Here is a 71,769-nt window from a genome sequence, read left to right as displayed (position 1 = left end):
GGGGGATCATGGTTGCTCGACAGTGGAGCAACAAATCATATGACCGGGAGCAAGGACTTGGTGGTGGACGTGCACAATATCCCATCTATGCCCACCAATGTCGAATGGGGTGATGCCTCACATTCTAAGGTATTGGGTCTTGGCAAGGTTGTCATTTCTCATGATCTAACGATCGAGAAAGTCATGCTTGTTGAGTCCCTTGCGTTCAATTTACTTTCCGTTCGTCAACTCGCACTCATGGGTTTTGCCACCTTCTTTGATATTGATACCGTGGCCCTCTTGTGGAGCAAGACTCTTAAAGTAGCCTTTGTTGGGCATGTCGAGAACGGTCTCTATGTGGTTAACTTCTCGGAGCAACCCACTAAGACCGCGACATGCCTAATGGCTAAAGTTGATGTGGGATGGCTTTGGCATCGCCGTTTAGCCCACGTCAATATGAGATCTTTGCAAAGTCTTCTCAAGGGGGACCATGTTCGTGGACTAACAAATGTTAGTTTTGCCAAAGATCGTGCTTGCAGTGCTTGTATCGAAGGAAAGCTTCATGAAAAGGCTCACCCTCCTTCAACCATCATCTACTCGAAGAGACCCTTGGAGCTCCTTCACATGGATCTCTTCGGGCCTCCATCTTTTGATAGTCTTGGAGGGAGAAAGTATTGCTTGGTGATTGTGGATGATTATTCAAGATACACTTGGGTATACTTCTTCAAGAGGAAGAGTGAGACTCAACAAACCGTCATCGACTTTGCAAATGAAGCTCAACGTCAACACAATGCAAAGATCTTGACAATAAGAAGTGACAACGGCACCGAGTTCAAGAACTACACCTTGGATGAGTTTCTTAGTGATGAAGGGATCAAGCACCAATATTCCGCACCATATACCCCTCAACAAAATGGTGTTGCGGAGAGGAAGAACCGGACGTTGATGGATGCGGCAAGGACCATGATGGCGGAGTTCAAGTCTCCATACAACTTCTGGGCCGAAGCCATCAACACAGCTTGTCATGCATCCAATCGGCTCTATCTCCGCAAAGGCTTGAACAAGACTCCGTATGAGATACTCACCGGGAACAAGCCCAATCTCAAGTACTTCCGGGTGTTCGGGTGTAAGTGTTTCATTCTCAAGAAAGGTGTTCGTTTGTCTAAATTTGAAGCTAGAGCTCATGAGGGCATATTTGTTGGTTATGCTACAAACTCTCATGCTTACCGTGTTCTCAACAAGTCCAACGGACTCATTGAGGAAACGTGTAACGTGGAGTTTGACGAAAATAACGGCTCCCAAGTGGAGCAAAGTGGTACTTGTGATGTAGGTGATGAAATTCCTCCCCAAGCCATAAGAAGAATGGGTATTGGTCAAATCCTACCCATTGAGGAACCCCTTGTGGCCGAAGGAGAAGGACAATGCTCTACTCAAGTAGAGCCATCACCTCATCAAGACCCACACGCTTCCGAAGAACAAAGTGAAGGCCCTCAACCTTGTGAACAAGACCAAGGGCAAGATCAACCTCAAGATGGTGGTGAACCTCTAAATGATGCCCAAGGTCAAGTTCTCCCCCTCGAGCAAGTTCAAGATCAAGAGCAAACTCAAGCTCAAGATCAAGAACAAGCTCAAGACGGCGCTCAAGATGATCAAGTCAACCCTCCCTCCACATCCGAGGAGGAATTAGAGCGTCGTGCCGCGAAGATTGCTTCCAAGCTCACCACTCAAGGCCATCTCATGGAAAATGTATTTGGAAGCCTAAGAAAGGGGGTAAGCACTCGTAGACAATTAGCAAACTATTGTGAACATCACGCGTTTGTCTCTTGTGTTGAACCCCAAAAGGTCTATGAGGCGCTCGAAGACTCGGATTGGCTCAATGCCATGCATGAAGAACTCAACAACTTCGAGTACAACAAAGTTTGGAGATTGGTGCCAAGGCCATCGGGGAACCACAACGTCATTGGAACAAAGTGGATCTTCAAGAACAAGCAAGATGCTCATGGGAACATCATTCGCAACAAGGCAAGATTGGTAGCACAAGGCTACTCCCAAGTCGAGGGTATCGACTACGGTGAAACCTTTGCTCCCGTTGCTCGTCTTGAATCCATTCGTTTGTTGATTGCATATGCTTCCCATCACAACTTTAAGTTGCAACAAATGGATGTGAAAAGTGCTTTTCTTAATGGTCCCATTAATGAGTTGGTCTATGTCAAGCAACCCCCCGGGTTCGAGGACCCCTACTTCCCGGATCATGTGTATCAACTCGATAAGGCACTCTATGGCCTTAAACAAGCCCCACGTGCGTGGTATGACCACCTTACCGAGTTGCTACAAGATCGTGGATTTGAAGTAGGACAAATCGATCCCACTCTTTTTACTAAGAAGGTCAAAGGGGAGTTGTTTGTATGCCAACTATATGTTGATGACATTATCTTTGGTTCTCCTAACAAAGCTTTCAATGAGGAATTTGCCGCTCTCATGACCTCCAAGTTCAAGATGTCTTCGATGGGAGAGTTGAAGTTCTTCCTTGGTTTTGACATCAAACAAAGAAGAGAAGGAACCTTCATCAACCAAGCCAAATACACTCAAGACATGCTTAAAAGATTCAAGCTAAGTGACGTCAAACCGGCTACTACACCAATGCCTACCAAGTGCCAACTTGACATCGATCCCAATGGTAAAGCGGTGGATCAAAAGGTATATCGCTCCATGATTGGCTCCTTGCTTTACCTTTGTGCATCTAGACCGGATATCATGTTGAGTGTGGGGATGTGTGCACGTTTTCAAGCCGCACCAAAGGAAAGTCACTTTGTGGCGGTCAAGCGAATCTTTCGATATTTGGCTCATACCTCAAACTTTGGCTTATGGTACCCAAGAGGAGCAAACTTCAAGCTTGAAGGCTTCACGGATTCCGATTGGGCGGGAGACAAAGTGGATAGGAAGTCCACTTCCGGAGGATGCCAATTTCTTGGTTGCTCTTTGGTAAGTTGGTCTTCCAAGAAGCAAAGTTGTGTGTCTCTCTCGTCCACCGAAGCGGAGTATGTGGCGGCCGGTAGTTGTTGTGCTCAACTCCTATGGATGAGGCAAACTTTAAAGGAGTACGGTGTCATTTGTGACAAAGTGCCTCTTTGGTGTGATAATGAAAGTGCCATCAAGATTTCTCTCAACCCGGTGCAACACTTCAAGACGAAGCACATTGAGATTCGGTATCACTTCATCCGGGATCACATTAGGCGAGGGGAGATCGAGCTCAAGTATGTCAACACTCATGATAACCTTGCAGATATTTTCACGAAGCCCTTGGATGAAGCAAGATTTCGCGAGTTAAGGCATGAGCTAAATATCATTGATTTGAGCAATGTGACTTGAACCCGTGCACCCCCCCCCCCACCACACTCAATTTGTTGTCTAGTTTAGGTGTAGGCATGGACATAGGGGGAGTGTTGTTCTCTTAATGAACTCTCCCTCCCCCCATTATGCATAAAACGATCAACTCTTTCACATTAGCCATTTTTGATGGTACTTGTGCTTCAAAGACGAGTTTTGGTCATGGGCCCAAGGATAATTCTTCGCGGTGCCATACCAATTGACTCAAACATAGGTGGCTCCGGCCATTGCCCTCTCTTGAGAGAGGCCTGAGCTCGCTCCTTTTTTGTTGTTGTTTGCTTTGAAGGAGTGGGTTCCGGTTCATTGTTTCGTGTGTGTTGTCTTGTTGGTCTTTCTCTTGTCTTTGCCTTCCCGTTCTTCTTGGTGTGTTTGCATTTTTTTTGTTTGCCTAGAAGTTTTTTTTGGTTGCTGGCGGTACTACCGCCGCTGGCGAGCGGTACTACCGCTCCAAGCGTACTACCGCCCTCCAGCGCGGTACTACCGCTGAGAGGCACGGGTGGGGGTTATATCAGGGCAGGGGGAGTTTCTTCTCCCCCATACCCATTCGCACGCCCCCTCGCCTGTTCCTCTCTCTCTCCAGCAGCCGGCGCCGCGGGAGGGCTCCGCCGGATCTCCCTCTCCGGGCCGTCCCTCTCCATTCCCTTCGGTGGAGACGATCCCCACCTTGTCCTCTTGCCATGGATGCCGGTATTGCCCCTGTTCTCTTGTTCTTTTTGTCTAGGTTTCCAATCTAGCATCTTAGGGGCAGTAGCGGTTGCATCTTTAGATTTTTGGCCAAATCTAGGCTTGAGTTGGATGGAGAATGCTTCTAGGCAGTTTGGATTAGTGTTTGGTTGGAGTATTTTTGAATTTGGTAGGACGGAAGTACCGGATCTGACCACGGTAGTAGGAAACTGTTGTTTCCCCCCCCCCTCGAGCGGTACTACCGCTCTCCCCGAGCGGTACTACCCCTGTGGGCGGTACTACCGCTCTCTAGAGCGGTACTACCGCTCAAGGGTCACGGTACTACCGCCCTCTACCAGATTCCATCCTACTCCTACCTATCAGTGATCCCCTTTGTTCGTGTTTGTGCTTATGCTCGTTCTTTCTGGTTGTTTGCGTGTTTTGTGTGTGTAGTTCCAGGTGATGAGGTTCCTAAGCATCAGGCTCGTCGTGTCAACCCCGGTCGTGCTTCGTCCAAGCGCTACCGCACCACTGAGCCTGCCGGAGGATCTTCTAGTGCTCCACCTCCTCCCCAACTACAGAAGAAGCCTGGGGTCAAGCCAAAGCAAACCAAAACCGTGCCAGAAATGCTGCCCAAGGAGTTCTGGGCAAGGCGCCGCCGCAACCCGTATGAAGTAGATCAAGATCCCACTTTGGTCAACCGTCCGTTCTAGAACAAGTTCCAGCTTGCCATCTATTTTGATGTCCTCAAAGCCAAGAAGAATCTCTATGTCAACGTGCACTCCATCGACACCGAGCATATGGAGAATGATCCTGACTACTTTGGTGAAGCTCTTCAGATGTGCACTCAGTTGAACATTCTCGGGATCATGCAATTCAACAAGGACTATGATGCTGATATTGTGGCCCAATTCTATGCCACGGTTCACCTTGGGACCGATGAGGATAGGACTCTGACTTGGATGACAAATGGCAAGTTGTTGTCAGTCAAGTGGAAAGCTTTCATGCAGTTGATTGGGGTGGAAGATCTTGGACTTGAGTCTGCTGTCGGCTTTCGCCCCCACCGTCGAGCCAATGCCACTCACAAGCAAGCTCTGTGGCCCTACTGCACTCTGAGGATCAACCATGAGACGAAGAAGGAGACCTATGAGCTGCCTGCCTATCTGGACATACTTCACCGTATCTTCAGAGAAACTCTTTTCCCTCGCATCGGGAATCTGGACCAGGTTCACTCTTATCTCGTGGACATGCTTCTCTTCTGTCAGCGGGAGAAGGGGCAGAGCACCGGAGAGTCCTTGGATATCTCTCATGTTATGTGGTCTGAGCTGGTTTCTGCTATCTCCGAGCGCAAGTGCCCGATTTATGGTCCGTTCATTATGCTGCTCATTGAGAAGGCCTGGGATCGTGTCTATCCCAAGGTGGTGCTGGAGATTGGAGACTTGGTTTCTCACGATGTCAAGCGTCTGAGGAAGAAGGATAACTGGGGCACTCAGGCCCCTAGGACTGGAGTTCCTTCATCTGCTGCTGCCATGGAGACTGAGGAGGAGTTTGGGGCTGAGGCTGAGGATGAAGATGATGACTACTTGCCTTCTGAGGCAGAGCCTTCTTGGGCTAAGAAGCTCAAGTCTAAGATGAAGAAGCTGTTCTGCATGGAGGCTCACGGTCAGTACATGACTCATGTGGCTGAGAAGAAGGCTCGAGGTCGTCACAAGGAGCTCATGCGTCAGTTGGGTGCTACAGTCAAGAGTGGATCTGAGGACCAGCTTACTGAGGAGGAGGAGTGGATTCAGCAGCACTGCCCGTGGACCGATTCTGAGGCCGAGCACTTCCAGACTGACGACGGTGGTGCCGATGATTCCGCTGGGCTCTGATGCGTGTGTCCCTCATTTGCTCTCACCTGGGGCCGTAGCAGCACTCCCTCTCCTTTTTGGTGTCTCGATGCCAAAGGGGGAGAGAGCTTAGGGATTTGCGAGTTGTGTCTTTCGTCTCTTATTCGTGTGTCTTGTCTTGTTCGTGTTTTTCCTCGCATCTGCTTTGGTTGGTTTGTCTGTGAGACCTAAGTTCGAGTGAGACTTAAGTACGAGTCATATGGTGTGAGACATATGCTACCTTACCTTTCCAGTATCAGTATCTATGTCTATCTAGCTTATGAGCTGCGTGTTTTTCCTGTTATATCATCTATGCTGCTCTCATACACCATGCTTAGATTGTTGGTCTCTAAAATGTAGGGGGAGCTCTGATCCTAGTATGTGTGCTGTGCAGTCCAAAGCACTTATCTAAATAGCACACATCTAGGGGGAGCCCATCTACATGTTAGGACCGTGGGGTTTGTATGCTTACTCTATATCGTGTTTATGCAAATCCCGTATTGTCATCAATCCACCAAAAAGGGGGAGATTGTAAGGGCATATTTATCCCATAGTGGTTTTGGTGATTGATGACAATGCTTTTGCGGACTAATCGTGTGCGTTAAGTTCTTTCAGAGAATCATCCATTGGCACGAGACGATTTCCTCCCCTCGGTGTTTTTATTCAAGACGGTGTAGCTCCTGCGTTTTGTTGTTGGTGGACTAGTTTCGTAGGAGTCACCGTACTATTAAGAGGGGATCCGCTTTGGTAAGACTAGGGTGGAATCAACACGTACACATCCTTATCACACCCGTCGTCTTCCTTTCGCATCTTTGGAGCTGCACTTCTCTTCCGTACCTGCTTCGCCCTGTGCCAGCAGTAGTACCGCGGTCTACAGCGGTAGTACCGCCGAAGCCCCCCCAGCGGTAGTACCGCTCCACGAAGCGGTAGTACCGCTCTAAGCGGTAGTACCGCTCCGCAGAGCGGTAGTACCGCTCGCGGGCTTCGGCCGTAGTACCGCGTAGTACCGCGCCTACTGCCGCCTCGATTCGAGACGGTGTTTTCTCGTGTCGGGTTTTGCGGCACTAGTAGCGGCAGTAGAAGCGGTAGTACCGCCCCGAGCGGTAGTACCGCTCTACTCCCGCGGTAGTACCGCTCTGGGGCCAGTGGCCTGACTTCCTCTTCAGCGCGGTAGTACCGCTAGGTAGGGAGCGGTAGTACCGCTCTCAGCGGTAGTACCGCCCTTCCCTAGCGGTAGTACCGCCCTGTGCGGGGCTGCTCAGTGGGGTAACGGTTGGATGTGTTCCCCCACTATATAAAGGGGTCTTCTTCCTCCTAGTTGACCTACCTCTTTCCCCCAAAGCTCCATTGTTGCTCAAAGCTCCATTTTCGCCCGATCTCTCTCCCTAGCCAATCAAACTTGTTGATTTGCTCGGGATTGGTTGAGAGGGCCCAGATCTACACTTCCACCAAGAGAAATTTGATTCCCCCCACTTATCCCTTGCGGATCTTGTTACTCTTGGGTGTTGAGCACCCTAGACGGTTGAGGTCACCTCGAAGCCATACTCCATTGTGGTGAAGCTTCGTGGTGTTGTTGTTGTTGCTGTTGTTGGGAGCCTCCGATTGTTGTGGAGATTGCCCCAACCTTGCGTGTAAAGGTTCGGTCACCGCCTTCAAGGGCACCAATAGTGGAATCACGGCATCTCGCATTGTGTGAGGGCGTGAGGAGAATACGGTGGCCCTAGTGGCTTCTTGGGGAGCATTGTGCCTCCACACCGCTCTAACGGAGACGTACTTCCCCTTAAAAGGAAGGAACTCCGGTAACACATCCTCGTCTCCACCGGCTCCACTCTTGGTTATTTCGTGCCTTTACTTTTGCAAGCCTACTTGTTGTTACTTCCTTGCTTGCTTGTGTGCTAGTTGTTATTGCATCATATAGGTTTCTCACCTAGTTGCACATCTAGACAACCTATTTTGTTGCAAAGTTTAATTTGGTAAAGAAAAGCTTAAAAATTGTTAGTTGCCTATTCACCCCCCCCCTCTATTCAACCATATCGATCCTTTCAATTGGTATCAGAGCCTCGTCTCTTTATTAAGGACTTTGCCGTCTGAAGAGTATGGTTGACGTCAACGACGGTGCGGAGGAACACTCCGGTGTGAAGCATACATGGATGATATTGTGGTCAAATCACGGAAGGGTTCCGACCTGTTGACTGACCTTGCTGAAACATTTGCCAACCTCAGGAGGTATGATATCAAGCTTAATCCAGCAAAGTGCACGTTCGGAGTTCCTGGTGGAAAGTTGCTCGGTTTTCTCATTTCCGAACAAGGAATCGACGCCAACCCAGAAAAAGTTGGTACTATACTCCGAATGAAATGCCTTGTGCGTGTGCACGATGTCCAGAAGCTTACTGGATGCTTGGCCGCCTTAAGTCGATTCATCTCTCGCCTCGGTGAAAAGGCATTGCCTCTTTACCGACTGATGAAGAAGTCAGACAAGTTCGAGTGGACTCCCGAAGCGGATGCAGCGTTTGCAGAGCTAAAAGCCCTGCTCTCCACCCAGCCGGTGCTTGCTGCCCCAATCAGCGAAGAGCCTTTGCTGCTTTACATTGCAGCCACAGGACAAGTCGTCAGTATAGTACTTACGGTCGAGCAGGAATAAGAAGGAAAAGCCTTCAAAGTTCAGTGCCCAGTGTATTATCTTTCTGAAGTTTTGACCCCATCAAAGCAAAGATACCCACATTATCAGAAGCTTGTATATGGGATCTACATGACCGCGAAGAAGGTTGCTCATTACTTCTCTGACCATTTCATTACAGTCGTCAGCGACGCCCCATTGTCAGAGATTCTGCACAACAGAGATGCAATTGGTCGAGTGGCAAAATGGGCGATTGAACTCCTTCCCCTTGATATCAAGTTTGAAGCAAAGAAAGCCATCAAGTCCCAGGCTGTAGCGGATTTCATCGCCGAGTGGATTGAACAGCAACTACCGACTCAAGTTCACTCGGAGCACTGGACCATGTATTTTGATGGTTCTAAGATGCTGGATGGTTCCGGTGCTGGGGTAGTATTGGTTTCCCCCCGAGGAGATAAGCTCAGATATGTGCTCCAGATCCACTTTGATTCCTCCAACAATGAAGCATAATACGAAGCACTTTTGTATGGGTTGCGTATGGCCATTTCACTCGGTGTCCGTCGCCTTATGGTCTACGGCGACTCAGATTTGGTGGTCAATCAGGTGATGAAGGAGTGGGATGTCAGAAGTCCAGCCATGACTGGTTACTGCAATGCAGTGAGGAAGCTGGAAAAGAAATTCGAGGGGTTAGAGCTTCATCATATACCCCGACTGAAAAATCAAGCGGCTGATGATTTGGCAAAGATAGGTTCCAAGAGGGAAGCCATTCCCAGTAATGTGTTTTTGGAACACATCCATACTCCATCAGTTCAAGAGGATCCTTTCACCGAAGAAGCTCCACAGCCAAAAAGTGTCACAGATCCGACTGAAGTTGAAGTTCCAGCTGTGGTCGACCTGATCATGGAAGTTTTGGTCATCACTCCCGACTGGACAGAACCGTACATCGCGTATATCCTAAGGAAAGAGCTCCCAGAGAATGAAGAAGAGGCTCGACAGATCGTCCGTCGATCCAAAGCCTTTACCATGATAAAGGGACAGTTATACAGAGAAAGCGCGACTGGAGTCGGTCAGAAATGTATAACGCCAGAAGAAGGTCGGATAATCCTTGACGATATCTACTCGGGGACCTGTGGCCATCATGCTTCCTCTCGGACCATTGTGGCTAAAGCATACCGAGCGGGATTTTACTGGCCAAGATCAAATGAAATGGCGAAGGAGATAGTCGACAAGTGTGAAGGATGTCAGTTTTATTCCAGTCTATCGCACAAACCTGCCTCAGCCTTGAAGACCATTCCACTCGTCTGGCCCTTCGCTGTTTGGGGTTGGATATGGTTGGACCACTGAGAATTGGCAGGAGCGGCTTCACTCACTTGCTAGTAGCAGTCGACAAGTTTACCAAATGGATTGAAGCTAAGCCTATCAAGAATCTGGATGCGGGCACTGCTATCAGCTTCATCAGAGAGTTAGTATTCAGATATGGAGTTCCGCGTAGCATCATCACGGATAATGGGTCAAACTTCGATTCCGACGAATTCAGAGCCTTTTGCGCATCTCAAGGCACACAAGTCGACTATGCTTCAGTCGCTCACCCCCAGTCGAATGGACAAGCAGAACGAGCAAATGGTCTAATTCTCAAAGGACTGAAACCCCGACTGATGCGCGATCTCAAACACGCAGCAGGCGCATGGGTCGAAGAACTTCTGTCAGTTCTTTGGGGATTAAAGACCACTCCTAATCGGTCGACTGGGAGAACTCCATTCTTCCTAGTCTATGGAGCTGAAGCAGTCCTGCCGAGTGACCTGCTTCACAACGCACCCCGAGTCGAACTATACACTGAAGATGAAGCAGAGCAAGCCCGACAGGACGTAGTCGACCTTCTAGAAGAAGAAAGAGAGATGGCCATGATCCGATCGACTATCTACCAGCAAGACTTGCGTCGATTCCATGCTAGAAACGTGAAGAGTCGAGCCTTCCAAGAAGGAGATTTGGTTCTCCGAGTGGATCAGCAGAAGCCACACAAGCTTGCTCCTACTTGGGAAGGTCCCTTCATCGTCACCAAAGTCCTCCACAATGGAGCATACCGTCTTTACAATGTCGATCGCCAGATTGACGAGCCAAGAGCTTGGAACGCGGAGCTGCTCCGCCCCTTTTATACTTAAGTATTCACTCGGATGAGATGTAATAAAATTACTTTTGTAGTTTGTTTTCAAAAGACAAGAGTGTTATAATTGTCCCGTGGTTGTTGTTACTTTTGTTTACGTAAAAAAAATCCCCCAGTGGGTGGCTTAGTGGCGAATCCGAATCCGTTTCGCCTAAGTTTGTAAAACAAAAATCCTGCCGAGTGGTGAGTCAGCCTCCCACTCGGGGGCTTAGCTGCGAATCCGTTTCGCCTAAGATTAAGAAAAGTCCTATCGAGTGGTGAGCCAGCCTCCCACTCGGAGGCTTAGCTGCAGTCCAAGTACTCGCCTAAGTGTTTAAAATCCTACCGAGTGGTGAGCCAGCCTCCCACTCGGAGGCTTAGCTGCAGTCCAAGTACTCGCCTAAGTGTTCAAAATCCTATCGAGTGGTGAGCCAGCCTCCCACTCGTAGGCTTAGCTGCAGTCCAAGTACTCGCCTAAGTATTTAATACAATGTGCGCTCTGCAAGGAGGGCGAGGTGCAGGTTGACTGCTACCTTCTCCTTCCGAGCTACGCCACAAATGCAATGTGCGCTCTGCAAGGAGGGCGAGGTATAGGTCGACTGCTACCTTCTCCTTCCGAGCTACGCCACAAATACAACGTGCGCTCTGCAAGGGCGACGAGGTGCAGGTCGACTGTTACCTTCTCCTTCGGAGCTACGCCACAAAAAATCCTACTGAGTGGAGAGCAAACCTCCCACTCGGGGTGACGGTGTCCTGGACTAGGGGGTACTCAACGCGTCGTCTCCTGATCAGTTGGATTGGGCCGAGGACCCCCATGGCCGTATACTCATGGGCCAGTCCGGAAACCTGCCGCATACAAGGAAGAATCCACAAGACTTGGCGATCAAGACAAGGACTCCTCCCCCACCGGCGTATTCGGCTAGGACTCTTGTTATCCTAGGCCTCTGGTGCATTATATAAACCGGGGCCAGGCTAGTCGATAGAGATATACAACAACAATCATACCATAGGCTAGCTTCTAGGGTTTAGCCTCTCCGATCTCGTGGTAGATCAACTCTTGTACTACTCATATCATCAATATTAATCAAGCAGGAGTACGGTTTTACCTCCATCGAGAGGGCCCGAACCTGGGTAAATATTGTGTCCCTTGCCTCCTGTTACCATTGATCCTAAGACGCATAGTTCGGGACCCCCTACCCGAGATCCGCCGGTTTTGACACCGACATTGGTGCTTTCATTGAGAGTTTCGCTGTGTGTTCGGCAAAAGGTCGATGGCTCGCCTGCAAATCAACTGCGACTTCGGCATCTTCGTCACCAGCTCGACTGGTCACCTTGGTTCGACCAAGGATTGCGCCCTACCTCCGATCGTCATGTTCGGATGAGGGCCTTCATCAACATCAGCTCCGATCTCTATCAAGATCATGGAAGAATCATCCAGGGAGCCCGGGGGCTCAACGTCAACATTGCCCTCGGTCGACCGTGCTGTTTTTCTGGACAGCGAACTTGTATCCGCCGTCACCACCTCCTCGAGCGTCGGTTTGACGATTGCTTTGGTGGAATAGTGCGGAATTACGTCTACAACAGCCACGCTAAATTTCGTCGAGTTCCGGTGGAGGAATCTCTGGCAATCCATGATATACCGGAGCCATGTCAAATCTGGACGGGAATCTGGACGAGTTTGGGGCGTGGTGTCCAGCTTCTAGCTCGGACATCCTTTGGAAGATCCAACCGTTGATCGGCTGCGGCATTCCTATATCTACCACCCCTCAAAATTTCAGCTCGATCTGACCGTCCGAACTCCGGGAACCTTCCGATTAGTGCATCACTTTTCTGATCTGTTTTTCTGCGCAAAAACGAATCCGACCCGAGTTCGTCTTTTTTATGAACGGGATTTGGGACATCCTTTTTGAAGGAAGTTTTGTATGGGGTATTGTGTTTTGCGAACACATCCCACTAACTTTAAAATCTTTTGAACATGATCTTCAACATCATGCTGGTGTCAAACCAGTCCGGCAAATATTGCTCCACGACTGCCGACCTGCGCTAGACACGTCGTCACCTTGTTGAGCCGAGCTCAACTTCTTCGGATCATCATCTCGGTAAGCCAAACAAGAGTCCGGCATCGCGAAGGATAAATCATCACCAACATTGCCGCCCCATGGATTACACGGAGCGGGCATACCGGCATCGCCGCACGGTCGCTTCATCAAGCTGGCATCGACCATGTTGCTTTTCCAAGGTGGTGTCCATCACGCCGACCTACTTCGACTCATCGGCTGACACCGAGGCTTCATCACGTTAGCTGGACTAGGGGCTTCATCATCTCTTCATCAACCTACTCCGGAGACTTCGGCGTCCCTGGCCGACCAGCTCCATCACATTAGCTGGACCGTGGGCTTTGCCTCGGCGAGCCAACCTTTGCCAGCATCGCCATGCTGTTGCTTTATCGCCCATCAGGCGATAGATCTGCGGATTGAGTCCCAATTTTGGGAATCACCATTCTTCGGATTGCTACAACAAATAAGCCAGGTGCTATTAATCCTAGTATTTTTTGCTTGTTTGGGTTCATTTTTTCCAACGAATTATTACTCTGGTTTGTCCATCATATGTACGCAGGTCTATCAAATGGTGGCCACATTAATGATGGTCGCATGGTGGTCCGGTCAGTTTCCGTACATAGTCCGGCAAACGCCGCATCCGGAACTCGGACCGACCTGTGAATTCAGGCCTTGCCATGCCTTTACCGCATCATGCCGCTGCCCTGCATCGACATTGACTTCGGCACTAGGACATATTTCTTTTATTACTCACTTTGCATAAATTACTTGTTATGCAACGATTTTTTTATTTTATTATTATTACTATTACCTCCGGTTTGCACTATTTTTTGTGCACAGGAAAATGATTCAATCGGACTATATCCTTTGGCGTCACCTCGGCTGGACGGGGGGCTTCGTCAACACTTCATTACCCCATGCCTGCGACTTCGGCATCACCCTGCCGTCCTGCATTAACCGTGCTATGTCACCACTTCGGAGTGCCGAGCTCTTTGCTCCGCCACCTCGGGACCGGCTTGGGGGATGGAACCTTGTCCCGCATCAAGCTCAGACCGCGTCATCAATACCGAACACATTAACCAGCTAAGTTGCCTTCATGCTCAAAGTTTTAAATCTTTAACTTGTGCTCGGCTCGACCAAGCATTATACTTTTTTGGAAAAAAGTTGCTTGTAAAAATTTCCTTGTCCAAACTTTGTTTGTGACGCGCAAATTCAAATACCCCGTTTACTTGGGGGCTTCCTTCATGAAGCTTTTTCCTCTTGCATATGATTATACTTGTACGGCTTCGTTCCTTGTTCGTGTATTACGCTACAATATGCACCATATTGACTTAAGCGATTTGCAAGCTGGGTTGCCTTGCTCCTGTGTTTACCCCTACGTTTCCCGATTGTTCAGCTAGGGAGTAAAGGGAGCACCTCTGCGATTGTCACAATCGGGTCACCCGAGCCGGACCTCAGACTGGGTGAAGCCGAAAGCTAGCTCTCTTACTGTTTTCAATAATGGTCGGCACACAACGGAACTCATGAGTACAAAAAATCTATTGCACAAGTCTCATATTAACAATGAGCACCGAAGAAAGGTATCGGTGGGGGTACTATTTTCTTCGAAGATGCTTCTTACACTTTATCAGTAATATAGCATAAGTTCCCTGAGCGCGCTTTGTCTGTTACAGCCTTATGACCTGATTGCCTGGTTATTGGAAACACCATCGATATTCTCGACAGATGGAGTACATAACACTTTTCGGTCCTTGACCGAAGAGGGAGAAGCCGATGGTCGGTTAAGACGCGTTTAAAGTTCGGTTGAACATAGATATGATACAAGTACTTCGGTACATACAATCATTCTTTTACCCAAGTCACTTGGGGGCTCTTATGTTTATTTGAGACGTTTTATGATAAGTGTTTTTCTTCTTAGTCGTTGCAAAGTTTTTATTATTTATTACTCCTTTTTTCGACACAAGTGTGCGGTCACTAGCCGGGGAGCCTAATTTCTCTCTCAAAGCCGCTAGAGTTTAGTTTGCTAAACTGGCCTAGTAAGAAGTACTCCGCCTTCGGGATAGGAGGTTGAAGCCATAGGCTGACCCGCTTGAAGTTTTGAGATAGGATGTGTCATGTTAAAGCACGGTAGAAGCACCTTTTTTTTCTAAAGTCCAATTTTCGGATTGGCACCGAACACTTGATCTAGTTCGTACATTAACCTTTTGAATAAGTTTTTTGGCTTTCGAGCCCATGGCACTTTTAAACTATTTGTGTGTTTTAAGCACAAGTCTCGCAGTGCAACGCCGGACACCTTTAGAGATTCGGCAAAACATTCTCGGATATTGCTATATATGCATCGGTTTTGAATTGCGTCTTCGGTCAATAGTTGGGTTGCCCGGCTCCTGCGCTTGCCTCCTATGTTCCGCTTTGTTCAGCTAGGTGTGCAAAGGGAGAACCACTGCGATTGTGCTTCCAACTCACATGGTTAAGCACCTCAGTAGAGAAAGCCGAAAACTGACTGTCACAATAAGCGTAAACTGGTCGGCGATCCGATGACGGCGTTAAACGATGGGCCATTCATAACAATGGCCGAAGTGTTTACGGCTTGACCTCGACTGTCGCCGAACACTACCGGGGGCTATTAACTGGCCTCCCAAACTAAATCCTCGATATTTTGCTCTTACATTGGAGCTGAGGTTTCATGATCATGCTTAGCATGACAACCCAAAGAAAGGAACCGATAGCGGGACTATTTTCGTTGGAAGACATTTCTTCTGTTAAACAGTAATATAACATGTCTCTCCGCGTACCTTTGTTTGTAAAACCGTATGGCCAGATCGCCTTGTTTGTTGTAAATCTTTGCCCTCATAAAAGCTTTATAAAGTAGGACAAACACTCCTCGGCTATTGGCCGAGGAGGTGGAAGCCGATGGTCGGTCAACAAAGTTTTGCACAATGGGGATCCGAGCATTAATGACGTAAAGTACTTGGATACATAGAGTCATTACACATAATTTGTGACTTTACTATGGATATCGATCCTTAATTCGGCCTCCCGTGCCCACATTAAGGCTCGGGGGCTACTGGGCTTCAGGCTTATTATTTACAAATATTAAAGGGGCACATCGATCCCCTGATCTGGTGTTGCCACCCGACCAGTGTCTCGGGGGCTACTGCATTGCCTATCCAATGCAGAAAATTTTAAGTGCAATACAGTTTTCGAGGAGATTTTGATCCTCAGGTTGGTCGGCCGCACCCAACCTGAGTCTCGAGGACTGAGCACGCCGCTTTTTGTGTCCCGAAGTATTCTGCCAAGCTAGGACTTGATCCTCAGACCGATTTTGCAAATCAACCTGAGTCTCAGCGATACGGGGATCAGCGGTCTTATGTCATCCTTCATGTGCATCTCGGGTTTTAGACCGAAACCACCTTGAGGGCTACTGGCTATGTATCTCGGCAGAGAATAAATTGCACCAATAAAAAATATTGACAAAAATCGGCCCACATTCGGGGTGGTGCACCACCTCGGAAGCAGTCCGGCATAAAGCTCGGGCGCTAGTGGCTGGCTCCATAGTGGGCATTTCCAGCATTAAGCTCGGCTAAACTCCTTCAAACTTCTTTGAACCAAGGTGATCTACGACACCTCGGATACAGTCTGGCGTTGGAGCTCGGGTACATAGTCCGGCATTAGAGCTGGGAAGCAGTCCGGCATTGGTGCTCGGCTGCAAAAGATACCTCGAATGCAGTCCGGCATTGGAGCTCGGACGCAAGAGGACGTTGCCGCCCGGGAACAACTTCAAACCCGAGGTGTGGCATAAAAATAACAAGGCATTGATAAAGGTTGGAAACTTAAAGGGGCTCCTCGGATACCTGACGTGTAAACTCGTCGAATGCATTTCGGCGATCCTCAAGATAGAAGATGAGAAGATTTGTTGAACCAGTTTTCAAGACCGCCAACCGAAGATGAAGAACAGTTCGGAAGAATCGAGGAGCGTCCCTAACTTGAAGACCGGTTCAGGGGGCTACTGACGGTGTCCTGGACTAGGGGGTACTCAACGCATCGTCTCCCGATCAGTTGGATTGGGCCGAGGACCCCCATGGCCGTATACTCATGGGCCAGTCCGGACAGCTGCTGCATACAAGGAAGAATCCACAAGACTTGGCGATCAAGACAAGGACTCCTCCCCCACCGGCGTATTCGGCTAGGACTCTTGTTATCCTAGGGCTCTGGTGCATTATATAAACCGGGGCCAGGCTAGTCGATAGAGATATACAACAACAATCATACCATAGGCTAGCTTCTAGGGTTTAGCCTCTCCAATCCCGTGGTAGATCAACTCTTGTACTACCCATATCATCAATATTAATCAAGTAGGAGTAGGGTTTTACCTCCATCGAGAGGGCCCGAACCTGGGTAAACATTGTGTCCCTTGCCTCTTGTTACCATTGATCCTAAGACGCACAGTTCGGGACCCCCTACCCGAGATCCGCCGGTTTTGACACCGACACGGGGACTTAGCTGCAGTCCAGTACTCGCCTAAGTATCTGAAAATCCTACCGAGTGGAGAGCAAACCTCCCACTCGGGGGCTTAGCTGCAGTCCAGTACTCGCCTAAGTATCTGAAAATCCTACCGAGTGGAGAGCAAACCTCCCACTCAGGGGCTTAGCTGCAGTCCAATACTCGCCTAAGTGTCTGAAAATCCTACCGAGTGGAGAGCAAACCTCCCACTCGGGGGCTTAGCTGCAGTCCAGTACTCGCCTAAGTATCTGAAAATCCTACCGAGTGGAGAGTAAACCTCCCACTCGGGGGGCTTAGCTGCAGTCCAGTACTCGCCTAAGTATCTGAAAATCCTACCGAGTGGAGAGCGACCCTCCCACTCGGGGGCTCAGCTGCAGTCCAATACTCGCCTAAGTACTGAATACGACATGCACTCTGCAAGGACGACAGGGTGCAAGTCGACTGCTACCTTCTCCTTCTGAGCTTCGCCACAAATATAATGTGCGCTTTGTCCCGACCCACAGGGATGCAGGTCGACTGCAATCTGTACTCCAACCTGCAAGAGTACGTCACAAGCACTAAAGTATATTCCGAGTGAAGAACAAAGTCTGCTCGATGATAAATGCAAACATATTCAACGACAAAGCCAAGTTCAGATAGCATCCTACGGACCCAGAAGTGCTCAGGCATCAAGCCTGTCAAAGTTTAACCGGTTACCAAACCACTCGGCATCCCGAGGCAAATTTAAGGAAGGGCATAGAAGTTTTTTCTCACTCCTCAGGCGGAGGACTGGAAGGCGTGACAAACTCGTCCAGGTCGATTCCATCTGCAATCCGAGTGGCAGCAGCAATGAAGGTCTCCATGAAAGATCGGAAGTCATGCTTCTTGGTATTGGACACCTTGAGGGACGCCAGCTTGTCCTCTCGCGCATCCTTGTAGTGAACACGGACCAGAGACAGAGCAACATCAGCACCACACCTGGCAGAAGACTTCTTCCATTCTTGCACTCGACCTGGAACTTCATTCAATCGAGTCATCAGAGACTCGAGGTCATTCTGAAGCGTTTCCCCCAGCCAGAGTGTTGTGTCGATGCGCGACGTTGCAACCTTCAGTCGAACAAGATAGTCCACCACACCAGCAACACGAGACTCCAGTCGGAGCACGTTCATGGCAGCTTCATCCTTCACAGGAGAGTTGATGGGATCCAGGCCTGTCTCCACTCGACTAGTCTCTTCCTCAAAGTTTTGGCAGAATTCTATGAACACAACCCAAAGATAAGCTAGCATTTCTATGGTAAGTCAGTGATTACAAGTCAGTCAGATAGAAGGGATTACCTTCAAGCATGAGGAATAACTTCTTGGCAAGCCCTCCCAGATAAGCTTCAAGATCGTTCTTCTTTCCTGCGAGTTCGCTAGCCTTGTCACTCAGAGCAATCTTGTCATTCTTCAGTTGACTGGCCTCCTTGTTAGCCGCGTCAAGAGCAGCTTTCAAATTGGCGTTCTCCTCTTCCAGTTTACCGACTGAAGTCAACTTTTCTTCCGCGAGCTTCGTCTTGTCTGAAGCCGCTTTCTGCGCCTCGGCGAGGTCAAGATCCTTCTTCTTCAGAGCCTCCTTCTGTTTTTCTACAAAGTGACAATGAGGTCAGAATCAAGAATAGACAAAAAAATAAGTACAGTCATCAAGATTCTCACCAAACATACCTTTTGCTTCCTCCTTCGCCTTCGTGAAGTTCTCCTGGACAAGCTTCAAGTCAAGTTCGAGCTGGATATGTTTGTTCTCCAACTCAGTATAACGAGCCACAAGCTCGCAAGATTTCTGCGAAAAGTCAGTCGACAGACATCAAAAATAGGTCACTTCCGAGTGACTAAGAGAAAAAATCGCAGCATTTCTAAGACTACAGCCGAATCAAAACATTCAACAGTAGTCTCGGGGACTACACCCAGTGGGTGCACTTAGCGTGCCCACACTAGTTCTACCGACTTGGTTCGATCAGTCGACCGAAAGAGACAGAAAGTTATGATCCTAAACCATAGCTAACTGCCAGCAGTCAGCCACGGTGTCGTCATGAAAAAAAGGGGAGAGATGTTCTTCAGACCATAGTCGATTGCCAGCAGTCGACCATGGTCTCGGGGACTACACCCAGTGGGTGGACTCAGCGTGCCCCCACTGGTTCCATGATTCCATTCGACCAGACCGAGTGAAAAAAGTAAAGTGAAGAAGTTGAAAGTATAAATACTATAGTCGACTGCCAGCAGTCCACCATAGTCTTGGGGACTACACCAAGTGGGTGCACTCAGCGTGCCCCCACCAATCCAAAAAATCAATCGACGCACCCAGTGGGTGTACAGATACTAAGATCTTAAAAAAAGAGTTTTTAGATACCATATCCTAACAGAACAAGCGGTGATCAACTAACCTGGACATTGCTCTGAAGAGCCGAGCTTGCATCATAAGCTGCTTGGCTGGCGTCTCGGATCGCCTTCACCTATTCCATCATGACCCCTGCTTGGCGTATAGCTTCCTTAGCAGCACCTGCTTGGTCCTCTGGGACGTGATGTGTGGCGAAAAGGGAAGGCGTATCAACACTCGACGGCGAAGGGCGAGCACTCGTCAGTGGCACAGCAAAAGACACGGTAGCCCGAGTGACGTTGCCTCCCTCCGGAACCATCGTCTCAGGTGCTGATACAACCTGAGCAGTCTTGCCAGCAGGCGCCTTCTTGTTCCTCCTCTGCCTCAGTGGCTCCTCATCGTCATCATCAGGGAGATCAATGACATGAGGTGGAGCTACAGGAAAGATTCAAAGTTAAAGATGAAGATCTAATCGACCAAAAGCAAAACTACAGAGATCATACCAAGGTTGGAGGTGGCAGCATCTTCCATTTCTTGATCCTCGTTCCTGACTGAGGTCTTGGATGTAGCAACACTGCAGATTCCATAAACCAGTCGGTTAGCCAACGAGTCGACCAAGAGTTTATTCATGCCAAACAAGAAAACACAAGTTCTGCTGTTACCCGGAAATAGTGGGAATCACCATTCTCATCTTCGGCAGGGCCTTCGTCGGCTTTGATAATGTCGCTCGAGGTTGCTTTGACCCTTTCTCAGTCGGCGCCAGAGAGGTCGTCCGAGGGCGTTTCGTCGACTGCCCAACGGGTGCAGTCGCTTTGCCACGCTCGATTGCAGGGTCATGGACGAGCTTGGATCGCCTTTCAGTGCGAGCAAGGTCAACCTCCTCCTCCTCCTCTTCATCCTCCTCCTCTTCACCAGAGCCGTCGTCCTCTTCATCCTCCTCGCCATCAAATTGCCACTCCTCCTGACTTTCACCGCCGCTCCCCTCCTCCTCCTCGATCTGTTCTTGCGCCCCATTGGGCATCGAGTACATCTCGGTACTGACCTGGAAGACAACAAACAAGACAAGAATCAGTCAACTGAATTCTAGCAAAACGAAATGAAGGAAGCAGGGTCACAGTCGGAGGTACAGAATTGGACCTTGTCTGGCTGGTATGATTGGTCGAGTGGAGGGATCCTCCTGGCTCCTCGGGGGTTGTCCTTGTTCCCTGTGATGGTAGTCATCCACCTCTCCAGCATGGCATCCTCGATCTCCCCCGGGTGGACCCGAGTGGTGTCTTCAGTGCCAGAGTACATCCACATCGGATGGTCTTGATATTGAAGCGGTTGGATGCATCGTCGAAGGAAAACCTACAGAAGGTCCATGCCAGTCACCCCGTCACGGATAAGCTGGACTACACACTCGACCAACACCTTAACCTGAGCCTTCTCCTTCGGGACCACCTTCAGAGAGGACGGCTTGCTCACTCGATCCATGGAGAAAGGAGGGAGTCCAGTCGACTGCCCTGGCGTTGGCTGGTCTTGGCAGTAGAACCAGGTCGACTGCCACCCTCGGACCGACTCAGGAAGGACCATGGCTGGAAAAGCACTTTTACCCCTCATTTGGACCCCAAGACCCCCACACATCTGAATCACTTGGGTTCTCTCATCACTTGGATTGGCCTTTCTCACCGTCTGAGAGCGACAGGTGAAGATGTGTTTGAAAAGGCCCCAATGCGGCCGGCAACCCAAGAAATTCTCACACAAGGACACGAAAGCAGCAAGATACACGATGGAGTTGGGTGTGAAGTGGTGGAGTTGTGCCCCAAAGAAGTTCAGAAATCCCCGAAAGAAAGGGTGGGGCGGCAAAGAAAACCCGCGGTCAACGTGAGTGGCTAAGAGGACACACTCACCCTCCTGAGGCTGCGGATGCCACTCCTTCCCCGGGAGCCTCGCTGATCCATGAGGGATTAGTCCCTCATCGGCCAGGTCATCCAGATCCTTCTGGCGGATGGTCGAGTGGATCCAGCCCTGCGGCAGACCGGCCCGCGACGAGGATCCACCCCGACTGGCCGCTCTTCCCTTCGCCTTCGCCGTCGCCTTCTTCACCCGCTCCAAAGCCGCCGTCTTCTCCTTCACCATCGTCGACGGTGAATCACGCACAGAGCAGCAGCGCTGGGATAGAAGCGAATGCGGCAGATGAATCTGAGGAAGAGGGAGAAGAAAATGAAGGCGCACTGTTCAAAACCCCCGTCCGGCGCCTTATATGGGGTCGCTTCCGAGTGACTGACTGGTGGGCCCGGGCGATCCTGTCAAATCCCGCAACAGTCGCGCGCGTGATACATGGCGAAAAAGGTGGCGCAAAGATCGAGGCGTCCTGCCTTATCCCATCCGAGTACTGCGGCCTCCTCCGCCTCGCGCGCTTCCCAAAATTCAGATCCCGCTAAATCCGCGAACAGCAGAGCAACTTGTCAGACTGGAGATTTCCTCTGATTCGTCGCTCGGAGATCTCCAAGTACAGAAAAGTCACTCGACCAATACAAAGAATGGATCAAGGCAACTAAAAAAGAAGTTGGTGCCGTCACCTAAGGTCATTGATCCAGAACAAGACATACTCATAGCACAAAAGATGGGTCGGAAGAATTCTCAACTCCTTCCTCATTCAAACCTCAATCCATTCGGGGGCTAATGATGAAGCCATGTACCTAGGGTAGGGTCATGGACCTATCCTAGATACCCTCCCCAAGGACATCTCTAGAAGAAACTACCTTTCAGTCGACCTGAAAGGATTTCACTCGACATACTCGAAGACACTCGACCATGAAGCCACTCACTCGACCCCCAAGAGATCTAGAGTCACTCTGCACACAAACGGTCTGTCATTAAGTAGTCTTTATGGTCATGATAGCACTTTATATATGGCGTTACCAGTAACGCCAGACCTTAATGTACTTTAAACCCTACATAACTGAGGGCCGGAGGGGTCTGGCAAACTCTATATAAGCCACCCCCTCCTCAGTGTAAAGGGTTCGCACCCCTGTAACTTATACGCACATAATCCAGTCGACCGCCTCCGGGCTCCGAGACGTAGGGCTGTTACTTCCTCCGAGAAGGGCATGAACTCGTAAACACCTTGCGTACACAACTGCTCCATAGCTAGGATCTTGCCTCTCCATTCCTACCCCCCTATTCTACTGTCAGACTTAGAACCACGACACCGGATGCGGTGGAGAAGCAGAGGAGAAGGGAAGAGAATGGACGCGCACAGTGCAGGCGCCTCGGCCCCGTCGCCTTTTAAAGACCCACTTCTGAGTGGCTGACACGTGGGCCCAGGCGATCCTGTCAAATCCCGCAACAGTCGCGCGTTGGGTACGTGGCGAAAAAGGTGGCACGGGGATCAAGGTGCTCCTGTCTATCCATCCCGCTTACCACGGCATGCTCCGTCCCGCGCGCTTCCCCGAAATTTTGAATCCGGTGAGATCCGAGATATGCCGTAACCAATCGCGCCAAAGGTTCCGCGCCCAAAAACAACACTCGACGGATGGCGTTATAAATTCACTCGGCAACTTTTGAATCGATCAAGGCGACTGAAACGAAGCCGAAGTTCTAACATGAGCCTTCCGTCCAACGTGAGTACTTGTGAAGCGCAAGGATCCAAGCAAGATCAACTTCAACCTTCTTTCCACCCGGACCTCAGTCCATTCGGGGCTAATGATGATGATACAGACCTAGGGTAGGGTCATAGGCCTGACCTATACGCCCTACCCAAGGTCACTATCCTAGAAGCAAAGAAGCTCAAGAGACAACAGGGAGTACCCAATAAAGGCGTCGAGTGCGATCCACTCGACCAATCAACCACTCGGGTACCCCTCCTTCCTGAAGTCACACGACCGGTCAATCACTCGACCATACAAGAAACCACTCGACCTACTGAAGACCAGGAGTCGCTCAGAACAGCAACGGGCAAGCATTCACTTCGTAGTCTTTAAGGTCATTTAAGGCACTTAAGGCTGGCGTTACCAGTAACGCCCCATCTTTAAGTACATTGAACCCTTTGTAACGGGGGATGGTTGGGGTCCCGGCGAACTCTATATAAGCCACCCCCCTTCTCTGGCACAAGGGTTCGCACCCCCTGTAACACACACTCATATAATCCAGTCGACCGCCCCGGGGCACCTAGACGTAGGCTTTTACCTCCTCCGAGAGGGGCCTGAACTCGTAAACACTTGCGTACAACCTTGCCGTAGCTAGGACCTTGTCTCCTCATTCGCACCCCCTATACTTACTGTCAGACTTAGTACCATGACACCTCCCTCAACACCTTGCATTATACATGGCATAATGTGCTTATCGTATCATATTTTGTTGTGCAAACAAGCATCTCATGATTCATGCATTCGCTAACCCGGGCCACCCGAGCTTGATTGATTACAAACAACAATCTCTACATTCATATTCCACCATCCTCACCTTGTCTAGCGAGGTCCTCGCCGTTTTCATCTCTCATAACCTTCCATTGTTCATGCCCGCTCGGCAACCTCTTCTCTTCTTGTTACTATGATGTGCGCTACAACCACTTTTATCACCCTTGTTGAACTTCGGTTGCATCGAGATGAACTATTATTTGGCATATATATCCCCCTTGTTCAAGCGTGCAATCGTAAAAACATTATTGCCAACAGTCGGGTAGTTGGATCTTATGTTCCTTTACATCCATTGAGAAAAAACAGAAATCGTCATCTTTTCCCCCTTTGTGAAGTGATAGTTAGAACAACTCTAGCAGACTCCGTGAATGGGAAATCTCTATAATAATAGATTTGGAACCAATTTTGACACTTTTAGAGTGCAGTATCTTTTAGACACCCTAGAATGCTCACCATGTATTTCTTCCATCTTGTGGAGCCCATTCGTCAATAAGAAGGTGAAGGGCGCCGAAAAGAAAGGCGTGGGAGCCCATTTATGGTTGTGGCGACGCCAAAATCATCTTTGGTGGTGGTGGCCACACACAAGCCGGGATTGCTGTTGCATGACGTTGCGAGCGGGAGGCGGTGAGAGGTCGTGGCAGCAACAAGCAGTGTACAAATTATTCTAATTTCAATGAAATCCGCCGTGTTTATATCAAAATTCGTCCGGTTTGATCGAATTATGTTCGGTTAATTTAAATTGTTGTGAAAATGTATGCGGCTATGGTTGGGCGGCTGCCTCCCACATTTGTGTCCGCAGACGGATGCGGTGGAATTTTTGTGGGTTGTCGTTGAAGATGCCCTTAGATGGCTGGTCCGGCAGAAGCATGCTACACACCATGGTCTCTTCTGCTGGTTGGGTTGGTTGGGGAATCCAGACTCGAGAGGCAGCACACGTGAGGACGCCGGATGGAAGCCGACGCGGCGTGCGATCGACGTCGTCAGTTAATTTAGGTCTCTGCACTGCACGAGCACGTTGCTGGCTTCTCCTCCGCAGTCGGGCAGACAGTTTGGTTTGGTTTGGCCCCGCGCGGCGTTCGGTATCAAGAGCTCTTCCTTTTCCGCTAGCTGCTGGACTGGATTGATGGCCACTCCACCTTTTCCATTTTCCTTCATTCATTCGCTGGCTCTTTCGTAGTCCTTCTTGGGGTGAATTTGGAGAGGGAGAAGTGGGAGAGATTTTTGGTTGGCGTGGCTACCGAAAGAAGGAGCCCCAGGCAAGAAGCCATGACCGGACGCCACAGTGCCACACTGCAAAAAAGAATGACCCAACCCAACGTGATCGACCAACCGTTTGCTTCCAATGTCGCGTCTGCCGGTCAATCTTTTTTTTTTTTTGAGACAACACGTCTGCCGGTCAATCGACAGCGACAAAAGAAGCATCCCAAAAGAAGTAGAGAGATGGATGGCTTCGCTGGGAACGTGCGTGTGTGCGTCGTGTCGCCGACCATGCATGCATGGACCGCGTTGTAAAATACTGTACCAACCTCTTCTCCGTGCACGATTCGACCTACAAACAAGGAAGCCAAAAGTACATAAAACCACAATCCAACTTGGGAACGTACGAGTTTCAAAAAAAAAAACTTGGGAACGTACGTAGGAGTACTACGCAGGTACTCAAAACAAACAGCAGCGTGGGTGGGGTGGCATCGAGTGTAAGCTTACCGAGTGATCTGTCGGTTAATCATAACAAACGTCCTTGTGCTTCATTACAGTCCTCAAAATGGGGCACCCGACAGAATTGTGCTGCATCTATATTCCCAGAGAAAGCGAGACAAGCGTACGTTCTTTTTTTCCTTGAGAAAACGTCGCTCTTTATTGATCACGTAACATCACCACAAAGAGTGCAATCCGGAGTTACATCACGCTGGATAGAGTCGCCAGAAGATAGATAAACACAAACACGCCAAATTATGAGCCGCGGCATTCGACAAATGATTTATTGGCGACGGAGCGGAAACGAAAACGCGTCGTGGTTTAGAGCATCTCCAGCCGCGTCCCCAACAGGCCCCTTAGGCGACTTTTTCGGTGCCGGCGCCAAAAAAAAACCCAGTCGCGCCCCCAGGACGACGGAAAGCGCCGGTTCGGCCCTTTTTTTCGCCCGGCGGCCGCAGGCCGAACCCGGCGCGCTGGGGGGGGGGGGGCGCTTGGGGCCTCCGGCGCAAGGGAAAAGCGCGGCTGGCCCATGCCGTCAAGTGAAAAGTCAAGATTTTCTTTCCCGACTCGCCTCCCACCCCCCCCCCCCCCCCCCCCGCGCTCTCGGCCGCCACTAGCTATATCCCGGCGCCACCCGCCGCCCTTCACCGGTAGATAGGCATTCCCCGCCGGAAAAAAAGCAGAGGTTCGCCGCGGCAGCCCCTCCGACAGCAGCCGGGCGTTTCCGGCCGCGGAGGGGCAGTTTAGCGGCGGGTGCACGCCCACCGGGCGCAAGGTGTTCGGCCATTTGCCTGCCTCGGTGACGGACTCGGATGACGAGGAAGCGCTCGCCGCGCTGCTGGAGGAGGAAGCCGAGGCCGACGTCCAGGAGGATCAAGGGCGACGTCGGGCGCGACGTGCGATGAAATATGAGTTTTTATTTGTTGAACTATATAATTTGTATTGAACTATTTGTTGTTGTACTATTTTGTTGAAGTATTTGATTTTTCTGTGATGAAATATGTGATAAAAAATATTTATGTTGATAATTGAACGCCGAGCCACGGCGAACCACGCCGAATATAGGCATATTCTCGTCCATATGGGCTTATTCGCCGAAATGTGGCTAAAAAGTAGGCCAACATCGGCGCCCTCGGGGCGAGCTGGGGCGACGACTGGACGCAAAACCGTCCCCAGCGCCTGGGGGTGCCAACGGCTGGAGATGCTCTTACCATCACAGCTTCTTGGGGGCTGGCTGTAGCCAATCATGGTAAGGTAATCCATTCAGATGTACTACTGTAACGTACCCATGCATGCATGGTCCCGTCCGTGCTCGCCGTGCAACGTCGCAAGAACATACAGAACGGCCGATCACGACGCCACTATCATCCGTCCCCCACAGATATTCCGTCCGGCGGAGATAAGCTGGAAGGACACGGCGATCGCTATCCCATCCCTAGTAATACGTCTCTCTATATATATACATACATTCATCGATCTCAAATCTGATCGCCCAACCCCAACGTGCAGGGCTCAAAGCAAGGGCAGTACGTGAGAATTCGATTCGAAAGTACAGTAGTAATAGCCTGACAGCTACCGCTGATCTCTATTCTATGCACGCCTGTAGCAAGCTAGCTATACTAGCTTGTTGGACTTGGCCATACATGCGTGCTCTCCCGGAGTCCGGAGACGAGGAGATTCGGTCAGACCATGCGTTTCTTCATAGCTGTCCCTATTAACTGGCTGATTGATATCCATGTTGAAACGGTCATTTCTTTCCGAGCAGTTTCTCTCCAGCAGAGGATTAAATCCCTGCGCAATTAATCCGGAAACCATTGACCATAGATTTTCTGCTTATTCTGCAGGGGAGACCATATATATATATACTAGCTTTTTTTTTTGTGTGTGTGTGTGTGTGTGTGTGTGTGTGGCGAGAATAGACATATGGAAGTTATTAGTGTGAAATAATAATTCAGTAGACACACAATGCTGCCAGACGTTCACCTCTGTAGTTGGCCAGGGTAAGTTTGTATAATCAGTCTCAGAATGAGAAAACATAGATATCAGTGGTTTACCATGGAATGATCAGTTTGCAATACCGATGAAGTTAGCTGAGAGGTTGTTGTACAAACATATATAGTTGCGCAATAGGTAGTGTCCTTGTTTGGCAAACAGTAAAATATCCGACGAGCTCCTAATAAAATACTACTATCAAATAGGAAGGACATATTTATACAGCTACAGTAACTACACATCTCTTATTATGTTTAGTAGGAATGTGATTTTTACCTTATGTAGACTATATACTAGTAACAACATAACCCCGAAAGAGGACGATGTAAAAACCGTCCAAACTAAGGAGAATGTCAATATCCACCTCAGCGCCAAACATGGCCTAAAACTTGCAGCTCTCAACATCCATAAATAACTCTTTTTGAAGAAAAAAGAGTCCATAAATATCTCAAGAACATCGCCTTCGAAGGACTGTTTCAAAAACAATATCTCTTTCAGGAAAAAAAATCTCTTTCAAAATCACCTTCTAAGGAAGACACAATGTGAAATCACCCGTCGGTCCAAATACTATCCACCAGTTCAATGATGACGATGCCGATTTCCGTATCGCTAGAAGGAAAAGTAAAATATAAAGGTTATCGTAAAATGATACATAAAAATGATTTTTTTATAGGATGTCAAAAAAAAGTGAATCCTAAACTGATCTTCCACATACCATATCTATTTCTAACCTCTAAGACCATGTACAATGCATGGTGCCGAGAGAGGTGCCTGTTACAATAAACCGGTTTTTGTTTTAAGCACCGATGCCTAATATAAGTAAAAACCAACTCATTTCCACAAGCACCTCCCTCAACACCTTGCTTCATGCATCGCTAAACCGGCGCAACCGAGCTTTATTGATTACCAACAACAAGCTCTACATTCATGTTCCACCATCCTCACCTTGTCTAGCGAGCTCCTCTCTATTTTGATCTTTCATAACCTTACACTACTCATGCCCACTCGATAACCTCTTCTCTTTCTTGTTACTATGATGTATGCTACAACCACATTTATCACCCTTGTTGAACATTGGTTGCATCATATGTTCCTCTATAGGGAGAGGAACTATTATTTGGCATCTATATGCCCCCCCCCCCCCCCGTTCAAACCTACAATCGCAAAAACGTTATTGCCAACAGTCATGTAGTTGGATCTTATGTTCCTTTACATCCTTAGAGAAAAACAGAAATCTTCTTCTTTTTTTCTCATTTGTAAGTGATAGTTAGAATAACTCTAGCACACTCCGTGAATGGGAAACCTCTATAGTAATAGTTTTGGAGGGTGGTGCTCTAAAACCAGTTTTGACGTTTTTAGAGTGCACTATCTATTAGAGAAAAGGCATACGCCCGACTTTATAAATAAAGCCACAAGTGCACTATCTTTTAGACACCCTAGAATGTGCGCCATGTATTTCTTCTAGCTGGTGGAGCCTATTCATCAATGAGAAGGTGAAGGACGCCAGAAAGAAAGGTGTGGGAGCCCATTTATGGTTGTGGCAACGCCAACATCATCTTTGGTGGTGGTGACCACATAGGAGCCCGAACTGTGTCAGGATGACGTTGCAAAGTGGGAAGCGGCAAGAGGTTGTGCGGAGAACGGGTAGGGGGTGTGGGGAGGTCATTCACGTCCCTGGTTCCTCGTGGCGGCCTTCCCGCCAACTCGGTTGCACGTGTATGGTGGCAGTTGGTGAATAGGTGTTGTTTTGGGGGGGGGGAGGGTGAATGTGTGTTTTTTTAGGGAGGGGAAGGTGAATTGGCGCCGAAAGAGAGGTGTGGATGCTCATTAACGGTTGTGATAACGCCAACATCGTCCTCATGGTAGTGGCCACAAAGAACCCAAGGCAACGTCAAGCAATAATCGATGCGAGGTTGTGGGGAGGACCAGAAATGGCCTGGAGTAGTTGCCCAGCTCCATTCATGTAGCATCAACGAGGAATGGCCGGAAGCAGGGCAACGATGACACAAATGCCTATGTAGAAAGCCTAATAAAAGTGGGTTAAACATGTATAATACAACTTTTAGAGGTTAGGAGAGTGAGTTTTAGCTTTTTCGGCCGTATATATACAAGACAAATCCGTAGGTAGGCCGGAAATTCTTTTTGCCGAAGAAATCCTTTTTGTTTCATTTGGCAAGTGCAAAGTACTGCTACTCTATTTAGGACAAGAAGACGAATACTCAGTTAAGAGTTTTCCCCAAGAAAAAGGATTGTTCACTTGGAGCATTTGAATTTCCAAATCCATCCGTAATATCCTCTTCTGGTCGCAATCTCCTTCGTTGTCTCGTGTTGGAGCCCCACACCCCACAAAAAGCACACGAAACGCCACGCACCACCACCAAACGCACCGTCGCCGATTCCCTTCCCCCAATCGAAACACACGACACAAATCCAAAGCCAAGAGCAGCAGCAGAAGAAGAGAGAACTGCGATTTGCTCCCCCGCCCCCAAACCCTCGCTCCCGGACCGGTCGCCGCCGCCGCCATGGAGGACGACGACCACGACCCCGACTCGCCCCCCCGCCCGTGCTGCTCCTCGCCGTCCGCCGCGGTCCGGTGGCGGCGCTCCGTGAAGCGGAAGCTGGGCGAGGAGACGAGGGGCGGGGGCGGGGGCGGGGACGGGGAGGGGGAGGAGGGGGCGGGGGCGCGGGTGGAGGCGGAGGAGGAGACCGCGGCGCTGCGGGAGGCGCTGGCGGCGGCGCAGGCCACCGCGGCGGCGCTGCGGGGCGAGGTGGAGGAGGAGCGCCTCGCCGCGGCCAGCGCCGCCAGCGAGGCCATGGCCATGATGCTGCGCCTGCAGCGGGAGAAGGCCGAGGTGCAGATGGAGCTGCGCCAATTCCGCCGCTTCGCCGACGAGAAGATGGCGCTCGACGCCGCCGAAATCGACCACCTCCGCGGCCTCGTCGCCCGCCGCGCGCGCCACCTCGCGCGCGCCCGCTCCAGGCTCCACGCCTACCAGCAGACCTGCCTCCGCCTCGGCATCCCGCTCCCCGACGCCGACGACGAGGCTGAGGCCGAGGGGCGGGGCCGTGGGGACGGCGGCGACGGCTTCCTCGAGGGCGACGGCGATGGCGAGGGCGAGGACGGCGACTACTACCCCGAGCTCCGCTGCTACAACGGGGAGTACTACTACGACGACGGCCTGGAGGGGAGCGAGGAGGACGCGGTGGGCGCGGATCTGGAGCGCCGGATCTGCCTCCTCGAGCACGGCCAGGATGGGGATGTACTAGGTCAACCGTCCCTGGAGGAAGAGGAAGACGAGGGCGCCCACCTGTATGCAGATGAGGCATTGCTGGAGCCGGCTGGGCAGGAAACAAGCGGATTTTCTGCCGACGAGGTGTTACATGAGGAGACTGTGGAGGAAAGGAGCCACCCCTGTGATGATGATGAGTTGCCAGAGTCTCCCATTGCTGGATATGGCGTCGAAGAAGGGGGAAGTGACGACGATGGTTCTGGCAGTGGCAGCGACAGGGTCTACATGATCGACAAGGTGCATCAGGGTGCGGCAGCTCCTACCGCCAGGGTCCTGGACAAGTACGAAGCTGAGGCGCTCGAGCCAGACATTAAGACGCTATACATGAGGCTGGAAGCGCTGGAGGCTGACCGGGAATCGATGCGCCAGGCTCTGCTGGGAATGCGCACTGAGAAGGCTCAACTTATGCTTCTTCGGGAGATTGCGCAACAGCTAGCCAAAGACGCCGCTCCAGTTGGCACCGGAGTTGGGTTTGTTCCAGCTGTCCGCCATTTGCCCAGAAAGCAAGCTGTGGGGGTCGCAGATACAACGGTCAGGGAAGACAAGAAGACAGCACCCGCCGGGACATTCTCCAAGCCCCTGTTGTTTAAGGTATGGTGATCTTCTATGCTGATATGACACTTAGCATTGAATGCATGTCTCAGTTGTTACCTTTACAAATTGGCTTTGCTTTAGTCTGATAGGTTGCATTAGAATATTTATGAAACTGAAGCATTGGTGGTTTGTTAAAAATTTGATGTGGAGCATGTGTGTAGATTCGTTGATCTTGCAAGATTCAAATATAAAAACCAATAGATCATTAACCTTGCATGGGTTTTGCCCTAGAAGTTTGGAATGATGTTGAATGTTTGCCGCGTAATTTGTTTCTATTAATGTCCTGTCCTAGCCTTGGTTCAAACTGATTTTGGTACTGTCCTGTATAAGACCTAGTTCTAATTAATATAGGAGACTGAAAATATAGCAAATGCAGAGTTTTGGCAATTGATTAATTCCATCCACCAGTCACTAGTTAGTTTTGTGCAACTCTTTTCAAACTTCCAAATTAGGATGAAGCCGAAATTGGATAGGAGTATATAACCTTTGTGCTAGCGAGTAGTGCCTGTGGAACTGAGAATTTTTTGTATCTCCTGTATACAAGCTTTGGGGAAACTCTAAAGGGCTGTTTGAATTTTGTCAAAAGGGGGGGGGGGGGGCTGTTTGGATGGTAGCCAGGAGTTACCCCACCAAAAATTTGGCATTGACCAGAGGCCCACTTGGATGGAGGCCAAATCTTCGGAGCCATGCCTGGTCCGCATTTCAGATTTCACGTCCGCTTGCTGGTGAAACGTAGGCAGTGGATTCTCTCGCCAAAATATTGGCTCACCCTGTTTTTGTAGGGCCAGCCCAGATGGAATCGAAACTGCTCCTAATCTACAGATGTATCCTCTTGTATGTTTGCTGGCTCCCCTGCTTGCTCGCTGCTGCCCTAGCATCTGTCGAATTTGGCGGGTAGGCGGTGGTGTGATGAGAAAGGCCTGCCAGGGATGGTGGATTGGCGGTGGTGGTCACACAGAAAGCCATGAGACCAACCCTGGTTGTCTCATGGCCACTGTCATCCGATCCGCCATTTGAACGCTTCACCTTCCCCTGTGCCCATCAGCAATGGCCAATGCACGTAAGCGCGCATTTAATGAGGCATCCGTGGTGAAGGTGTGCCGCATGGAGGAGGGGGGGGGGGGGGCAAGCCAGGCAGCAAAATCTGTTTTTGCTGATTCCTCTCTAAGACCTAGTTATAGTTGCTTTTTAAAAATATGATAAAATTTTGCAAAATCACGCTGTTGTAAATGATCAACTCTGATAACTTCTGAACATTTGGGTGCAATTAACATCAGAACGAAGCCAAAATAGGATAGTAATGTAGAACCTCTGGATTGTAAGGTTGGTATATAAGGATTATTTTTGGTGTTCAATCGCAGCAGCAATGTGCGTGCCTTCTTACTTCACCTAGTGTGGTTCTGTTCTGTTTTATTATATTGCTATGTTGGACCCTGAGATGAATGCACCTTGTTGAAGTCACCATATGCTTACACTTCATTTCCACTATTCTCGAGGACAATAAAGCTTCTTGCCTTAGCTTAATGTTTGTCATCATCATCTTTTTGCAGTGGGCCATCGCATTATTTTGCTCTCGGAAAAAGAAGCCATCACAAAGCAGGTATGAGAGCCTTCCGCGGGAATTTAGCTCATCATTCATGTTTATTCTATCAATAAAGCCTCCTGATATTGACTGCCCATCTACTTTGTGGATAGGTATACATTTGGATTATCAAGTAACAATGTGGGTTTGCTCATACTCTTGGACAAGTGCCCCCGGATTCAGAAAACTCTCATGAGAAGAAAGTAAAGCCTGTCTGAAGAAGCTGCTGCTGCTGCTGCCTAATGTAAATAACATAGCCGTTGGTTGGGAAGTCTGCATCAAATCGCATTTTCTTATTCGGAGGTTGGGCGGAGATGGTGTTGTTTTAATTCTTTAGTTGTTGATTTCTCTTTGGCCCCAGGGCCGGATGGGGGATCCTTGTGCCATGATCCAGAAATCGTCAATGTGGGTTTTGGGGGGTTGCTTTTGCTTATATTTCTCACCAGCAAAGGCTATATGCTTGTATAGTGCGCGTGTGGACGTGCGGTGACTGCTGGTTGTTTTTGCTTGCTTTCAGATTGATGACTGATGAGTTGATATCAAGGAAATTAGCCGCACATTTGTGCAAACTGTATCTGATGTGTCTTTTTTTTGCTAGTACATAACTGTTGTGGTGGTTGATTTGGTGAATTTGCGATGTCACACAATTGCTGTCTATGCATGTGTGATGCTTTCATGTCATCTTGAGAGAAAAGCACGCTTTGGTGTTTTTTCGCTAGGAAAGCTTTGCTTCTGTTGAGGACCTCAGGCTCTGTGAGCATTTGCAGAGCAGAAATTTATACTGCATAGTTTGGTGTCATTTGGAACATTAGCAGAGCAGAATTTTGACTATTTTAGTGTGTAGTTTGGTGTCATTTTGAACATTTGAAACACCGCAGGCAATCTGTGACAAACTTCTTCAAAATCACAGATGGAAGTAGGAACATACTGTATCTGATGTGTCCTTTTTGCTACTCTAGTGTCAAAACCGTTCTTATATGATGGGAGGGAGGGAGTAGTACATAATCTGTTGGCGTGGTTGATTCGGCGAATTTTGTGTTGTCACACAACTGTTGTGTATACATGTGTGATGCTATAATGCCATCTTCGGAGAAAAGCACGCTTTGCTCCTGTTGAGGACCTCAGGCTCTATGAACATTTGCAGAGCAGAAATTCAACAGTGCATAGTTTGGTGTCGTTTCAAACATTTGAAACACCGCAAGCAAATCCGCGACAGACTTGTTTCAAAAACACAGATTGTAAGTAGGAACATGCCGAACAGAGAGAGACAGACACAGATGTATTGTATATCAACGCAGGCAAGCACTCAGCCAGCGGGAGATTGCGTCTAAATCAGCTGTTTTTTCGAAGGAATTCCGTGTTCAAATGCCAAATAGTACTAGACAGGTAGGATAAATAGCTAAGCTTTGGTAGAGTGATTGGTTGGAACTACTCGCGCAGTACAAACGGAAGAAACAAAGGAATTGGTTGGATGGGTCTCTTTCCAGGTCTGACCAGGTGGGCAGCAAGCAACATAAAGAAAGGAAAGGGAACATGCTTGCCCTGGAAGCCCTCCCTCCCCTCCCCGGTTATGTCAGTCTCTGCTATCTTTGGGTACATCTTCTTGCTTGGTTGGTAGAGTGATGATCAGTAGCAGAGTAGCAGTCAATGGATCAAATCTGCTAGCTTAGAGGAATGAATCTTGACGACTGGACCAATCACCAATGTAAGCAGAGAATGGCAATGGCGGGGTGGTTCAGATGCCCATCGACAGCATGGCCTGGGACTCCCAGTATTCTTTGGATTGCTTCACCATCTCCGTCCGCTCCTCGCGCAGCCTGCATCTCCAGTAATCTTTGCACCTGGCCAAGCAGTAGATGCAAATCAGACACACAAGAAGGTGGCGCCTTCTCCAGAAATCTTGCTGCGCAAGAGGGGCTGGTTAGGTCTCAGTACCTTGTTTTGATGAGCAAGTCGAGCTCGTTCATATGCACGGCATGGGCAAACACACCAACCTGAAGCATATAAAAGAAATTAGTCTGGACTGTCAGGCAGCAAGTTCATTCGTATTGGTCATAGGCTTGCTCGCATACCTCTCGGCATACAGGACACTTGGCCTCTGGAGGCGCGCTCCTAACGCCCTGGAAGATGTACACAGACGCAGCACCACATGCACAGCCTTTGCAGAAGAGGTGACCGCAGCTAAGCGCATATGGATTGAACAAGGTGTCCTGTGCAAACGGCAAAAATCTTCTACAATTTATGGATGCATAGGGCTACACAAAACAAGAACTTATATTGTAGCAATGACATTACAAGTGATGAACAAAGATGTACTGCTTGTTAATGCAAACTAGTAGGTCAGCAGTTGCCGTTTTCATACTTAGGAACAAGATCATTAAAGTATAAGGAGGTGAATAAATTTAAGAAAAACAAAATCTTACCAAGCAAATTGGACAAGTTAGACTGTAGTCATACTTGATAGTTTCAGAAATGGCCAATGTCATTACTGGCTGTGTTCCTGTCAAGTCACAGGAAAAATTCTTGAAGAACCCTGCTGGTTCATCAATATCTGAACTATCACAGTTCAGATGGAAAGCACCCAGCTCGATCAGCCAAGGTGACTGCAACAGTTCAGTGTGCTCGGTTTGCATCTTGCTCTTGAAATCTCTACCGCTAACAGAGCCATGCACCTGCAAAATCAACAACATTATTAGCAGGAAGACCCTGAAGATGCACAATGACAGTTGAGAGATGAACAGATTACTTTGTCGTATTTCTTGAGAATTTTGCGAATAGCAATAGCATTCATGGTCACATAATTGACTAGCAGCCTGCCTTCTTGAACCATGATTTGTTGATCATCTATGAAGCATTGGCGTACGCGCCATATATACCGTTGCAATCCAGAAGGAACATGAAGGTTTAGAAGATGCTGTACTCTAGAGCTGAAATAGCCAGCTATATCTGAAGCCTCCTTGGTGAGTTCTGTAAAGAACATCTGATCACACACTGGACAAGAAGATATCACAAGTCAGGATACCAGTAGCACAAGCAGTAGACTTGGTAGAAAAAAAATACGAAAACAGTAAGCGTAATATCAACCAAGTCAAAGAAAAGATTATTGTTCTGGCTGTAAAAGTAAATCACCAGTACTAGAACCTATAATACTTCACAGCTATCAAATGGAGCTGACAAACAGGGAACCAAATATTCTACAAAGTGAAATTAGATTCTCCCTTTCACAGAAAGGAAGAATGGCAGAAAACAAGTGCACCAGATTGCACAAATGGAAATTAGACCATCCTAATCTTTGATAAAAGGGAAGATTGACTATTCGTATCCTTTGGGTGCTTCTAATTTGCAGAGTATAGCACATAGTGAGCTTAAACATCTTTTGGCGTATACAAAATACTTTTATTATTATTATCAGAAGATATGACTGCCCTAAATTTTTCTGAGTTCTACATCAAATTTACATCCTGGACAGGACTTCACACAAAAGAGAAAGATAATGGGTAGCCACTAGAGGCTGAGCATACATGTGCAAGAATTGCAGTCGCAAGCATCTGAAGAATCGTCGCTCCTGTCCTCCTGCTGGTCACCGTTGGTGCCATCTGCTTGCAATGAGCGATCAAGTCGGCATCGCTTCAATACCTTCTTGAGACGTTTGTACTCTACATGGGAGCATTTTGCAAGATATTTGTCCTGCTCTGCCCTGAGGTACTCCTCATATATTGAACCAAACTTCATCTTTCCCACCGAAAAGCCTGAAAAAATAGGCAGAGCCAAGCATCCGTTGAGGAAACTATGTTTGGAAAGTTAAAAGACTTGAAGCACAATGTAAAGCAACAGTAAATCAAGCACACCACTGTATACTCAATATGATTGTAATTGCAATCAGGGTTTTTGTTAACAGTCGGAATTTTTCGGTAACCAGAGTTAGTGTTACCGGATGAAAATTCCAGTTTTAAAAGAACTTTATGTTAACAAATGTGGTCAAACTCCATACTGAAATTCCAATAATGCATCGGACATTTAAACTTTTGCAATCCAGTAACATAAATCCCGGTTGCAATATCATCTCTGTAAACCAAGAAAGGATGTTTCAGATGTACTCTTTATATGCAGTAACCATTTAATATGAATATGGGTCTTGAATCAATTTAAATAAATTTTAGAAAACAGGCTTTCGCTTCGTTTACAGATAAAGCGACCACGCTCAGATTATTTTACCCAAACTATTTGCACAAACTAAGTAACCAATTTTATTTCAAAAACACACACACTAAGTAACCAATTTAAACAAGGAATCACACTCTCTTGAGGAATAACATACTTATAATCAAAAACAGACTTGCATGCCTTAACTGAGAGTCTGACAGATATTGAAATGTGCATTAAGAACATCCAAAAGACAGACAGAGACTTCTTCAAAGGAAAAAGAAACAGACCAACTGTGCACCATGTGGATTGGCTTACAATAAGACGAGAGCTGACTTTCAATCGAAAATGAAAATAACTGAACTCGTATCACACGAGCCAGAATAAGACATCATCACTATTTTATTCTGAAAGAACGCCGGTACCCATCTCCCCAAGATTCAAATATTATATACTCCCTCCGTTCCAAAATAGATGACTCAACTTTGTACTAACTTTAGTACAAAACTGAGTCATCTATTTTGGAACGGAGGGAGTATTAAGGTTAATAACCGGATAACAACAAGCTAAGACATTTGACTTTATTCGGAGGTTGAGTAGCTTAACCCACAGTTAACTTAAACCCCACCTCAGCGAGAAGAGAATCCGCAAAGTGGGACAGAATAATTCATCAATTGATGTTTATACTTTATTCCTCGGCATCGGCATTGCGAAGAATTAGTGTTTGAGACACAAGATAAGTCTGAAAAGCAATGGAAAGGTACAGAAAGAGGAGAACCATACGCAGCTTACGACATGGACTGGGCGAATCTATTCCTGAAAGAATCGAACCATGATAACGAGATGAAAAAACAGAAGAGACGCAATCGCACTTAAGTTGTTCTCATGGCCCCGCTGCGCAGACCATGGCCAGCGTTTCCGTACGGAGAGATATACCGGATTCGGGGGCGCAGAAATCCGAAGCCCTCAAGAAACGATTCTTGATTGCTCCTCGAAAAGAAATAATGATAGTACTTGGTTGGTAGAGAAGTAAACGCATGGGCATGCAAGGGGATCGTGATCGCTAGCTAGGGGCCTGGCCGCAATGGATGGATATGCACGACGACGGAGCGGAGCACGAGGGGGAGGCGCGCAGGCAGAGGAGGAGAGGTGGAGTCGCGCAGAGGCGCTTGCGGCGGCCTTTAATGGCGGGCGGCGGCGGCGAGGCGGCGGGCACGCGTCGCGTGGGCAGCGCGGAGTGGAGGCGGTCGGCTGGGGCTGGGCTACGGCAGGGGGGTGGGGGCTGTGCCGCGCTTGCTTTGGGGTTAGGAGACTCAAATCAAGTCGCACTCCGCCTTTCCCTCTCTCGTCCCGCTGTCGGTTCCGCGTCGGGCTTTCCCGTCCGTCCCGTTTTCCCACCTGGCCGGAGGAGGAGGAGGATTTCGCTCGGTACGTGTTGCTTGGATTGGACTGGACTGGCAGCCGTTCCGTTCCGTTACTACTTTCTCTTCACGTGCACGGCAGCGTGGCGGCCGGCCGACGGCCTCCGGTCCGGTGGCTGTCATCCATCCATCCATCGACCGAGATCTGAGTGAGTAGGACGTACGTAGTTTAGTGCATGCGCGATCTTTTTCTTTGGATTTATCTATCTATCTATATCGTGCCTGCAACGGCTGTAGTAGCTAGCTAGCTGCCTATCTAGGGAGGCTTTTTAGCGCGGAGCACCTTGGACGGATTAGCCGCGCCCCGGGCCCACCCCGTCCGTCGCCGCCGTGAAAGGATTGGTTTGTTTGGACTCTGCTACTCGTAGTGGCGGCGAACCCAAACGTGGTCTTCATCAGCGGCAGGAAAGATGAACGAAAGCAGCTCACGTACACGCGTGCCGGTCGTTGCATCCTGATTCCTGCTTCCTATTCTCCACACTCCACTGGAAGTCTGCAACCGTACCACTACCTCCCCGCCGCGGATGTGAACATGTGATCACATATGTTGAGCCAGCTTTCGGCTGCGGCTCAGTTCAAGTCTTTTTTTTTTAAATATAAGACCTTTTAAAGATTCCACTATAAACTACATACAGATGTATATAGACATATTTTAAGGTGTAGATTCACTCGTTTTGCCCTAAAAGGTCTTATATTTAGAAACAGAAGGAGTACTACGTAGCGTCGCATGGAGATAATATGGCCTCGCTCATCGCTGGAATTGGGAAAGGCCACAAATGCTAGGAATAAGTGTGGACATGTGTTCTAAAAGAGTTACACTCGCCCGGGAATTTCCTATATATCCAGGAATGCATATCCGATTTGTCAGTCATATCCCGATGGGATCACTTATATGTGATTTGGTAAAAAAGAAGTCCTCTTCAAGAAATATCAGTGGTTCTACGAAAGGAAAATGAGTGAATCCAAAAATCTGAGCCATTTAGCCGAGTATATCCAACACCTCACGTTGCTCCAATGATGTACTCTCTTTTTTCCAGTTTATAGGACTCAAAACTAAAATCTCATCAACAAGGCACACGGTGAACCGTGAGCGAAGGAATGTATCTCGTACTACTTACAAAACTACTCAAAGTAAACTGATGCATTAATTTGGATTAATTGCAGTGCATGCATGCTTGACCACTACTCCCTCCGTTCCTAGATTTTTGTCTTTTTATAGATTTCAAGTGGACTATCACATATCGATGTATATAGACATGTTTTAGAATGTAGATTCACTCATTTTGCTTCATATGTAGTCACTTGTTTCAATCTCTAGAAAGACAAATATTTTGAAACGTAGGGAGTAGATGAGTAGGAACATCACATGCATTGACCAGATCCTTTTTAATTGTTGCATGCAAAGATTTAATGAGCCCTTTAAATCGAAAAAACAAAAAAAAAATTAGATGAACCCTCTAAACCGAAAAGGAGGAAGTATCCATCACATCATTAATAATTTAAAAACATGCTAATTACATTAGTTTTAATTTGAAAATGACATCAATTACATCAAGCAGAATTAATCTTGTGATCAACACTAATTGCGGCTAATCTTGGAAATAATATTACTACAATCAAATGAGCGCTGACTATATGAATACAAAATTGAGTATTGCAAGTATCAAAGCAAGCAGATGGTGAATACTCATTCCTCCCAGAATCAAATATTTTATGTTATCTGGATACTAAGAACTTCTTACTAAGAAGCCAAGTCATTGACTTCTCAGAGGTTAAATGGCTAACCAGCGATTTTTTTTAATAAAAAAAGCACCGCAAAGAAACTAATCCGCAGCGGGGTTTCGTTCATCCCCCATCTCGGCATTGCAGTGAAATGCAGTGGCCTGAAACACGACGGAGGACCGCAAAGCAACAACTACAGTCTACTACAGTACTAGTGGTACAGGAGACAACGAAACAGTATTATTAAGCGAATATATCCCTCCAAGAATCGAACAAACGAGGTTAAGAAACATGCGGCTGCACTATAATTTGTCGTCGTCTGGAGAGATACTGTACTGGATTTGAGAAAGCAAATTACTATGAGACCTTATTTCAATTGAAAAAAAGAAGGGGTGATTTCTCCTAGAGCCCACGTACGCCGCAACGCAATCTATGGATAGATAGATGAGTTGATAAACACCGACCAAAGAAGAAGAGGAGCAAACGATGAAGCGGCGCAGATATGCGGCCAGAACCCCGCAACCAACCATGGCGGCCATGGAGCGGTGGCAGGAATGAATGCATACGTACGTAGTACGTACCTGCGACTGCGACGGGAGGCAATCAAGGCGCGAGAGAGATCGACGTCGGAGGCGGTGGTCGTCCGTGATGAGTCCGTGAGGAGGAAAGGGTAGAAGAGGAGGTAGCGGAGCGGAAAGGAGATGCCGCCACCGCTACTCGGCTTTTAATGGCCGACGGGCGGCGGCGGCGGGAGGTAGAGGCGCTCGGGGGACGGGGGCACGGACGAAACCAAACTTTTGCTCCTCTCCTCTCCTCTGTATTTTTCTCGCTCCGGTGGACTGGACTGCCCGCTCCGTTCCGGGTTGAGTTTGTAGCTGCCTGGAGGGGCCCAGCCGGGTCACGTTAATTACATTGCTTGCTTGGCTTCGCTCGCTCGCTTGCTTCGCCGTTCCATTCACGCACGCGCGAAAAATGTTGACGTCCCGATCCGACGGCTGTCCTGTCATCTACTGATCAGGATCCGACGTCTGGCTGTCTTTCTTCTTCTTCACCAGAAAGGTCATCGATGTCTACACGAGCTAAGGAGAATGGGATTGCTTCGGATAACATTTCCGTTTCTTTTTTTAGCTAGCTAGGGCGGCGGCTGAGCCGGCATATCATCTTGAGATTTACGAAGTCACCGAAGGCGCCTCGTCGTCGACGGGAACGTCTCCTCCCACTGAAAGCGCATCGCCGGAAATCCTGAAATAAATCCAGGAATAATGCGAGCACCAGGATTTGAACCCTGGTGGGTTGGGGATACCACTGTTCACCTAACCAACTCAACCATAGGTTGATTCGCGCTGCCGCTTTAGGATGATGGTCATCATTAGTGGCCAACAAAATCATGATTACCGCACCGCAGTAGGAGCAACGGGCGGATGGAGTGGAATTGGAACGGCTTCCCTACCACAAAGACAGACGTGGTGAAAAGACGTGGGCTGTCCACTCGCACCAGTCCATGCACATGTGCCACAACGGCTCCTCCTTCTCGCGATCAACTTCCCTCCCTGGCTTACATTTGCTCATTGCTCACGTTTTTTTTCGGTCGGAAAGCCGAAGGTCATATGTTAGATAAAATAAGCCTTTATAAGAACGTTCTTATGAGATGAAAAGTTACAGGCAAGTCCTTGAGAAAAAGAAAACAGAGCCATCCTCATCTCATGGTCTATATGGAATGAGAGAAACACATGCGTTTTCCGCAACAAAGGAGCCCCACCGTCAATCTTACCAACATCAAGAAGGAGGCCTTGCTTTGGGTGGCCATGGGAGCAAAGAAACTAGCGACGATCATAAGAGTAATTCCTTTGTTGTAATGAGGGGTGTTTTTGTGAAGTAACCAAGCTATTTCTCTCTCTTAATTAATATACGAGGCAAACATTTTGCCTCTGTTAAAAAACGTTAATATGTTGAATAAAATCACAGACTAACGTACTTAAATATTTATTATCTTGTTGCAACATAATAGCAATCATATAGTAGTTCATAGCTAAAGAGCAGTTCCAACCATCTATTCATCTTCCTCCTAATATCTATTTCGGAGGTTTCGAGAAGAAGAAAAATACTCCAACTCTCACCCATCCATCCCTCATTTAAAGGACCCCACTCAACCTTATCCCCCTCCCTTCTAGACCCAGTGTAGGGAGGGGGGATCTCCCCATTCACCCCCCAAAACAAAAATGTTTGAATTTTTCTTCCCCGCCATGATGTGAACTTCCCGTTGCTGCCCTTGACCGACAAATTCCGACAGTTGAGCTCCCGCTCGTCTGCCACCAGCCCGTCCCCCATCTGTTGCGTCTCATTTCTTGCATGGCCTGCCACGACCTGTACAACAGCATGGGACGACGGGGAAACCTTCATGGACCATCTTACCCTACTCCGCTAGTCCCAACGTTCTCCTTTCATGTCTCTGGCGTTCTACTCGAAGTTGCCCTTGTCTCCTTCATCTCTGTTGCCCCCTCCCCACACGTCTCTGACACCCTCACCTCCCTCTCCTCCTCATATCAGGGATTCCCACGTCTTTCTCCTTCATGCGAGGTCGCCACCAACTCTCCTTTTTGTTTTTTTACTGGAAAAAGAAGAAATAATAACAAAGAGAGCACTTGAAGGATGGGCCGAGCTGGTACCTAAAAATGAGACCCTCCCCCCCTACACACACATAACATGGAGCCCCTCAAAACCCTCATAATGGTGTTTTCTTATATGCACTCATAATGGTGTTTACAGAGTAGAGAAAAATGGAGGCTACAACAGGAGTTGCTCTATGCAAAGTACTCACAACCGACCGTCTCACAGACCAGGAGAGTGTGACCTATGGCACTATTTGTTGGGGAACGTAGTAATAATTCAACAAAATTCCTACGTGTCACCAAGATCAATCTAGGAGATGCTAGCAACAAGAGAGAGGGAGTGCATCTTCATACCCATGAAGATCGCTAAGCGGAAGCATTACAAGAACGCTGTTGACGGAGTCGTACTCACGGCGATTCAAATCGCGGAAGATCCGATCCAAGCGCCGAACGGACGGCGCCTCCGTGTTCAACACACGTACAATCCGGGGACGTTTCCTCCTTCTTGATCCAGCAAGGAGAGAGGAGAAGTTGAGGGAGAACTCGGGCAGCACGGCGGTGTGGTGGTGGAGCTTGTGGTTCTCCGGGAGAGCTTCGCTACGTTCAACGGAGGAGGAGGAGTTGGAGGGGGAGGGCTGCGCCAGGGGCAAGGCGTGCAGCTCCCATGCGCCTCCCCACTATATATAGGGGTGGAAGGGGCTGGTTTCTTGCCCTCCAAGTCCAATGGGGCGTTGGCAAAGGTGGTAAGAAATCCCATCCTTTCCCTTCCCCACCGATTGTTATCTCCCTTTTTAGGGATCTTGATCTTATCCCTTCGGGATATGATCTTATTCCTTCTAAGGGGGGATCTTGGTGTGCCTTGACCAGGGGTGTGGGGCCTTGCCCCCACTACCCACGTTCATGTGGGTCCCCCCATGCATGTGGTCCCCACTCTGGAACCTTCTAGAATCTTCCAGGTACAATACCGAAAAATTCCGAACATTTTTCGGTGGCCAAAATAGGACTTCCCATATATAAATCTTTATCTCCGGACCATTCCAGAACTCCTCGTGACGTCCGCGATCTCATCCGAGACTCCAACAACTTTCGGTAACCACATACAATTCCCATTACAACTCTAGCGTCACCGAACCTTAAGTGTGTAGACCCTACGAGTTTGGGAACCATGCAGACATGACCGAGATGCCCATTTGGACAATAACCAATAGCAGGATTTGGGTACCCATATTGGCTCCCACATGTTCCACGATGATCTCATCGGATGAACCACAATGCCGGGGATTCAATCAATCCCATATAAAATTCCCTTTGTCCATCAGTATGTTACTTGCCCGAGATTCGATCGTCGGTATCCCTATACCCTGTTCAATCTCGTTACCGGCAAGTCTCTTTACTCGTTTTGTAACGCATGATCCCATGGCTAACTCATTAGTCACATTGAGCTCATTATGATGATGCATTACCGAGTGGGCCTAGAGATACCTCTCCGTCATACGGAGTGACAAATCCTAGTCTCGATTCGTGCCAACCTAACGGACACTTTTGGAGATACGTGTAGTGCACCTTTATAGCCACCCAGTTATATTGTGACGTTTGATACACCCAAAGCATTCCTACAGTATCCGGGAGTTACACAATCTCATGGTCTAAGGAAATGATACTTGACATTAGAAAAGCTCTAGCAAATGAACTACGTGATCTTGTGCTATGCTTAGGATTGGGTCTTGTCCATCACATCATACTCCTAATGATGTGATACAGTTATCAACGACATCCAATGTCCATGGTTAGTAAACTACAACCATCTATTGATCAACGGGCTAGTCAACTAGAGGCTCACTAGGGACACGTTGTAGTTTATGCATTCATGCATGTATTATAGTTTCCGGTTAATACAATTATAGCATGAACAATAGACAAATATCATGAACAAGGAAATATAATAATAACTATTTTATTATTGCCTCTAGGGCATATTTCCAACAGTCTCCCACTTGCACTAGAGTCAATAATCTAGTTACATTGTGATGAATCAAACACCCATAGAGTTCTGGTGTTGATCATGTTTTGCTCGTGGAAGAGGTTTAGTCAATGGATCTACGATATTCAAATCCGTGTGCACTTTACAAATATCTATGTCTCCATCTTGAATATATTCACGAATGGAGTTGAAGCGACGCTTGATGTGCCCAGTCTTCTTGTGAAACCTGGGCTCCTTGGCAAGGGCAATAGCTCCAGTGTTGTCACAGAAGAGAGTCATCGAGCCCGATGCATTGGGAATCACTCCTAGGTCGGTGATAAACTCCTTTTTATCCATACTGCTTCTTGTGCTGCTTCCGAAGCAACTATATACTCCGCTTCAAATGTAGATCCCGCCATGACGCTTTGCTTGCAACTGCACCAGCTGACTGCCCCACCATTCAAAATATACATGTATCCGGTTTGTGACTTGGAGTCATCTAGATCTGTGTCAAAGCTAGCCTCAACGCAACCCTTTACGACGAGCTCTTCGGCACTGACGGTGTCCGGGACTAGGGGGTACTCACCACGTCGTCTCCCGATAAGTTGGATTGGGCCGAGGATCCCCATGGCCGTATACTCATGGGCCAGTCCGGACAGTTGCCGCATACAAGGAAGATTCCACAAGACTTGGCGATCAAGACAAGGACCCCTCCCCCACCGGCGTATTCGGCTAGGACTCTTGTTATCCTAGGCCTCTGGTGCATTATATAAACCGAGGCCAGGCTAGTCGATATATACAACAACAATCATACCATAGGCTAGCTTCTAGGGTTTAGCCTCCTTTATCTCGTGGTAGATCCACTCTTGTAAACATCCACAATATCAATATCAATCAAGCAGGACGTAGGGTTTTACCTCCATCAAGAGGGCCCGAACCTGGGTAAAACATCGTGTCCATTGTCTCCTGTTACCATCCGCCTAGACGCACAGTTCGGGACCCCCTACCCGAGATCCGCCGGTTTTGACACCGACATTGGTGCTTTCGTTGAGAGTTCCGCTATGTGATCGACAAAAGGATCGATGGCTCGCCTGCAGATGAACTGCAACTTTGGCACCTTCGTCACCAGCTCGACTGGTCACCTTGGTTCAACCAAGAATTGCGCCCCGTGTTCGGATCACCATGTTCGGACGAGGGCCTTCATCAAACATCAACTCCGATCTCTATCAAGATCACGGAGGAATCATCCATGGAGCTCGGGAGCTCAACGTTAACATTGCCCTCAAGCGACCGTGCTGTTTTTCTGGACAGCGAATTCGTATCTGCTGCCACCACCTCCTCGAGTATCGCTTTGACGATCGCTTTGGTGGAATTGTGCGGAATTGAGTCTACAACAACCCTGGAAAATTTCGTCGAATTCCGATGGAGGAATCTCTCGCAATCCACGATATACCGAAGCCCTGTCAAATCTGGACAGGAATCTGGACGAGTTTAGGGTGTGGTGTCCAGCTTCTAGCTCGGACGTCCTTTGGAAGATCCAACCATTGATCGGCTGCGGAATTCCTATATCTACCACCCCTTCAAATTTCAGCTCGATCCGACCATCAGAACTCCGGGAACCTTCCGATTAGTGCATGACTTTTCAGATCTGTTTTCTGCGCGAGAACGAATCCGACCCGAATTCATCTTTTTTATGAACGGGATTTCGGACATCCTTTTTGAAGGAAGTTTTGTATGGGATATTGTGTATTGTTCCCAAACACATCCCACTAACCTTAAGATCTTTTGAACATGATCTTCAACATCATCGCTGGTGTCAAACCAGTCCGGTAATATTGCTCCACGGCGGCCGACCTGCGCTAGACACGTCGTCACTTTGTTGAGCCAAGCTCAACTTCTTCGGATCATCATCTTGGCAAACCGAACAAGAGTCCGACATCGCGAAGGATAAATCATCACCAACATCGGCGCCCCACGGATTACACGGAGCGGGCATACCGGCATCGCCGCACGGTCGCTTCATCAAGCCGGCATCGACCATGTCACGACCTGCATCGACAGGGCCGCACTATTGATTCTTCAAGCTGGTGTCCATCACGCCGACCTACTTCGACATCTCGGCTGGACCGGGGGCTTCGCCATCTCTTCATCAACCTACTCCGGACACTTCGGCGTCACTAGCCGACCAGACATGGATGCGCGGATCGAGTCCCAATTTTGGGAATCACCTTCCTTCGGATTGCTACAACAAATAAACCAGGTGCTATTAATCCTAGTATTTCTTTTTGCTCGTTTGGGTTAAATTTTTCCCAAGGAATTATTACTCTGGTTAGTCCTGCATATGTACACAGGTCTATCAAATGGTGGCCGCATTATCGACGGTCGCATGATGGTTCGATCAGTTTCCGTACACAGTTCGGCGAACGCCGCACCCGGAACTCGGACCGACCAGTGAATCCAGGCTTTGCCACGCCTTTATTGCATTACGCCGACGACCTGCATCGACATCAACTCCGGCGCCAGGCCATATTTCTTTTACTACTCACTTTGCATAAATTATTTATTATGCAACATTTTTTTTAATTCCTATTATTACTATTATCCCCGGTCTGCACTATTTTTTGTGCACAGGAAAATGATCCAGCCGGACTATATCCTTTGACGTGACCTCGGCTGGACAGGGGGCTTCGTCAACACTTCATTACCCCATGCCAGGGACTTTGGCATCACTCTGCCGTCCTGCATTGACCATGCTATGTCACCACTTCACAGTGCCGAGCTCTTTGCTCCGCCACCTCGGGACCGGCTTGGGGGATGGAACCTTGTCCCGCATCAAGCTCGGACCGCATCGTCAATACCGAACACATTAACCAGCTAAGTTGCCTTCATGCTCAAAGTTTTAAAATTTCTAACTTGTGTTCGGTTCGACCAAGCATTATACTTTCTCGGAAAAAAGTTGCTTGTAAAAATTTTCCTCGTCGAAACTTTGTTCGCACACACTTGACGCGCTACCCGCGCTCATTATACCTGGGGGCTTCTTTAACAGAAGCTTATTAATTCGGGCTTTATGCCCAACACATGTGTCACACTTCCGCATGTACCTTTTATTCACCATTATATGCATCGATATGACTTAAGTTTTGGCCAAGCTGGGTTGCCTGGCTCCTGTGCTTACCCCTACGTTCCCGATTGTTCGGCTAGGTGGTAAAGGGAGCACCTCTGCGATTGTTACTGCCGGGTCAGCCGGATGTGTACCTCAGACTGGGTGAAGCCGAAAGCTAGCGTTCTTAAGGGAATACTCGGTCGGTGAACTAAAAGATGATTTCTTACCCATTTATTTACCTGCCCCCAGATGTTTTTCTGCTCTTTTCGCAGTCCGGACATGCACTTTAGGGCATGCCTCCCAGGGAAAGGAACCCCTAACGGAACTATTCTCCCTGGAAGATGTTTCTTACTAACCATGTAATATAACATAACTAGTTGGGCACTTGTCTGATAAAGCACTAATGACCCCTACGCCTGGTCTCCACGCATGCCCCGGTTTTTATAACCGCGAGGGTATTCGGACACACTCCGGACTATTGGGTCCAGAGGTTGAAGCGAAAAGGTCCGCTACGACAAACGATCTACAATCCGGCTAGAAGGCATTCTACATGTCACCTTACATTATCAACTTTTACCCAAGTCACTTGGGGGCTCTTAAATTTATATGAGCCGTTTTATGATAAGTGTTTTTCTTCTTAGTCGTTGCAAAGTTTTTATTATTATTTATCACTCCTTCGACACAAGTGTGCGGTCACTAGCCGGGGAGCCTAATTTCTCTCTCAAAGAAGCCGTAGGCTGACCCGCTTGAAGTTTTGAGATAGGATGTGTCATGTTAAAGCACGACAGAAGCACCTTTTTTTTCTAAAGTCCAATTTTCGGATTGGCACCGAACACTTGATCTAGTTCGGACATTAATCTTTTGAATAAGTTTTTTGGCTTTTCGAGCCCATGGCACTTTTTAAACTATTTGTGTGTTTTCAGCACAAGTCTCGCAGTGCAACGCCGGACACCTTTTGAGATTCGGCAAAAACATTCTCGGATATTGCTATATATGCATCAGTTTCGAATTGTGTCTTCGGTCAATAGTTGGGTTGCCCGGCTCCCGCGCTTGCCTCCTACGTTCCGCTTTGTTCGGCTAGGTGTGCAAAGGGAGAACCACTGCGATTGTGCTTCCAGCTCACATGGTCAAGCACCTCAGTGGAGAAAGCCGAAAACTGACTGTCACAATAGGTGTAAACTGGTCAGCGATCCGATGACTATATTAAATGACGGGCCATTCATTGGCCGAAGTGTTTCCGGCTTGACCTCGACTGTCGCCGAACACTATCGGGGGCTATTAACTGGCCTCCCAAACTAAATCCTCGATATTTTGCTCTTACATTGGAGCTAAGGTTTCATGATCATGCTTAGCATGACAACCCAAAGAAAGGAACCGATAGCGGGACTATTTTCTTTGGAAGACATTTCTTCTGTTAAGCAGTAATATAACATGTCTCTCCGCATACCTTTGTTTATAAAACCGTATGCCCAGATTGCCTTGTTTGTTGTAAATCTTTTCCCTCATAAAGGCTTTATAAAGTAGGACAAACACTCCTCGGCTATTGGCTGAGGAGGTGGAAGCCGATGGTCGGTCAACAAAGTTTTGTACAATGCGGATCCGAGCATTAATGACGTGAAGTACTTGGATACATAGAGTCATTACACATAATTTGTGATTTTACTATGGATATCGATCCTCAATTCGGCCTCCCGTGCCCGCATTAAGGCTCGAGGGCTACTGGGCTTCGGGCTTATTATTTACAAATATTAAAGGGACACATCAATCCCCTGATCTGGTGTTGCCACCCGACCAGTGTCTCGGGGGCTACTGCATTGCATGTTCTATGCAGAAAATTTTAAGTGCAATACAGTTTCCGAGGAGATTTTGATCCTCAGGTTGGTCGGCCGCACCCAACCTGAGTCTCGAGGACTGAGCACGCCGCTTTTTGTGTCCCAAAGTATTCTGCCGAGCTAGGACTTGATCCTCAGACCGATTTTGCAAATCAACATGAGTCTCAGCGGCTACGGGGATCAGCGGTCTTATGTCATCCTTCATGTGCATCTCGGGTTTTAGACCGATACCCACCTTGAGGGCTACTGGCACCAATCAAAAATATTGACAAAAATCGGCCCACATTCGGGGTGGTGCACCACCTCAGAAGCAGTCCGGCGTAAAGCTCGGGCGCTAGTGGCTGGCTCCATAGAGGGCACTTCCGGCATTAAGCTCGGCTAAACTCCTTCAAACTTCTTTGAACCAAGGTGATTTACGACACCTCGGATACAGTCCGGCGTTGGAGCTCGGATACATAGTCCGGCGTTGGAGCTCGGATACATAGTCCAGCGTTAGAGCTGGGAAGCAGTCCGGCATTAGTGCTCGGCTGCAAAAGATACCCCGAATGCAGTCCGGCGTTGGAGCTCGGACGCAAGAGGACGTTACCGCCCGGGAACAACTTCAAACCCGAGATGTGGCATAAAAATAACAAGGCATTGATAAAGGCCGGAAACTTAAAGGGGCTCCTCGGATACCCGACGTATAAACTCGTCGAATGCATTTCGACGATCCTCAAGATCGAAGATGAGAAGATTTGTTGAACCAGTTTTCAAGACCGACGACCGAAGATGAAGAACAGTTCGGAAGAATCGAGGAGCGTCCCCAACTTGAGGACCGGTTCAGGGGGCTACTGACAGTGTCCGGGACTAGGGGGTACTCACCACGTCGTCTCCCGATCAGTTGGATTGGGCCGAGGATCCCCATGGCCGTATACTCATGGGCCAGTCCAGACAGTTGCCGCATACAAGGAAGATTCCACAAGACTTAGCGATCAAGACAAGGACCCCTCCCCCACCGGCGTATTCGGCTAGGACTCTTGTTATCCTAGGCCTCTGGTGCATTATATAAACCGAGGCCAGGCTAGTCGATATATACAACAACAATCATACCATAGGCTAGCTTCTAGGGTTTAGCCTCCTTGATCTCGTGGTAGATCCACTCTTGTAAACATCCACAATATCAATATCAATCAAGCAGGACGTAGGGTTTTACCTCCATCAAGAGGGCCCGAACCTGGGTAAAACATCGTGTCCCTTGTCTCCTGTTACCATCCGCCTAGACGCACAGTTCGGGACCCCCTACCCGAGATCCGCCGGTTTTGACACCGACATGCACCCTCATAAACGAGAAACATATCCTTAGTCCTTCTTAGGCACTTCAGGATATTCTTGACCGATGTCCAGTGTTCCATTCCGGGATCACTTTGGTACCTCCCTACCAAACTGATGGCAAGGTTCACATCAGGTCTGGTACACAGCATGACATACATAATAGAGCATATGGCTGAGGCATAGGGGATGGCACTCATCTTTTCTCTATCTTCTGCCGAGGTCGGGCGTTGAGCTGCGCTCAATTTCACACCTTGCAATACAGGCAGAACCCCTTCTTGGACTGATCCATATTGAACTTCTTCAATATCTTGTCAAGGTATGTGCTTTGTGAAAGACCAATGAGGCATCTCGATCTATCTCTATAGATCTTGATGCCTAATATGTAAGCAGCTTCTCCAAGGTTCTTCATTGAAAAACACTTATTCAAGTAGGCCTTTGTGCTTTCCAAAAGTTCTATATCATTTCCCATCAAAAGTATGTCATCCACATATAATATGAGAAATGCTACAGAGCTCCCACTCACTTTCTTGTAAATACAGGCTTCTCCATAAGTCTGTATAAACCTAAACGCTTTGATCATTTCATCAAAGCGAATGTTCCAACTCCGAGATGCTTGCACCAGCCCATAGATGGAGGGCTGGAGCTTGCATACTTTGTCAGCATTCTTAGGATCGGCAAAACCTTCCGGCTGCATCATACACAATTCTTCCTTAAGGGAACCGTTAAGGAATGCCGTTTTGACGTCCATTTGCCAGATCTCATAATCATAGAATGCGGCAATTGCTAACATGTTTCAAACAGACTTCAGCTTCACTACGGGTGAGAAGGTCTCATCATAGTCAACCCCTTGAACTTGTCGATAACCCTTAGCGACAAGCCGAGCCTTATAGACGGTCACATTACCATCCGCGTCAGTCTTCTTCTTAAAGACCCACTTATTCTCTATGGCTTGCCAATCATCGGGCAAGTCCGTCGAAGTCCATACTTTGTTTTCATACATGGATCCTATCTCAGATTTCATTGCTTCAAGCCATTTCTTGGAATCCGGGCCCGCCATCACTTCTTCATAGTTCGAATGTTCACCGTTGTCTAACAACATGATTTCTAGGACAGGGTTGCCGTACCACTCTGGTGCGGAACGCGTCCTTGTGGACCTACGAAGTTCAGTAGTAACTTGATCCAAAGTTTCATGATCATCATCATTAACTTCCTCTCTAGTCGGTGCAAGCACTACAGAAACATCTTCCTGTGCTGCGCTACTCTTCGGTTCAAGAGGGGGTGATGACCCACAAGTGTATGGGATCAATCATAGTCCTTTCAATAAGTAAGAGTGTCGAACCCAACAAGGAAGGAAATGATAAGCGGTTTTCAGTAAGATTTTCTCTGCAAGCACTGAAATTGTAGGTGATAGATAGTTTTGTGATAAGATAAATAGTAACAAGTAGCAAGTAAATAAAATAAGTAAAGTGCAGCAAGGTGGCCCAATCCTTTATGTAGCAAAGGATAAGCTTGGACAATTTCTAATAATGAGAAAGGAGCTCCCGAGGACGCATGGGAATTATCGTCAAGCTAGTTTTCATCACGTTCATATGATTCGCGTTCGGTACTTTGATAATTTGATATGTGGGTGGACCGGTACTTGGGTACTGCCCTTACTTGGACAAGCATCCCACTTATGAATAACCCGGATTGCAAGTGTCCGCAACTACAAAAGAAGTATTAAGGTAAACCTAACCACAACATCAAACATATGGATCCATATCAGCCCCTAACAAAGCAACACATAAACTAGGGTTTAAGCTTCTGTCACTCTAGCAACCCATCATCTACTTATTACTTCCCCATGCCTTCCTCTAGGCCCAAATAATGGTGAAGTGTCATGTACTCGATGTTCACATAACACCACTAGAGGAAAAGACAACATACATCTCAACAAAATATCGAACGAATACCAAATTCACATGACTACTAATAGCAAGACTTCACCCATGTCCTCAGGAACAAACGTAACTACTCACAAAGCATATTCATGTTCATAATCAGAGGAGTAATAATATGCATAAGGGATCTGAACATATGATCTTCCACCAAGTAAACCAATTAGCATCAACTACAAGGAGTAATCAACACTACTAGCAACCCACAGGTACCAATTTGTGGTTTGATAGAAGATTGGATACAAGAGATGAACTAGGGTTTTGAGAGGAGATGGTGCTGGTGAAGATGTTGATGGAGATTGACCCTCTCCCAATGAGAGGATCATTGGTGATGACATTGGTGATGATTTCCCCCTCCCGGAGGGAAGTGTCCCCGGCAGAATAGCTCCGCCAGAGCCCTAGATTGGTTCTGCCAAGGTTCCGCCTCGTGGCGGCGGAGTTTCGTCCCGTAAACTTGCCCATGATTTTTTCCAGGGTAAAAGCGATGATATAGCAGAAGATGAACACCGGAGGCCCACCAGGGGGCCCAGGAGATAGGGGGCGCGCCCTATAGGGGGGGGGGACGCCCCTGTCTCCTGGACAGGGTGTGGCCCCCCTGGTGTATTTCTTTCACTCAGAAATTCTTATTAATTCCAAAAGGTTGTTTCGCGGAGTTTCAGGACTTTTGGTGTTGTGCAGAATAGGTTTCCAACGTTTGCTCCTTTTCCAGCCAGAATTCCAGCTGTCGGCATTCCCCCTCTTCATGATAAACCTTCTAAAATAAGAGAGAATAGCCATAAGTATTGATATATAATGTGTAATAACAGCCCATAATGCAATAAATATTGACATAAAAGCATGATGCGAAATGGACGTATCAGGGGGTACGTCATCAAGTTCTACTTTCCTCCCACTTACTTCTTTCGAGAGAAACTCTTTCTCTAGAAAGGATCCATTCTTGGCAACAAAGATCTTGCCTTCGGATGTGAGGTAGAAGATATACCCAATAGTTTCCTTAGGGTATCCTATGAAAATACATTTTTTCGATTTGGGTTCAAGCTTTTCAGGTTGAAGTTTCTTGACATAAGCATCACATCCCCAAACTTTTAGAAACGACAACTTAGGTTTCTTCCCAAACCATAATTCATACAGTGTCGTCTCAACGGATTTAGACGGAGCCATATTTAAAGTGAATGCACTAGTCTCTAAAGCATAACCCCAAAATGATAGTGGTAGATCCGTAAGAGACATCATAGATCGCACCATATCCAATAGAGTGCGACGACGTTCGGACACACCATTTCGTTGAGGTGTTCCAGGCGGCGTGAGTTGTGAAACAACTCCACATTTCCTTAAGTGCGTGCCAAATTCATGGCTCAAATATTCTCCTCCACGATCTAATCATAAGAACTTTATTTTCCTGTCACGTTGATTTTCTACCTCACTCTAAAATTCCTTGAACTTTTGAAAGGTCTCAGACTTGTGTTTCATGAAGTAGACATACCCATATCTACTTAAGTCATCAGTGAGGGTGAGAACATAACGATAGCCATCGCGAGCCTCAACGCTCATTGGACCACATACATCAGTATGTATTATTTCCAACAAGTTGGTTCCTCGCTCCATGATACGTCTCCATCGTATCTATAATTTTGATTGTTCCATGCCAATATTCTACAACTTTCATATACTTTTGGCAACTTTTTATACTACTTTTGGGACTAACATATTGATCCAGTGCCTAGTGCCAGTTCCTGTTTGTTGCATGTTTTTTGTTTCGCAGAAAACACATATCAAACAGAGTCCAAACGGGATAAAAACGGATAGAGATTTTTTTTGGAATATTTATGATTTTTGGGAAGAAGAATCAACGCGAGACGATGCCCGAGGGAGCCACGAGGCAGGGGGCGCGCCCCTGACCCTCGTGGCCACCCCGTAAGGCGGTTGGTGCCCTTCTTTCGCTGCAAGAAAGCCAATATCCGGATAAAAATCGTGTCCAAATTTCATCCCAATCGGAGTTACAGATCTTCGGGAATATAAGAAACGGTGAAAGGCGAGAATCTAAAACGCAGAAACAGAGAGAGACAGAGAGACAGATCCAATCTCGAAGGGGCTCTCGCCCCTCCCACGCCATGGAGACCATGGACCAGAGGGTAAACCCTTCTCGCATCTAGGGAGAAGGTCAAGGAAAAATAAGAAGAAGGGGGGCTCTCTCCCCCTCTCTCCCGGTGGCGCCGGAACACCGCCGGGGCCATCATCATCATCGTGATCTACACCAACACCTCCGTCATCTTCACCAACATCTTCATCACCTCCTCCATCTATCTACAGCGGTCCACTCTCCCTCAACCCATTGTACCCTCTACTTGAACATGGTGCTTTATGCTTCATATTATTATCCAATGATATGTTGCCATCCTATGATGTCTGAGTAGATTTTTGTTGTCCTATCGGTAATTGGTGAATTGCTATGATTGGTTTAATTTGCTTGTGGTTACGTTGCTATCCTTCGGTGCCCATCATATGAGCGCGTGCGTGGATAACACCATAGGGTTAGTTGTATGTTGATAGGACTATGTATTGGAGGGCAAGCACTACAAAAAAAAGACACATCCGTGACATTTTGGGCCGAACGAATTTTTTTTTCTGTCATACATATGACACTTCTATGACGATAATTGTGATAAAACCCGATATCATCATAGATGTGGTGGGCTCCTACTTCTATGACAAAAAATCATGACAGAAAATGGGCTTTTCGTCCTGGGCGGGCCGGAGACGCAGCTGCATGACATTCTTTGGGCCGTCCATGACGGAAAAAACCGTGGTAGAAGCGAGGGGAAGGAAAATTTTGGGGAGTTGCCGGTTACGGTGGGAGGTCGGGGGCCGAGCGATGCACGTTTCTCTAGTACACGTACGCACGTGTGTGCGAGGCGTTGGCTCTAACTGAACCGAGTGAGGCGTTGGGATCTAACTGAACCCGAGCGATTACACTGCAAGCTACGCGTTACTGAACCCGAGCGATCGATCGATGGCTGTTAACTGAACCCGATCGAGCGATTCCTTTGCTACTACTGCTAACTGAAGCCGATCGATTGGATGAACAGTGAGTGTTGCGGGGGGGGGGGGGTGGATGAACAGTGAGCGGTGGCGTTGCCTCTGGATGAACAGGACCCCGTGGTGTGGAGGGCTGGATGAACAGTAGACGGTGAAGGGGTGGCCGTGGAGGGGTGGTTGAATAGGACCCCGTGGTGTGGAGGGCTGGATGAACAGTAGACGGTGGAGGGGTGGTTGAACAGTAGCCGGTGGAGTAGCGCGCGGTGGAGGCTGGATGAACAGGAGCCCATGGAGGCTGGAGGAGGTTGACGGTGGAGATGAATAGTATCCCGTGGAGTCCCGTTTTGCGGTACGCCACACCCCTCCCGATGAACAGGACCCTCGTTTCGACCGTAGGAGGTCCGTTTCGTCCGTTTTGCGGTACGCCACACCCCTCCCGATCAACAGGACCCCTGTTTCGACCGTAGGAGATCCGTTTCCTCCGTTTTGTAGTACGCCACACCCCTCCCGATCAACAGGACCCCTGTTTCGACCGTAGGAGGTCCGTTTCCTCCGTTTTGTGGTACGCCACACCCCTCCCGATCAACAGGACCCCCGTTTCGACCGTAGGAGGTCCGTTTCCTCCGTTTTGCGGTACGCCACACCCCTCCGATCAACAGGACCCCGTTCCGAACGTAGGAGGTCCGTTTCCTCCGTTCTGCGGTACGCCAGGCCTTGTTTCCATCGCATGTTCCGTCCAAGCCCTCCCGATGAACATGACCACGCATTCCGTTCCGACCCAGCCGGTTGGCTCCCCATGAACACGACAACGACGCTGTTTCTCCGTTCCGACCCAGCCATGTATGTATGCGCGAGTAGGCGTTCGAGACCCTGCCCGTATGTACATACGTGGCCGTATTTTCTTTCTTGCACCCTCGCCGCTGTATGTACGTGTACATGCTACGTGCGCGCCTCTACTACGACACGTGCGTGCCTCTACTACGACACGTGCGCGCCTCTACATCGACCAGTATGTACGTACACGTTCGCGACCAGGTTGACAACGCTACATACGCTTCGACCAGGTGGGTCCCGACTGTCAGGCACTTCCTTGCCTGCGAAGATGTAGCTGGTGGGTGCCAGCAGTCAGGGGGGTGAATCGTTTTTTTGCTCGGACGCACTTCCTTGCATGCGAAGATGTAGCTGATGGGTCCCAACAGTCAGGGGGGCGAATCGTTTTTTTTGCCCGGACGCACTTCCTTGCGTGCGAAGATGTAGCTGGTGGGTCCCAGCAGTCAGGGGGCGAATCGTTTTTTGCCCGGACGCACTTCCTTGCATGCGAAGGTGCTGCTGGTGGGTCCCAGCAGTCAGGGGGAAACGTTTTTTTCGCGAAATATGGTGGCCCGTCCGGTGGGTCCCCGCTGTCAGGTGGAGGAATAATTATTTTCCGCGTAATAAGGAGGAACTTCCTTGTTGCGGCCGTGGACCCAGCTGTCAGCCTCTCCACATACAATCCACATCCGATGGAAGTCGTTCCTTGACCACGTTGACCACGCCGCGCCGAGAGGACCAGGGCGGTGGACGACAGCGAGGCCTAGGAAGGGGACGACGGGGAGCCGGGGAAGACGCGACAGTGTAAGCCCGCGCGGAGAGGAGTACGAGGGTTCACTGGTTCAGCTGCGATGTGAGGCTGCCGTCGTTGCAGGGCCTGGACAGCGGTGGGAATAGTAGGGGGTGGTGAGGCCTCCGCGGCAGCACATCCGGCCACGGGAAGCAGGAGCATGCGGCACGACCGGCGCTGCTTTGGGCGGCTGGAGCAAGAAGACCAGAGGTTGAAGAAGCACTACGATCGTTGGATGGACATCGTACGGTCACTGGAGCTAGAATCGTTTATATTGACTAAGTTGACAAAGCCCTCCATCCCCGTCAACTTAGTAGACCTACAAGTCAGCCTCCCACAATGGTGGGTCCCAGCTAGCAGGGGGCTATTCTTTTTTTTGTGCGTAATAAGGAGGCACTTCCGGTGGGTCCGAGCTGACAGCAGGGGGAATGTTTTTTTCGCGACATACGGTGGCCCGTCAAGTGGGTCCCAACAGTCAGGGGCAAACGTTTTTTTCCGCAAAATACTGGTGGCCCGTCCGGTGGATCCCTGCTGTCAGGTGGAGGAATAATTATTTTCCGCGTAATAAGGAGGCATTTCCTTGCGGCTGCCGTGGACCCAGCTGTCAGCCTCTTCACGTACAGTATTCTTCCGATGGAATTCGGTCGTTGACCACATTGACCACGCCGTGCCGAGAGCACCACGGCGGTGGACGACGGCGAGGCCTCGAAAGGGGACAAAGCGGAGCCGGGGAAGACGCGGCAGTGGATGCCCACGCAAAGAGGAGTACGAGGGTTCACTGGTTTGGCTGCGATGCCGTCGCTGCAGAATAACATGGGGTGTGGGTGAGTGGAGTGGAGGGATGGCCTGGCCAGCGGTGGGAGTAGTATGGAGGCGGTGAGGCCTCCGCTGCAGCACAGCCGGCCACGGGAGGCAGGAGCAGGCGGCACGACCGGCGTTGCTTTCATGCTTTGGGCGGCTGGAGCAAGAAGACCAGAGGTTGAAGAAGCACTACGGCCGTTGGATGGACATCGTATGGTCAGTCAAGCTAGAATCGTGCATATATTGACTAAGTTGACAAAGCCCTTCGTCCCCGTCAACTTAGTAGGCCCCGTCAACTTAGTGGACATCGTATGGAGAGTATTCATTTTTTGGGCGTAATAAGGAGGCACTTCCTTGCGTGCGAAGATATAGCTGGTGGGTCCGAGCTGTCAGCGGCGGTAACGTTTTTTCCGTGAAATACAGAGGCCCTTTCGGTGGGTCCCAGATGTTAGGTGGAGGAATCATTATTTTAGCGTGTAATAAGGAGGCATTTCCTTGCATGCGGCCATGGACCCAGCTGTCAGCCTCTCCACGTACAGTCCACTTCAGATGCATGTCGGTCGTTGACCACGTTGACCACGCCACGCCGAGAGCACCAGGGCGGTGGACGACGACGAGGCCTAGGAAGGGAACGACACGGAGGCAGGGAAGACTCGACAGTTGTTTCCCACGCGGAGGGGAGTATGACTGTACGAGGGTTTACTGGTTTGTCTGTCGTCGCCAGAGAATAACATCAGGTGTGGGACTGTGGGTGAGTAGAGGGATGGCTAGGCCCGCAATGGGAGTACGGTGGGGCGGTGAGGCCTGCACGGTAGCACAGCCGGCCGCGTGGAGGAGGGAGCAGGCAGTCCCGCCGGTGCTTGTTTGAGCGGCTACAGCAGGAAGAGCAGAGATTGAAGAAGCACGAGGGCCGTTGATTGGACATCCAACAGTATATAGGCCATCTGTGGAAAGCCTCAAATCTATGGAAAACTGCATACAGCCCATCTGCCATTATTTCAAATACTTTACAGCCCATTTGCTAATTCTTACGGGTTTTTTGGAGCCCATATTCTTTTTGTTAGCATTACAGCCCATATTGTGTCCACGGTTAAAAAATTATACGAAATGTTGCATATCTCGGTGCGGTTTGAACTGTTTTTAATCCCGAAATTTCGAGTCACATTCAGACTGATTTTAAAAATAAATGTATATCAATATAAAATCCAATAAATTGTCCACGCATAAAAATTAATGCAATTTAAAATCTCAAAATGAAAAAAAGATATTTGAAACTAATTAAAAAAACCCATTTCTCATTACTGATAGGCCATTTTCTCGGCCAGCCAAATGAAGCTCTCCTCGTCTTGAAAGATTTGCAGCCCAATAGGCCTGATAAAGCGACTTACTTGACAAATCACAAAAAAACTGGGCTAGCCATTTTTAGAAAGAAAAAAAACTACTGGGCTGGTCTATGGTAAGCATAAAAGAAAACGTTGTCTAGACAGGCCAGAGTGTCCTGCACAGCCCAGTTGACACCCTGCTTCCGTCTCAAAAACAAATTAGATAAATGCCACTCCAATTATGATGATTCATAAAAATGCCACTGCAATTTCCAAACTTTGAAAAATGCCACTGCAATTTTTGCAAACTTTGAAAAACGCCACTTAAGTTTGCAAACTTTGAAAAACGCCACTCCAGACTTCAAAAAATGCCACTAGAAATGGCATGAAATGGCATTTTTCAAAGTTTGGAAATTGCAGTGGCATTTCTCGGAGGCATTTATCAAATTAACCCAAAACAAAAATAAATGGGCGAGCTGCTGGGTCCCTGGTGTCAGCCGCTCGTTGTGCAATTCTCTCGTTTATTGACTACGTTGACAATGGCATGGGACCCAGATGTCAGAAATCCACTAGGAGGAGCCATTTTTTATTGGCTTGAAATAAGGAGGCACTTGCTTGCGTACTGCCATTACCTTGGCGGGTCCCTACTATCATCCTCTCCACGTACAATCATCTCCTGATTGTGTACGCGTCAACTTGCTAAGCCCACAAGTCAGCCTCTAAACCCGTGGAGGACAAATACAACCCATTTAAAAAATAACAACCCATTCCATACGTTCAAATGGAAAGTTCAACATTCAGAGCAAAGTAACAGGTCTGATCCACATATAGAGTACCGAACTTCCACATTGACAACCATCATAGCTAAGTTAACTATCTACTCCCACTAGACAAGTACTAAGTTACTCTTAGCTAACTAGACGATGCCGACCGCCATCGGTGGTACATGCTAAATGCCGGCACCGGCATCCTGCGCCTTGCCTCGGACTTTCCAGAGGTGCGATAGGGCGCGTTGCTCGCACGCGTTGGCCCTTTCCATGCCGGCGTGGTCCACCGAAGCTTTGGCTTCCAAGCGGGAAACCCACTTGACGAGCTGGTAGTAAAAATCGGCGTCGCCAACGCGCGCGTGCCTGACAGCCTCCAGGGCTATTTGCCGGGCGCCGGCCTCCACGTAGTCAGCCCAGTTGTGGGCGCTCTGCTCGCGACTCAGAGCGTCGGTGCGCTGCTGCTCCATGTCCCGCTGGCGGCGCAAATCAGCGATATGCTGCTCCTTCGTCAGGCGGTCGCGCTGCAACAACTCTTGCTCCTCCGCCATGCGGTCGCGCTCCAACAACTCCTCGATCTGCGCATTGCCATCTAAAGACAGATAGAATGCCTCCTCCCTCCGTCTACCTTCCTGTGAAAAACCGAACACTAGTTCCGGCAGTGACCGCCTCCGGCGTCGCCTACCGCGGACGGGCGGGGGCATGGCGGATGTGGCGAGCGACGTCGAGCCGGTGGGGGCTTATGAGGATATGGCGAGTTGGGTCACGGTGGCACCGGAGAAGGCCGGGAAACAATACTTATAGGGGGGAGGTAGCACGACGGTTATCGGAATTCAATGCATAATGGTTTAGCGCGCCAGCTTGCCGTGGAAAACTAGGGAAACTGAAATTATGACTGTGCCGTCCCATCCCGTCTGGGTCGCACGCCGGCATGGCGGTCAAACAAGTGCACTCGAATCATCTCCCTCCTTGTCAATAATGATTCCACGGATTTAAAAAGCCCGCAACAATTAAAGCGTATCTTTTTTCGTATCAGTTAGCTGCCTTAATTACAGCCGGCTGCATGCAGGCACTCAGAATCGCTCGCAGGCAGTACGCGAAGCAGCATGCAACGAGTCGCAGCCGAGGGCACGCATGCAGCCACTTAAATCGCTGGAATTAATTAGGCTTAAACTTCTGCATGTCGTTAATTATTGCCATGCCTTGGTCTTGCTGCTTTGCTCACGGAACTAATAAACCCGGACGGAGGGAGTACCTTGGTTGGTGAGAGGTTTGAATTAATCCCATGCAAACCGGAAAGGAGGTACTAGTACGTGCGTGGTCCGCTATTTATTCATGTAGGATCGAGTAGGTCGTTTCTTGAATTGAGCCCTGCAAACTAGAAAGGAGGTAGTACGTGTGTGATCTGCTATTTATCCATGTAGGATCGATAGTGTAGCTTGTCAGTTTCTTTAGAGGTAGGGATTTTTATCCGTGTAGGATCGATAGTGTAGCTTGTCAGTTTGTTCAGAGGTAGGCATACTCTGCATCTTGCGTCGCAAATAAAACTGCCAAGAGCGCATTTGTAGGCTAGATAGTGATCGATCAGTAACTTGTAAACACTGAGCGAACAGAAATAAGTAACTATTAATGCATCTCAATGATTCACAGATCATATACAAATATGTAGCTCCAAAAGCAAAGATCAGCCACTTCGGATCTTGCGTTGCAACTAAAACTAACTAGTACGATTCCCATACATAAGATCAACATGTTAATGCATCTCGATGATTCACAGATCATATACAAATATGTAGCTCCAAAAGCAAAGATCTAGAAAAAACATTTGTTCTTCCTACTAACATGGATGCTTCTATTGGCCAACATTCAGTACAGACTGAAAGACAAATTTGTTTGTGAAGTCTACAATTCCTCTTGCAAACGTAAGTGGTTTCACTAACAGCTGGAACCATGAGAATGAACCACACATGATGGAGGAACATCCACTGCAATATGATTTGGTCTTCTCTCGATCACACCGCGAGACTATTTTCGGAATACAAACTTTAACTTAGGCAAAATGATGCCCATTGTATAATCAGACCAAAGCAATGAAGCACCAACTGTTGGCCAGTAAATAGTACAGTACTACTTTTCTGCAGTCCATGAAGTGACTATCCAATATTTGTGTCTATTTTCAAATGGCACTGCATGCAGTGACTATACTATTCTCTTGTGCAGTTCAACCAAAATTGCGGACACTTTGTTTGTTTGCCAAATAGCAACGGCAGACATCTCTGTCTGCACAAATATCAAGCTAGTAACATATCAAGCAGCTAGCAAACCACTAGTATTACTATCTAATGACAGTACAAAAAGAGTAGCAAGATAGTAGCAAACCATGTACCTTCGTAATGAACAGCTCATAGTGCCACCAATTGGATATAAAGGTTTGGAAAAAAACATGCTCCTAATGTTGAACCAGTTGGACTTTTTGTGCAGCTCCACTAAAATCGAGCATCCCTGTTTGCATAGATATTGAAAGTGTGATTACTATAAAAGTGGCACTAGTTGAAGCATAGACTCACAAATATAAGCATTCCAATTTCTTAATGGGAAAAGGTAGCAAGACTGTTTCTAACAACCTGTTTGAAGGAATAAATAAAGCAACAACGGCTGATGTCAGGAAGGCATACATAGTTTTTTCTGAAAAACTGAGCCATTCCTGACCTTTCCTCTTCTTTTAAGCAAATTTTGTGCAGTTCTACTAAAATAAAATGCCATCACCGCCTTGACAATTCAGTGACACTGTACAAAAGGAAATGACTTAACATTACATCATGATGTCAGGTATGTAGTCGACAGGCATTAGAGACAAACATACAGACCTCCTCCGATAACATAATGAACATTAATTTTAACAAAGGTGTGACTAGCTTTACCGGGATAATTTGAGTGAACTCTACACCATTCGAATACTACAAATATACACTAATCCAGTGGCTAGTGCAACAGTAGAGTAGTTAGTTTATTACAGGGTACAGTACAATGGTTTTACTGAACAGATTTCAATAAACTCTAGCACTGGAAGGTTTCTATAAGAATTAACAATACAAAATGTAAAGGTAACAAGTTTCAGCATTGGTATACTAGTGGCATTAGACAAAATGTAAAGGTAACAATACATCCACAATCAACAGCTAACCCTGAAATAATCCAGTGACATTAAATGGCATTGCTTAAATTTATCGGTGGCATTAGACTAAGAGCGGCATTAGTTTAAATGTGGCTTCACTTTAGCAGTAGCATTGCTTGACTTGACTGATGGCGTTATACTAACAGCAAAAAAAGTGGCAATAAGAGCATGGGAGGCCCATTCGGACAGTGGGCGCACCAGTACGATGTACCTCCACGGACGCAGAGTGGTGAGGGAGGTATGGTTGCCCAGAGCAACAAATATCCAGGCAACATATGTGGATTACGTCCCATTTTTGTTCTCTTTAGCCACCGTTTTCCTTTGTGAGGACAAAAAACCGATCGACCTGGTCATTCTCTATTGCGTTGTCATGCCTTTCTACCCTTCTTCAACCAAGAGACACGAGACTCGTTCCTTAGCTACTGATTTTCCCCTTTTCAACCTAGATGCGGGTTCGGTGCCTACTCTCTTGGACAGTACAGTCACCCTTCCTTTCCTTATTCAACCCAGACATGGATTAGTCTGCATGAAGTAGGGTTTCCTTTAATAGTGCAAATTAAGGTTTTCGTCTGCGTGGCGAGCAGAGCAGAGGATAGCAAATTGGGAAGATGGTGGAGTGGAAAAAGATCCACATGCAACGACGTGCCAGATGGGGCAATAGAACAAGGGTATGGTTCGAAAAGAGGTAGCATACCTGAGGGTCGGTGGGAAGTGGCTTCGCTCGTGGTCGTCGTCCTCCGCACACACTACAACAGCGAGCTTGGGGACAAAGGCCATCCAGCACAGGCGCTAGGTCTGAGAGGACGGCCTTGTCATCAGTGCGTGACCTCGCTCGTCGACGACGAGTGCGTCAACACTGCACGTCCTTTTCTTCCCCGGCGGATCTGTGACCACCGGTGAGGAGGGAGAGAGGGCCCGTCTTTTTTAGATCTGGAGAGAGGGTGGTAGTGTGAGAAGCAAGTGGGCAGCCCTTGGCAAGAAAGCGCTGAAGCTCCAGCCTATATATCTTTTTTATACTACTAGTACTGGCCGTTCCAACATACCAGTGAGACGACAACGAGTAGTAGGAGTATTTTCGAACCGACGTGTAGGCCGGGGCGCCTTCGTGAACCATGGCAAACTGGCAACCGCCCACCGACTCTTCGCCTTTCCCTCTCGATTTGGAACTGCTGTCGCACGCTCTTCCTCTCCCTCCTCCATTTTCCTTCAGCCCTTCACCCTTTCTTCTACCATTTTTCAATCATCTTCTCCATGGAGGAAACAGGACGGAAACAACCCCATTATTCTTGCCCCGATCTGAAAGATGACGTGGTGGAGGAACTCATTGATCGGTGCAACGTCATCACCTCGGCTAGCATGGCAGGTTCATTCAAGCCCATTCTTAACTCAACTAATAACATCATTACAAGGAACCCAAGAGTCAAGGAGTGGTTTGATCTCCCCTATCTTCTTCGCTGTGACCCTGATGACTGGCGCCGTCATGACGGAGGCCTCGCCCTATGCAAGTTGATGTCGCTTGATAATGATACGTATGATGTTAAGATGCCATCGCTCGAGGGCAAGGCTTGGGCAGGTGCAAATGGAGATTGGGTTGTTTACATTGGGTCCAACTGCGAGTGGGAACCTGCGAATGTGTACACTCGTGACCGGGTTCCACTTCCAAATATCTTAGCAGACTGCCCAGAGGTTGAGCACACCGGTATTGTACGCACGTTCAAATACAATCATGGTGACTGTCTTCTATGGAAGATAGCAATTTCTTGAGTTCCCAACCGCTCTTGGAATTACAACAACTATGAAGTTGTTGCTATCTTCGACAAGCTTGTTGCCGACTCGATGGATATTGCTCAAAAATCAGTTTCTGTACACAGATGAGTACTGTGATGCAATTGAATATGAGGGCCTTGTGTTTGCTGCCACCACTCGTGGCACTATTTTTGCATGGATTCGTTGCTTCGGTACGTTTGTCTTCCACCGTAATTATAATTGTTTCATCCACATGCATGCGGGTTAGCAAGTTTCCCTTTACTAATTAACCTTCTTCTTGTGTTTCCAAGGTCCTGCGAACATTCCACCACCTATACTTGAAGATTTTTATAACCAAGGGGGAGATGACGATGGTGATGATCACAAGCATGAGGACGAGCAGCGCCCATATACTATTTGGCGCCTGGCAACTAATTCCGATGGATCACCTCTTCTCGTGTGTATACAGCCCACTGATGATGTTACTGCTAAGGAAGCAGGTGTAGTCTCCCATGGTCGCACTCTCCGGACCTATTCCAACACCCGTTGCATGGTATTCGGGATGGATACTAGTGTGCTAGCGCCAACTCCTTCTCCCTGGTACAGAATTGATAGTCTTGGAGAAAACTCGCTCTTCCTTGGACAAAACTATCCAATGATGGTGAAAGGCGATCCAACTGCTGTTGACACAATGTTACTACCATTTATGAGAAGCAACTGTGTCTATACCTCGGACATTTGGGTGGTTCCCTACCCTGGTACTGATATAGTAGGCCGCTTCAGCCTGGATGATCAGTCCTGCGTTGGTCTCCAGATCGACAATGGATGGCCCGTCCCAGAGAATCACTTGTGGTTCAAAGCAAGCGTTTCCAACGCCGAGGAATGGTTGAGTTGAAGTTCATTTCATTGCTTGTTATTTGTTGTGTGGTGAAAACTTTAGTATTTATAATGTATCCTCGTTGTCGATGTGGGTTGATGACCTGTTGTATGTAATAAAATGATATGCCTGTGATAAACTTACTAAATTTATGAATGGCTTTCGAGTCGCTTCTGTGAGTGAGTGGTGCGACGAGGCAAAAAAATATTTTCCGAATACATAATTGTACGTGCATTGCAACAGGTTATCGGATGAGGCCAATCAACAATAGTAGTACACTATTTGTACTAGCTTCACATGCTTCGCGCGTTGTGCGGGTGTTTTTACTGTAGCCATATTGTACTCTACTACGTAACCAGCACCTCGAATCCTCGATACTAGTAGTACTATATAGTAAGTAGTAGGAGTAGTAGGGTGGCATGGGCCAGAACAAGCATTCACGTCCAGGAGTACGGCACACGCCACCAGCACGACTTCCATCTGACACCATATTTCTTGGAGTCCGTGCTAGAGCAATCTCTTCAACCTCATCGTTTCTCTAACTCAGCCATCGCGCGGCGGGCGAGGTGGGGGTTTGCCGATAGTCGGTTTCCTTAACTGCGGTCCCACTTGTAAGGCCAACTGCAACGCACGACCCCAAACGGACCTCCGTTTTGCACGAACTCCAACGATAATTTTGACTAGAAAAGCAAGACCAAAGAAAACAAGAACCACAAGAATACATTTTACTACTCCTGTAAGTTGGATTAGTGCCTTCTCGATGCATTCATTGTTGATCTGCGGAGGCTCGATCTTGCGTGCTTCTTTCTTCTTCGAGTGTAAAGAAGTAGACGTTGCTTCCTCGCATCTAGTCTCATGTCTAGCCTCTATTCTAGTACTCCCTCCGGTCCGTTTTTCTCTGCGTCTAAGCAGCAACACGCATACCAAGTAGGAGTATCAACAAGTGCACTAATCTCATCTATAGCCTCTGTGCTAGCTAAAAGTGATAGAACATCTACTAAATTGCGCTCTATCAATATATGGATGTACTCTTCTTCCCAATACAAAAACTTGCATCCATTCTACTCCCTCCGTTGCACAATACATGCCTTCTATTTGTCAAAATATATATGTATCTAGACATGTTTTAGTATATAGGTACATCCATTTTTGGACAAATGGAAGTCAAGTATTTTGGAACGGAGGGAGTACACAATAAATTTTTAAGTTAGCACAACTAGTCTAATCCGAGAGCACAACCGAAGATTTGGTCGGGTTCTTCCTCCTTTTGCCGACACGTGGGACATCCAGCATTCAGGTCGTGTCATGAAAGAAAATAGAGTGGTAGTTTAAGCCACGAGATGTGCATCTTGGGTTAAACTGTAAATAGAATCTTACTACTCTTGAGTAACTCCAAAAGCGGCCACCGAAGATCTTTCTTGGATTTGTTTTTCATCACCAGCATGTCGAGGTGAAAGATGTGCAGGTTCAGTGGGTCCTCTTGCATTTTTACTGACATGTGGGGCCGCATGTGAGCAAACAGACGATGGGCTCCGCGCGTCCGCTGGCTGGCTGAGAAGAGAGATAGAGGAGAGCTGAGCACGGACTACAGGAAATTTGTTCTACTTACCTCGATATAGGCTCAATATAGTGGGCTGGCATGGGCCATAACTAGCATTCACGTATAGCAGTACGGCACACGCCACCAACACGAGTCCCATCCGACACCAATTTTCTTGGAGTCCATGCTACAACCATCTCTTCTCCCTCCTGTTTTCTCAGCCATCGCGCGGTGGGCGGGGTGGGGGTTTGTCGATAGTCGGTTTGCTCAACTGCGGTCCCACTTGTAAGTGAAAATGCAACACCGCACGCATTCCCGCTTGAGCGGCGTGCCGGACCAACCGTGTGGGGGTGCGACGCGAACACGGCAGGCTTTTCCTTTTGAACTCGTAACTTGTAAAATTTGGTTCTGCCCATGGCGCGATCGATAGATAGAAAATAACGATTTTGCCTAGAGTAATGAGAAGTTTGGTTCTGGCGCCGTTCATGCATGGAGTACGTACGAAAATTATGAAGTTGATGCGAAAGGTAAGATAATTACTGTAGTATCATATACTACTACATGGATTTGACGGAAAGATAAAAATACATACGGATCCATCAACGACATCCTCACGCCCTAGTGCGCCGGGTCACCAACCGACGTGTGAGGAGCAGCGGCGTTGGCGGCGAGCTCAACGTGCTTCTGAACAGTGCCGTCCAAGGTTGCCCTGCGGTCCAAGAAGGCCAGCGTCCTATCGTCCTCCTCTTGCATGTAGTAGTCCTTGTGGATGATTTGCGCGTAGACGTGGGTGATTATGTCGATGGTGTCTTGCTGCGCCAGGCGCTGCGCGGCGAGCGCGACCTCGAGGTGGACATTCTCCGGCGCGACGGCGGGCAGTCGCAGGGCCACCAGTGCGTCGAAGAGGTTGTCACCATAGTGGCCGTTGAGGGTGGCGGGCATCACAGAGCCTGGGCGCGTCGGCTGGAGGCTTACGTCAAAGTCGTCCGCGAGCTTCTTGACGACGGTGAACTTGTCGAGGAAACCGACGAGGACCTCGTCGAACAAGGAGACGAAGCTGTCGTCCAAGCGGCCCCTCGCCCTGGCGGCCTCAAGCAATACTACCTGGAGACGTTCCTCGTTGCCGGGCTGCAGGCCGACGTCATGGACCATCTGGCACAGCCGGCTGATGCTCGCGCTCATCACCTCCATGGGTCAACTGATCATGCGATTCGAGTGATCACTCTTGCCCTTGGTTAGCGTGCGTAGGTGCATAGGATTTTGTACTACTCCTCGGCCCTCTACTGCACCTGCCTTTGGCTGTATGATAGGTGGGCCAGCCACCCCCTGGGCCCACGTGTCATTCACCCAAAGGCAGTTACCGTAAGTCAATGAAGCCGCGTCCCCCTCCGTGCCGGTGCAATATAGTCATCTCACCATACCTCTAGTTGGGGCCAAACGAGAGAAGTTTGATGTTTAGTGGTTTATTGGTCCCCTTTGCATTTTGCGCCAAGTTTTGACCTTTGATTTAACTAATAAAATGTTAATGCATGTAAACAAAAATGTTGTGTAAGTCACATTACGAAAACCAAATAATCCCAAAACACTTAGGCACGATGCATTAACTCCCTCCTTGTTTCTTATTTCGTGACATATCAACCAATGAGAGATGTGGGCCGTGCATGCTTTCAATGACTTGAGACTACCAAACATGACATGCAGTGTTTAGTTCATTGCATGTAATCCTATTAGTAGTTAGCAAAAAAACATTAAGTTCTCTCGCCGATAGGAATAAAACACCATGTATTTATTTACAGAGGGAGTAGTACATTTTTTGTGACATGCATTACTACTAGATATTGCTAGTCAAATACTAAAATCCAGATGGACGTGGTAGTACTCCTAAATCCAGACGGTGGTGCTACTAGTACTAGCACTGTACTACCCGTTGGTCAAATTATTACGTGTTGCTCCTCACAGTGAAGTGACAAGACCCTGCGCCGGAGATGACACCTGAGTATAGGCGCCGTGTTCGGCATACCATAGTCAGCCTCACCGTCTGCAGTCACTATCATCATGGCTGTAGAGCTAGCCTGCTTACAACTAGCCCTGTTCGACATAATTTCCCGTGCGTAGATGCCCGTGCATTGCACGGAACACCAAGATTGGGGGTGGACGGCTCCGGCAGCGGCCATCGCGCCAGATTTTTCCACCGCCTTCTAGATGTGGTGGGGAGGAGATAAGGCTGATTGTGAGAGACAAGGAGTTGTTTGTAAATAGGGAACAAGTACGGGCATCTTTTTGCAAAAATGGAGAAGCTTGGTTTGTATGCGTCAGATCTAGATCCGACGGCTATTGGTGAAAGATGGGAGGCACAACATCATCACCAACTCAGGACCTGTTTGATTCGCAGGATTTTGAAAACGCAGGAATAGGACACGGCAATATTACAAGTTTCAAACTGATATTACAAATGTTAGGAGTAATGCTGCACCTAGGAAGAGGGAATTACTAGGAAGTTTACGTAAGAACTTTCGTTACTTTAGGTGGATGCAGCATTATCATACAAACTAAAATCCACCGCCCTGACAAGTTACTAATGGGCAAATAAGTTTTCGAGTCTCTGGCCACTTGATGTTTCAAAAACAAATTCAGCTTCTGCGGAGACTTTGTCATTTAGGCTTAGACGCTTGCGGTGATCAGCACGCCATTCATTGTTGCGCCAGAGAACGCCAAACCTCATTACCTTGAGCACACTTGCCTCCAGAACAAAGAACCTGGCCAATTTAATCTCAGATGTGCTGCCTCGGTAGTCGATCAAATCAATTTCTGTAAGATGGAGATCAAGGCATTCGATGAGATTGTTATAGTGCAGCACATTTTTCACTTTCGGGTCTTTTTTTATCTGCAAAAGAAGAGAACATATTAGAGCAGCTGGCTGCATAAGATTGCCGTGTCATCAAGAGGTACCAATATCATTCGCTCATACGATAGGGTTGGCTGGCTAGTGATATTTTTTCACTCTCTCTCTCTCTCTCTCTCTCTCTCTTCTGTTTCCTCTCATTTAACTAGGAGCACGTGAAGAGCTTGGGCATTTGTTGCCTTCCACTATGTGGCCGATGCCATATTTCGCAAAAGTATGCCACATAATACGCATCGATGTCAAATCAAAAGATTTTGGCACCGCTCTCGCGATGTGAGAGAGTTGGCACCGCTGTGCACACAGACCCACATGTATAAACAAATCAATCAAACCAACTACACCAGCCTCTCACTCTCCCAAACAAGTGTTTTTTATTGCCTCAGTCCTCTCTCTCTCCCACGCAGTGTTTTTTCATTGCGTGAGTTAATTTGGCACCGGAGCAAAGTAGGTGATCCAGATTGGGGCACCAGGTGAGCAATGGAGGGGCATCGATGCCAAATGCATCACAAGTGAATTTGGCACATGTTTTGGCCTACATAGCCCACTTTTGTACTCCCTCCGTCCCAAAATTCTTGTCTTAAATTTGTCTAAATACGGATGTATCTAGTTACATTTTAGTGTTAGATACATCCGTATCTAAACAAATGTAAGACAAGAATTTTGGGACGGAGGGAATACTACCTCGTATTTAGTATAAAATTTTGACCATAGATTTACCTAAGAAAATGCCAATGCATGTCACTAAAAATTACACCATTTGAAATTATGTTCAAATACGAATCCAACGATATAGTTCTTAGTGACATGCATTAACATTTTGTCAGTTAAATCTATGGTCAAATTTTGATACTACAAAATTGGAAGAGTAAACCAGGACGG

At 48.2% G+C, this 71,769-nt stretch overlaps 2 protein-coding genes across 5 annotated transcripts; one reads left to right on the top strand and one right to left on the bottom strand.

Annotated features, from left to right (window-relative positions):
• The first annotated feature begins 29,990 nt into the window (after nt 1-29,990).
• On the top strand, nt 29,991-33,663 carry LOC123113168 (myosin-binding protein 7). The gene is made up of 3 exons (XM_044534325.1): nt 29,991-31,504; nt 33,058-33,107; nt 33,203-33,663. Exons 1-3 carry the CDS (start codon nt 30,146-30,148, stop codon nt 33,294-33,296), a joined length of 1,503 nt encoding a protein of 500 aa, XP_044390260.1. The 5' UTR covers nt 29,991-30,145; the 3' UTR covers nt 33,297-33,663.
• Nucleotides 33,664-34,371: 708 nt separating this feature from the next.
• On the bottom strand, nt 34,372-41,197 carry LOC123113167 (probable E3 ubiquitin-protein ligase BAH1-like 1). 4 transcript variants are annotated; one of them, XM_044534324.1, is made up of 7 exons: nt 40,957-41,197; nt 36,611-36,838; nt 35,836-36,080; nt 35,513-35,761; nt 35,162-35,299; nt 35,025-35,083; nt 34,372-34,930 (listed from the first exon to the last, which is right to left on the bottom strand). In XM_044534324.1, the coding sequence occupies exons 2-7, from the start codon at nt 36,819-36,821 to the stop codon at nt 34,825-34,827; spliced, it is 1,008 nt and encodes a 335-aa protein (XP_044390259.1). In that variant the 5' UTR covers nt 36,822-36,838; nt 40,957-41,197; the 3' UTR covers nt 34,372-34,824. The 4 variants fall into 4 exon arrangements, with proteins under 4 accessions (XP_044390259.1, XP_044390258.1, XP_044390256.1 ...); XM_044534323.1 differs by lacking the exon at nt 40,957-41,197 and adding an exon at nt 38,016-38,640; XM_044534321.1 differs by lacking the exon at nt 40,957-41,197 and adding an exon at nt 38,169-38,640.
• Between the last annotated feature and the right edge of the window lie 30,572 nt (nt 41,198-71,769).

Source organism: Triticum aestivum, chromosome 5B (genome assembly GCF_018294505.1).
Source record: "Triticum aestivum cultivar Chinese Spring chromosome 5B, IWGSC CS RefSeq v2.1, whole genome shotgun sequence".
NCBI lineage: Eukaryota > Viridiplantae > Streptophyta > Magnoliopsida > Poales > Poaceae > Triticum > Triticum aestivum.
Note: the sequence above shows the minus strand (reverse complement) of the source record. Positions and strands in the feature narration are given on the sequence as shown.

Excerpts from the sequence above, each read along its gene's own strand:
- LOC123113168 (XM_044534325.1), top strand. The coding sequence starts at position 30,146 with ATGGAGGACGACGACCACGACCCCGACTCGCCCCCCCGCCCGTGCTGC. Across the intron at positions 31,505-33,057 it reads CCAAGCCCCTGTTGTTTAAG|TGGGCCATCGCATTATTTTG; the intron begins GTATGGTGATCT and ends ATCTTTTTGCAG. Across the intron at positions 33,108-33,202 it reads AAGAAGCCATCACAAAGCAG|GTATACATTTGGATTATCAA; the intron begins GTATGAGAGCCT and ends CTTTGTGGATAG.
- LOC123113167 (XM_044534321.1), bottom strand. The coding sequence starts at position 38,277 with ATGCCCATGCGTTTACTTCTCTACCAACCAAGTACTATCATTATTTCT. Across the intron at positions 36,081-36,610 it reads CGACTGCAATTCTTGCACAT|TGTGTGATCAGATGTTCTTT; the intron begins GTATGCTCAGCC and ends CTTCTTGTCCAG. Across the intron at positions 35,084-35,161 it reads AGTGTCCTGTATGCCGAGAG|GTTGGTGTGTTTGCCCATGC; the intron begins GTATGCGAGCAA and ends TATATGCTTCAG.